This window comes from Stegostoma tigrinum, chromosome 49 (genome assembly GCF_030684315.1).
Source record: "Stegostoma tigrinum isolate sSteTig4 chromosome 49, sSteTig4.hap1, whole genome shotgun sequence".
NCBI classification, from domain to species: Eukaryota; Metazoa; Chordata; class Chondrichthyes; order Orectolobiformes; family Stegostomatidae; genus Stegostoma; species Stegostoma tigrinum.
In genome coordinates, this window is record NC_081402.1 from 1,355,062 (window position 1) to 1,427,150 (window position 72,089).

The 72,089-nt window shown below is 47.0% G+C and overlaps 1 protein-coding gene across 2 annotated transcripts; it reads left to right on the forward strand.

Moving 5' to 3' along the window:
- The first annotated feature begins 8,891 nt into the window (after positions 1–8,891).
- On the forward strand, positions 8,892–33,110 carry LOC125450054 (uncharacterized). Of its 2 annotated transcripts, none has more exons than XM_059643188.1 (3): positions 8,892–9,042; positions 24,618–24,768; positions 31,418–33,110. In XM_059643188.1, exons 1-3 carry the CDS (start codon positions 8,907–8,909, stop codon positions 32,067–32,069), a joined length of 939 nt encoding a protein of 312 aa, XP_059499171.1. In that variant the 5' UTR covers positions 8,892–8,906; the 3' UTR covers positions 32,070–33,110. The 2 variants fall into 2 exon arrangements, with proteins under 2 accessions (XP_059499171.1, XP_059499172.1); XM_059643189.1 differs by lacking the exon at positions 8,892–9,042 and adding an exon at positions 16,394–16,433.
- The last annotated feature ends 38,979 nt before the right edge of the window (positions 33,111–72,089 follow it).

A 72,089-nucleotide genomic window follows, 5' to 3' on the forward strand; every position in this document is an offset into this window, starting at 1 on the left:
CGGACAGAGCGCAGATGCTCCGTGAATTGGTCACAGAGTCTGTGCTTGATCTCCTTGGTGTAGAGGAGGCCACATTGGGAGCAATAGATACAGAACATCAGTTCGAAGGATTTGCAGGTGACCCCTGTTGAATAAAAGAAAGTTTGCCTGGGGGCTTGAACGGAAATGGGAGGGGAGGTGTAGGGTCAGGTGAAGCACCTCCCACGGTTGCATGGGAAGTTATTGGGTGTGGTGGGGCTGGTGCAGAGTGTGGAGTGGATGAGGGAGTTGCGGCGTGAGTGGGCCCTGTGAAAGGAAGGTCGGGGTGGGGAGGGAAATATCTCTTTCGTGGTGGGGTCGGATTGCAGGTGGTGGAAGTGACAGAGGATGATGTGCTGGTTGTGTAGGTTTGTGGGATGGTATGTGAGGACCAGGGTGATTCTGTCCTCATGTTTGTTGTGGTGAGGGCGTTTGAAGGCAGAAGTGTGGAAATGCAAGAGTTGCTGTTGAGGACATTGTGGATCTTGGGGAGAGATGACACAGCAAGATCCCAGTGATTCCAGTCTCAGCAGAACACTGACAATCTCTCAGCAGCGTATCAGTTACAGATTGAGTTTATCTGCTCGGCTCCTTCCAAAAACTTCAAAAGTGACAAGTTTGCTGCTTTGAACTCTCACTGCCTGTCACAATGGCATTGCAGACATTGCTGCACAGCAAGATCTCTGTCAATCAATACAGCAACAGCCAGCCTGATAATCTGATTCGTTTATCCTCTGTGATACTGCTTAAATGTTAACTGCTTGCTGTAACTCCAGAAATTCCCTCATCTCAAAAGCCTCTCTCTGTCTCTCCCTCCCACTCTCTGTCTCTGTCTCTCTCTCTCTCTCTCTCTCTGTCTGTCCTCTCTCTCTCTCTCTCTATCCCAATCTCTCCCTCTCTCTCCGTTCGCAGAAACATGAGCGTGCGCACACACACACACACACACACACACACACACACACAATCTGGAACAGGCCAGACAGGGAGAGCTGATGACTCTCTTCATAGACAGAACGGGAAAAAAAAAGGAGTTAGGAATGAATCTGATGCATTCTTCTCCAGATTTATTCTTAGTGAGGGCTTTATTGTCTCCACCCCTGGAATGTCTACGTTCCCCCCGAGATCTCTCTGACACATCGACATGTTAACTCGAGGGCAGCACAGATTGACTGTTCCTTGTTTCAATTTAATTTTTAAAAGAAAGCTTTGTTAATTGTTATCAGTGCAGCTTGAAATTATTCAACATTGATCCCACACGAGCCTCTCAGATGATAGGCTGTTCTCTCTATCGCAGATTCTCTGCCGCTAAAACCCCCGACATCCACAGCAGTGGCCAGACCATGGGGATATTTTCTGAGGTTCTCTCTCTGGGGATTTGGAAGCTGTCAGTGTGATTCCTAGATATGAATCGTTCTCTCCCTCTCTCTCTCCGTTCCTGTTTCTGTCTTTGTCCATCTCTCTTTCTGCCCTGCACTCATTGCTGCCATTTCAAGCTTGACTTTCAAAGTCCCTGGGTAAAATCACAGGTAATCTGATTGCTCTGTCCTTTGTGAAGGTATACTGCAGATTTATAGAAGTGTTCAATATCTGCATGAGCTCCAGAAACAAACATTCCTGCTGTTTCACTGTCCAAAAATACCTCTCCCTGTCTCTCCTCCTGTCTTTCTTTTGCCAGTGTATCTCTTTCTTTCGCTGTTATGGTGTATGATCCTGCCCCAAACAAATCACATATTACTCTTCATTATGCCAAGTGTTTAAGGAGAATTTCACATTCAGGGTGTTAACGTCCTCTTTGGGGAGTCCTGTCTGTTAGACACTCACTATGGGAGGGGGGCTAATATGTTTGTATGACCCCAGTAACTTCAACCCAAGGATTCAAAATTGTTTGAAAATGGCACCGCCGCAATCCGACGGGATTCAATGAACCAGAGGCACCTAAAAAACCAGGGACCCCCAGAGGAACCTCAGGGTCATAAACAGACACAAGTAATGTGGGCCCCATGGTGTGTGGCCTGTCGAACAGACCTCAGGGCAGTGCCCTTTTGGGGAAATTTCTGTCCAAGGGAAGCATTCCTTGTCCTGTCACAGTTTCGAAATAAAAATTCCTGTGCGGGATGGGTGGATAGAGTGTGAGTGAGAAATGTATTGGAACTGGAATGGGGGAAACAAGTTTCAACAAATTACACAGCAAGAGATCATTCTGTCACACAAAATAACCGCCAGCAAACCCAACAATGATCAAATTGGGGAATAAAGTTCGGGGGTTTGAATACCACAAACATTGGGCAGCCATAAAACTGTGAGCTAAACAAAACAGTTGTTGCTCCGATCGCATTGCTGCCGGCTATCGGAGAACAGCAAAACCTGACAGGCAGAAAAGTACCAGCAGGAAGATGGGTTCCTTTTTATTTGATGGTCGCTGCTTAAATGTTACATGCTTGTTGCGACCACAGGCACTGTCATGACTAATAGTCCATCATCTCAAATGCCCCTCTCTCTTTCTACTGCCCCTCTCCCTTTTTCAACCCCCTCTCTGTCTCACTCCCAATGTCAATTTTAATTTTACACATTATTATTTTGACATTACAGAAAGTTTATATGAGACAGTAGGACATTTAGGGTTTAAATTCTCTCTTTGGGAAGTCCTGTCTGTCAGACACTCACTGGGGATGGTGGAGCTTCACAAGTTTGTGCCAAATCCCAAGATCTCAGTTACTGTAGCCACAGGCGTCAAACCTGTCTTAAAATGTCAGGGTCACAATCTGACAGAACCTAGTGACCCAGAGGTCCCTTTAAAAAAGCCAGGGCCCAGCAGAGGAAATCAAACTTTGGGGGGAAAACGAGACAGAACTCATCGGCCCCAGGGAGAACAGCCTGTCGAATAAGCTTCAGGACTCTGGGCCATTCTTGGAGGATGCTCTTATTCAAAGATGACCTTTCCCCAAACTGTGTCACTCTCTTTGGATCTTCTAAGTGAATAACAATTTACTGGGAGAAAAGAAACAGAATTGAAAAATCTTTCGAGAAATGGCACAACAACATCTGAGAGATTTCCTCTCTCAGTAACATCGAAATATTAAACGTGTCAGCAGGGAAATGATTTTTCAGGCCAGATCATTTTTAAATCTTCACAAAACAAATGAGTTTGCTGATTAGAAGTCTCACGGTTTGCTAAGATGGCATTGATGCACAGCAAGATCCCACATGGAACAGCCCAATAATCTGATTCCTTTCTCCCATGCAATTCTGGTAAAGTGTTAATTATTAGCCCGAATTTCAGAAACTAACGTTGCTGCTGATTTTCAAGCTCAGATACCTCTCCCTCGCTCTCCTCCTGTGAAAGGGGTATTCACTCTGTAGAAGGGGTATTGAGCAAATTAATGGAGCTACAGCTTCTCAGGCTTTGTATCCGAGAACAAAGTGAAGAAGAGAACAAAGAACAATACACCACAGGAACAGGCCCTTCAGCCCTCCAGGCCTGTGCCACCTCATTTTTCCCTTCCATACAAACACTGTCCTCACATAGAGGATCCATATCCCTCAATTCTTTCTCTGTTCATGTATTTGTCCAGGTACTTCTTGAATCCTGCTTCCGCCAACTCCTCTGGCAGTGAGCTCCAGGCACTCAACATCCTTTGTGTGAAAAAGTTGCTCTGCACATCTCTTTCAAACTTGCTCCCACCTCACAAATTGAAACTGTATCCCCTGGTAATTGACACCTCTACCTTGGAAAAAGCCGCATACTTTCCAATGTTAGCAATGCCATTCACAATCTTTTCAAATTCTGTGAAGTCGCCCCTCAACCTCCTGCGTTCCAGTGAAGACAAACCCAGTCCATCTATTCTTTCTTCATCGCTAAAAATCCCTATGCCAGGGAACAATTTGGTGAACATATTCTGCACACTCTCCAAAGCATCCACATCCTTCTGGTAGTGTGGTGACCAGAAACATCCTCAACATTCCAAGTGTGGCCCAATAGAAGTTATATAAATCTGCAGTATACCTTCCCTGTGCTAACACTCAATGGCCCTTTCAATGACGGTAAGTGTGCTATCAGCCTTTTTCCCTCCTTATCTACCTGTGCTGCCACCGTCAGTGATCTGTAGACCTGCACAACCAGATCTATCTGCATATCAGCAATCCTCAGGGTTCTGCAATTTACTGTTGAATTTACACCTGTCCGTGATCTTCCAAAATGCACCTTCTCACTTTTGTCCAGATTAAGTTCCATCTGGATTTTTTCGACCTTTTCATGCCTCCAACTGAACGATATCTTGTTGTATCCTCTAACAAGCCTCCTCGCTTTCCACAACTCCACTAAATTTTCTATTGCCCTGAAACATACTACTTCGACCAGCCACGTTTTGCTCCAAATCATTTATCGAGACCACAAACAGCAGAGGCCCCAGCCCTGATCTATGTGTAACAACACAATTCAAAACTCGCCATTTTGAAAAACATCCATCCACTGCTACCCACTGTCTCCTGTGACTAAGCCAGTACTCTGTCCATATTGCCAGCTCAACATGTGACTTCACCTTTTGTCCCAGTCTGCCATGGGGGTAATGTCATAGACTTTACTGAAGTCCATGAAGACAACATCAACAGTTTTTCCTGAATCAATCACCTTTGTCACCTCCTCAAAAAATTCAGTCAAGTTGGTGAGGTACGACCTCCTTTGCACAAAGCCATGCAGTCTATCACCAATTCATCCATTTGCTGCGAAAAATGTACAGGCCTTGTCCCTGAGAATCTTTTTCACTGATTTCCCTATCACTGATGTGAGGCTCACGGACCTGCAATTTCCTGGATTATCCCTGCTACTCGACTACAATGGGAGAACATTGGCCATTCTCCAAACCTTTGGGCCCTCATGTGTGGCCAAAGAGGATACAAAGATGCCTGCAATGTTGCAGCAATTTGTTCTCTTATAAACTTCAATATTCTGGCATAGATTCCATCAGGGCCCAGGGACTAATCTACATCCATACTTTTTCATACACACAAAACATCTTCCTTTGTAACAGTACCTTGGCTTTGAAATTTGACCCTCCACACCTTGAGATCATCCTCCACCAATTTCGTCTCATTTCTGAATACCAACACAAAGTACATGTTTAGGATTTCACCAAACTTTTCTGGCTACACACATAGGTTCCCTCCTTTGCCCTTGCGTGTGCCAACCAGTCAAAATTCCCCAGTTCCTGCCTAATATTGTTGTAGTTCACTTATCCCCACTTTGACCTGAGGTCTGCTGTTGTCCCGACCCATGAGTATCTTAAAACTCTCATAGCATTCATTATAGGGTTGTTTCTGATGTTGATGTGGTCATGTATATGGCTAAATTCAGGCCATTGAGAGCACATATTGATGGAGTAGCATATAAACGAGACCAGGTAAGGTTGGCAGTTTCCTTCCCTGAAGGGAATTAGTGAATTGGAGGAACTTATTTCAACATGGTTTCAAGGTTATCATGAGATTTTTATTGAACTTCAAGTTTCAGCACCTGCCATGGTGCGGTTCAAATCCAGGTTGTCTGAACATTACCAAAGGCTCAGGATTAATATTCCAGTCACAATTCCATAAAGTATTGGAATGAAGCTTATCAGAGGAAATAAATATCAAAAGGGATATTGTGTTGGGAAAATGAATGAGATGAAAATCCAATGAATTCCCAGAGCCTGATTATCTGCGTTGGAGAGTCCTTCCTGAGGTGGCCTTAAAAGTAATGGATGCATTGGTGGTCGTTTTTCAAGTTCTAGAGATTGTGGAACAGAAGAGGGGAGTTAATGTAACCCCAATGTTTAAAGGCAAAGGAGGGACAGAGAAAACATGCAGTTAGAGACATACTGCCCTGACACTGGGAGTGGGGAAAATGCGAGAGCCCATTCTAAAATGTTTAACAGCAGAGCACTTGGGAAACGGTAGAAGAGTCAGCATGGAGTTACAGAAGAGAAATAATGCTGGACAAATCCAATGGAAGTTTTGTTCGAAGAGATTAGAATACAAAATGGAAGTACGTGATTGGGGCAATGTTCTGACTTGGATCCAGAACTAGTTGGCAAACAGGAAACGGAATGGGAATAAATGAATGTTTTTTTTTCTGAGTAGCAGCCAGTGACGAGTGCTGTTCCACAGTGACCAGTGCTATGGCGCCAGCTAATTGCAATATATATATTGATTTCGAGCAGGAAGGGGCATGGGGAGAAAATGGGAACAGGGGACTGAAGTGGATTATCTGCCTTGATTATACTGAATAACGGAGCTGGGCTTGAAGCACATACTCCGGCATCTATTTACTATGTTTTATGTGTCGGACCAGCCAATGCTGTTCGGGATGGAGTTCCAGCATTTGGATGCTGTGACTCTAACGGAATGGCGAAAGGATTGAAAAAGCTTTCTGAAAACTCCTCCGATGCTCCAAGAGCCGTTGAGTCTCTCCAGCAATTTTTGTTTTTTTTTTCAGTTGGCACACACAGCTGCAACTTATCATTGGTAATGTAGAATGTGAATGTTTAACATCGGACCATAGGAACAGGATGAGGCCATTCAGCCTCTCGAGCCCCTTCTTGCTTAGTCTAGCTAATGGTTAATTATCTCCCGTGATGCCATAATCCCAAGCTAGCCCTGTATCACTGATGTAATTACTAACATAAATCTCATCAGTCTCCATATTGGAGTTAATTAATGATCAAGTCAACATCGCTGTCAGGGGTGAAGAATTCATTGGGGTCACCGTTGGAGTGAAGAGCTTCCTGTCCTTCTTGATCTGAATTGTTTGTCTTTAATTCTGAGTCTGTGCTCCCTTATTTGAAGCCCAACAACCAGGCAAAACACATTTTCTACACCAACTGTGTCTATCCCTTTAAGAATGTTGTAACTTTCTGAGAATGTTGCCCATTCTGAAATCTTCTTGTTGAGTACAGAGTAAAATCAACGCAATATTGAAACATTTCTTGATCATTCTTCACTTTCTAGTGTTTTTCAATCACAGATTGAATTGCTGGAGGTAAATTAACTGAAGCTGTGAACAAAATCTTCAACAATTTACTCAACAGTAAATACTAAACCATGAAATGTTACTGAGAAATTGTTTTGACAGTACAGCTGACATCGAGAATCACTGCAGCATTGAGTGTGAAAGGCCTCCGCAACTGAGATCTACAGTTCACAAATCTCTGGTGTTGGGGTAATTCTTTACTGTCTCGAACTGATAAACAAATTGTAGAGCTATCACAGATTGAGCCATATCTGCACGAGGAAAGGAAACAAATTATTCACAATTTGGAGAATTAAAAAGTCTACTTCTCTCTGAACTAATGCTGCAAGAATTGAGAATTTCTAACAGGACAGAATATTGACACAAAAGTTCCTGAGAAATGGAGTTTACAGCTATTACAGTAAAACACAAGCGGTTCAAAAAAAATGCCTCAAATGAGGAGTCTGCAGTAGAGACATGTTCCACAAACATTACGAGGCTTGTCAGTGTCTGCACGGAGATTAATTGTGATTGTCAGAATGAGACCGGGTGGAGGGACATTTAAAGGCTTGAAAGATGGTGATTTATTTTACAAACAGAATTTGTTCTGTGATCCAAGTGTATGTAGAGTGGGACCTGTCAAAATCCATTATCAGTGAAAGAAACTTTGAATATTAATTTGTTGTTTATTTTTCAGCATTTCCTGGGTCATCCAAGAAGGAGAAAAGACAAGATCCTGGTTTGATTCAATTTGTTTCTCATCCTCTGAATGTTTCTGTTTCGACTGCGGGACAATAAACTGGGAGGTTCAGGAGTAATGCTCCTGTCTCGGGGTCTCAGGAAACCAGATTGGAAAATACAGTAAAGACAATCAGTACTACAATCTGAGTTTATGTATATAAAGGTGCATATTGAATGGCATATGTCAGTCTCAGTATCAGTGATATGGAATTCACCCTGACTCTATCTCATGTCTCCACTTTGCACTCCAGATTTCCTTCTGAAGTATACTCCTACTGCTCTTGTACTCTTCTCGGGATTGACTTGATCCCTGCTCTCGATTCTTGACATCTACTTCCTTCATTTACTGAACGGAACCTCAATTTTTCCAGTCATCCAGCATTCCCTACACCTGCATCATCCGAATGGGAACATTCTGTCTCTGGACTCTTGTTATCTCATTCATGAAGGCTTCCCACTTTTCAGGTATTCCTTCACCTGCAAAGACACATGCCAAATCAACTTTTGAAAGTTCTTTCCTAATCACATTAAAATTAATCTTTCTTGAATTTAGAACTTCAACTTTACACGCTGTTCTATTTTCTCTAATTATTTTAAAACTTGCTTCAAAATTCTCCCCCACTGACAAATCAGTCAGTTGATAGACCTTATTTCCTAAGAGATTTGAATTTGAATGTAACTTTAACCCGCCCCCACCCCCCCCCCGCCACCGTGAACTCGCTATTGTTCTTCCAGATAACTGGTATCTCTTTAAAAATTAGCTTCTCATTTTCCTGCTGGATGCTGGGGGGCCTACATGCTTCAGGGAGGCAGCTTACCACCTTCTCAAAGTCACCTGTGGAGAAACAACCAGAAAACGAAAATGTGTCACGCCCTCAAAGTCCCGCAGAGAAACAGAACGAGGCAGCGACATGATGGCTGCACCTGCAGCTCCTCTCACAGCGAAGACATGCAGAGGGATGGCCATCAACGCACAAAAAAAGAGTACCACAAGGGAGAAGGAGAGGATCCCCCCCAAACTGAGGTGTCCAGCAAAGCCCATCTTCAAGCCATTGGGAACCACGGGGTCGCCACCACAGCACAGTATCAGGTAACTGGGAGCAGCAACACTCTGTCAGAACGTCTGTCAGACCCAGCACTGGACCCTGCTGTCTTTGTTCTCACCCCGATGTTACTGGAGCTGGAAGATCTCCCACAGGCAGGAACAAAGCGGCTACCGCAGTGCAGAGAGAATCCAACAGTCCGCCTGAACCGTGGGGTTTCAGGGACTCCCCCAGTGACAAGACTGGGCGAATGGACATTGGGTAATTCTATAAACTTTTAAACTGAGTGTTAAAATTTCCAGTGTTACTGTGTGTAGCTTTGAATCTATGACACAGTGTGTTACCACATTTGCTTACCTGGGCAATGTCAAAGCAGGTGTCTGTTTCTGCAGGAGTATGGGATACTGCACCTCAGCAGCGACAGGAGATGGTCGAGATTATGGATCGATGGGCCTTTGATTTTTTTCAGGGGGAAATGGCAGCCGTTCCTCCGGCCTGGGTATTCTGCTGTAAGGAGGCAACTTCCCCATCTCTGAAGTTAAGGAGGTGGTGGGTGGGTGCCTCCTTGCAGCAGATGTTACAGACAGAAATTTTCCCCTGAGATTAATTAACATGTTCACCCCGCCCCCCCTCCCCCCTCCACTGCTGCTGGCGATGTGTGGGCCGGTCCTTCTGGCTGGATATCCAGCTGCATCATTGATGTGGATGGATGACGCAGAGGGGCTGACAGTGAGCAGGAATCCATGTCCAGATTCCTGGTGGAAAAAGTTAAAGTCCAAGCTGCATGATACCTCTCGCACCTCTGCAGATGGAACACACCGCAGATAAACCTAGTTGCAGCCAGACGGGTCGATCGGCTCAAGGATAGATTTCCTGCTTGCATCCCACACATTCTCAGTCAGATCCATTGACATCCAGCCAGTGTTGTTCTCTCATCACTGCCTCCTGCCGGCTCACTGTCAGCTCCACCCAGTGGGCAGACAAGGGAATATCGAAGCTCAAAGTGTGAGGCGCTCTCTCTGTTGTTGGACATGGGCAGGTCTGCCCCATCCTCCAAAACTGTGCTGTTTCTGTCACCTGAGCCAGCTTTCACTTCATCTGGAGGCCTGAGGGAAAAGATGTCTGCAGACACTCCATACACAAAACTCTGGAAAAACAGGGGGAACGTACCCAACAACACCCTAATCCTGATGGCCACCTTAGTGTGGGGCTGCATCAAGCTGTGCGTAGACCCTTAGTACAGAAACACCAACTGTCACGATGTAATGACGTTCTTCCTATACCAAGTGTTGCGAAGGATAGGACTGGCCTCGTTACCATGAAACGCTCCATATAGAGTCACAGAGTTACAGAGCTGGGCAGCATGGAAACAGGCCCTTTGGCCCAACTCGTCCTTGCTGACCATAGGACAGAGAATATTGCAGTGCAGAACAGGCCCTTCAGTCCTCGATATTGCACTGACCTGAGAAAATAATCTGAAGCCTATCAATTCTACACAATTCCATTATCATCCATATGTTTATCCAATGACCATCTAAATGTTCTTAAAGTTGGAGCGTCTGCAAATGTTGCAAGCAACGCATTCCACGCTCTTTCTACTCTACGAGTAAAGAAACTACCTCTGACAGCTGTCCTATAGCTGTCAGCACTCAATTTAAGGCTATGTGCCCTCCTGCTAGCCATCACTATCCAAGGAAAAAGGTTCTCACTGTCCACCCTATCTAATCCTCTGATCATCTTGTATGTCTCTATTAAGTCACCTCTTAACCTTCATCTCTCCAATGAAGACAGCCTCAAGTCCCTCAGCCTTTACTCGTAAGACCTTCCCTCCATACCAGGCAACATCCTGGTAAATCTCCTCTGCACCCTTCCCAATGCTTCCACATCCTTCATATAATGCAACGACCAGAACTGTACGCAATACTCAAAGTGGGGCCACACCAGAGATTTGTACAGCTGCAACATGACCTCATAGCTCCGAAACTCAATCCCTCTACTAATAAAGCTTAGCACACCGTACAACTTCTGAACAACCCCATCAATGTGGGTGGCAACTTTCAGTGATCTATGTACATGGACAACGAGATCTCTCTGCTCATCCACCCTACCAAGAATCTTACTATTAGCCCAGTACTCTGTATTCCTGTTACTCCTTCCAAAGTCATTCACCTCACATTCTTCCGCATTAAACTCCATTTGCCACCTCTGAGCCCATCTCTGTAGCTTGTCTGTGTATTTCTGTAACCTGCAACATTCTTCCGCACTATCTACGACTCCACCGGCTTTAGTGTCATCCGCTAATTTACTAACCCATCCTTCTACACCCTCATCCAGGTCATTTATAAAAATGACAAACAGCAGTGGCCCCAAAACAGATCCTTGCGGTACAGCACTCGTAACTGAACTCCAGGATGAACATTTACCATCAACCACCAACCTCTGTCTTCTTCCAGCTAGACAATTTCTGATCCAAACCGCAAAATGGACCAGATGTCCGAAATCAATCTATTCCATTTTACCTTTCTTTTCGCGCATTCCCTTCTGAACCCTTCCTCTTTATATACCGTCCAGATGCCTTTCAAATGATGTAATTGTGCCAACCTCCAGCTACTTGCTCTGGCAGCTCATTCCATGCACACACCACGCTCTGTGTGAAAAAGTTGCCCCATGAGTCCCTTTTATATCTTGCCCCTCTCACGTTAGTCCAGTGCCCTCAAGTCCTGGACTCACCAGTCCAAGGGAAAGGACTTTGGCTGTTCACGCTATCCATGCCCTTCAGGATTTTGCAAATATCAATGAGGTCACCCCACAGCTCGAATGCTCCAGGGATAACAGCCCTGGCCTATTCAGCCTCTCCCAATCCCTCAAAATGTTCCAAGCCTGGCAACATCCTTGTTAATCTTATCTGAACCCTTCCAAGTATCACAACAGTCTTTCCATCACGTGGAGACCAGAGTTGCTTGCAGCGTTCCAAAAGTGGCCGAACCAGCGTCCTGCACAGCTGCAAAATAACCTCCCAACTCCTCGCATACCAAATGCTGTCTTCACTTTCCTATCCATCTGTGACTCTACATCGAAGTAGCTATCAATCTGCACTTTCTTTGTTCAGCAGCATTGCACAGGACCATACCACAAAACATCTACTTCCTGCCCTGATTTCCATCCTAAATGCAGCATCTCACATTCATCTAAATTAAACTCCATCTGCCACTCCCCGGCCCAATGGCCCATCTGATTCTGGGCCCATTGAACTCTGAGGTAACCTTCTTCACTGAGGCCACACCGACAATACTGTGTGCAGTGTTGGTCTCCTGTTCTGAGGAAGGATACTCTTGCTCTCAAGGGAGTGCAGCAAAGGTTTACCAGGCTGATTCCAGGGATGGCAGGTCTGACGTACGAGGGGAAAGTGACGAGGTTGGTATTGTTTTCACTAGAATTCAGACAGCTGAGTGGAGATCTTATCTAAACTTGTAAAATTCCAAAAGGATTTGGGTAGAACCAAAGAGAATCTTCCCGATGGTGGGTGTGTCCAGAACCAGGGGTCACAGTATGAGAATACATGGTCGAGCATTTACGACGGAGATGATGAGACATTTCTTCCTCCAAAGAGCGGTGAGCTGATGAAATTCATTACCACATGATGTGGTTGATGCCAAAACATTGAATATGTTCAAGAGGCAGCCAGATGCAGTCCTTGCGGTGTCTGGGATCAGTGGTTATGGGGAGAAAGCAGGATTAGGCTATTGAGTTGGATGATTGGCTGTGAATGTAATGAATGGTGGAGCAGGCTTGAACGGCTGAAAGGTCTCCTCCAGCTCCAATCCTCTGTGTTTCTCTGTCCACTGCACCAGTAATTTTCAAGTGATACACGCATATTCAAACAAGGAAAAGGAGTGGACACCACTGGTCACAGGTCCCCAATCTGAAATGAAACCATCCACCACCACTCTCTGTCTTCTACCTTCAAGCCAGTTCTCTATCCAAATGGCTAGTTCCCTCAGTATGCCATGTCATCTAACGTTGCTAACCAGTCTACCATGCAGGGCCTTGTTGAACGCCTTACTGAAGTCCAGACAGATCACATCCACCATTCTGTATTCATCAATCCTTGTAGTTACTTCTTCAAAAAACTCAATCAAGTTTGTGAGCTACAATTTCCCATGCACAAAGCCACATTGACCACCCCTAATGCGTCTTTTCGTCTCCAAATACGTCTATGTCCTGCACCTCTGGATTTCCTCCAACAACATGCCCACCACTGATGTCAGGCTCACTCTTCTATAGTTCCCTGGCTTTCCGTTACCATGTTTCTTCAATAGTGACACCACGTTACGCAAACTCTGTGGCATCGATGAGACAAATCCTTCAGCAAGAGGCACAGCAATCACTTCCCGAGCTTCCCACAGAGTTCCAAGGTATACCTGATCAGGACCCGTGGATTTATCCACCGTTATGTATTTTCAGGCATCCAGTGCTTCCTCCTCTGTAATATGTACATTTTTTTGTTTATTTCTCCAAGTTTTGAGCTTCCATATCCTTCACCACAAAGAAAAACCGATGCAAACTACTGACTTCCTATCTGCCCCCATCTCTGGTGATTCCACACAAAAGTTGATCTTTACTGAGCTGTATTCTCTCCCCAGTTACTTATTTTTGCCCTTAATGTATTTGTAGAATCCTTTTGGACTCTCCTCACTCTCATTTGCCAAAGCTCTCTCATGCTCCCTTTGTGCCCTCCTGCTTTTCCCTTTACATATACTCCTGATGACTTCACACTCTTCCAGGGATTCACTTGATCCCTGCTGTCTTTTCCTGACCTGTGCAACCTTCTTTGTTTCAGGAAAAGCCTCAATTTCTGCCGTCATCCAACATTCTCTGTAGCTACCAGCCTTGCCCTTCACCCGAACAGGAACACATTGTTTCTGGATTCTCTCTATCTCACTTTTGAAGCATTCCAACTTTCCTGCTGTCCCTTTACCTAACAATATTAAAGACCAACGTTTAAAAGTTCTCGCCTCACACTGGCAAAATTCGCCATCCTCCAAGTCAGTACATCTTGCAAATCAATCTCTTGGCCAAACGATATTCAACACAGCCGGTCCATCCATCTCTTACAGCAACAGGGATAGAATGCAAAGTGCAAAACAAAAATGCTGCTTGCATTTGCATGTTCCTTTGCTTCGGACTAATTTGATGACTATACTCTAGTGGCTGATTCCAGACGCTCCATAGGTGAGGGATTTATTCATCATACAACAATTCAACACGTGTTAAATGAACTCTCCTGTTCCTTTAACAAGCTAAATAATTTAGCGTGCAATACTACTGTCAGAAGCTTCATTGGAAGCAACGTCCTTCCCTCAGAAGATCACCAGTCATGTGCACTTGACTCAAACCACCTGAAATCTGAGAATTGGACAACCAGGCAATGAACCACTGCTCCTGGTAATGTGATAGCATGTGTACGCTGTGTCTGCACAGCTTGCTTGTAAACCGAAGGATTTAATGATTTCATCATTTGTAACCAATTTAAGTTCGAGTCATGAGCAGAAGTCCAACAAGATCTCATCATGGAAAAGTAGGGAAAGTTTTCAAAAACTCATGATTATGTCTCTCACTATTTTAATTTCATGCTGCTTTCACTCTTAATGCTTTGTTTTATGAGTCCTGATTTGCTGAATTTAAAAGTGTTCCGAACCCCAGACCTGGAGTTTAACGTCAGCTTTGTAACTATTGATTTAAAGTAACCTATTTTTCAAATTAACATGTTCATTCTCACTGCACCACAAGGTGCCCCCCCCCCCCAACCACAAATTCAGCTTTGCACATCCTTTCCTTTGATTGATGACAATCTTTCCCTTCCCGATGATGAGATCTTGTTGGGCTTCTACTCATGACTGGAACTTAAATTTATCACAAATGTTGAAATAGTTAAAATCTTCATTTTAAATGCAAGCTGTACAAACCACAGAGTACACAGACAGTCACATGAATAGGAGCAGTGGTGAGGCAATGCTTCACTGTCAGGTTGTCCACTTGCCAGATTTCAAATGGTTTGTGCCTTTCAGTAAAGTGCATACTATTGCTGATCTTATGAGGGAAGGATACGTTACCAGAGGAGAGTTCAACTTAACAGTATTTTGTCAGATGGCAGTAGTATTGCACATGAAACTATTTACCTCATTAAAAAAATGTCAAGTTCATGTAATTAAACACATGTTTTGAAATGTTGGATACTGAATAAATGTCTCACCTTGAGGACAGTCTGGAACCAACCACCCAGAGTTTTGTCATCAATTGGGTCTGAACCAAAGGGACATGCAAATACAATTGAATTCTGTTTTACACTTGGCATTCTCTGCCTGTTGGCCTCAGACACGGATGCTGCATTCATTTGGCCAAGAACATTGTTTTGTCAAGCTGTAAATGTCTGGCCAAATCAAAGCAGGGAGTGGCCCAACATGAGCAGTGACATAAATTGAGGACTCAAGGACAGAGATGTTCAGTAGCTCAGAGAAGAGGTGTTTCAGGTCAGTGAATCTTGATTGTGCGTCTGTCAGGCTGGTTCTCTCCACTCGGTTCGATCTCTATCTCTCTCTCCCACTCTCCCGCCTTTCTCTTGCGCTCTGTCTCTCTTATTCTCTCTGCCTCAGGGCCTCCCTCTCGATGTCTCTTTCAATTACTGATTGCCTCACTCACTTTTTCCATCTGTCTCTGTCTCTCTCTCTCTCTCTGTCCTACTTTTCACTCTTTCTTTCCCTCTCTCTCTCTCACTCACTATTGTTCTTCCTCTTTCTGTGCCTTTCGCTGATTCTGTCAAACTCTCCCTTTCTCTTTCTCACTGTTCCTTCTTCTCTTTACCCTCCTCTCTCTCCTTGTGTCTTTCTCTGTGTCTCCTGTCTGACTCGCTGTTTCTCTTTCTGTCTATCACAGTGTCTCTCACGGCCTCTCCCACTATTGATCACTCACTGCCTCTCTCTCTCTGCCTCTCTTTCTCGTTCCTTCCCTCTGTATGTCTGTCTCACTGTCTCCCTCACTCTCTGTTCCACCATGTCTCAAACTCTCTCTCTTTATCTCACTGTCTTTCTTTCTCAGAATGTCTCTCACACTGCCTGTTTCTCACTCACTCACTCCCTCTCCCTTACACACACATTCTTTCTCTCTCTCTTTCTCTCTCCGTGTTTCTCTCACTCAAATGCACCTCATTCTATCTCTCTCACTCCCTGTCTCCCTCTTCCTCACTCAGTCTCTCTCTCTCTCTCTGTCTGACTCTCATGCTCTGCTTCTCCCTGTCTGTCTCCACCTGTCTCTTTCTCTAACACACAGTTTCTTTCTCTCATTGTCTGTCCCCACCCCCCCCCTCTCTCTCTCTCTCTCTCTCTCTCTCTCTCTCTCTCTGTCTTTCTCTCTCATCCCTCTTTCTGTTTAATTTTGCTCTCTCTCTGTCTATCTCTTTCTCACTCTTACTCTGTCAGCCTGGCTCTCTCTCCTTCTGAAGCATGTTACTGAATTCGTGACATTATATTTCTGAATACCGCGTTTGATAAGATGATGTCAGTGAAAATGTGGAAAAGGCACGATTTGAATTCTAATTCTTCAACTGCAATATCATTTGGATGGATGGCAAATGACAATTTCCAGCTGTACTGTGGGTATGTTGGTCCACGCTTGTGTGATCTGTACCAACCGCAGTCAGAGCAAATGACTCCAGGTCAATGTAATAAAGTCTGAACTCTGTGCAGGCCTGTGTCTCATTCAGGGGGTGATTATCGGGCAATTGTGTTCCGGGGGCAGAAGCATAAGTTTGGTTCTGCACTTTGGATTCTGTCTGCGCTCAGAGATAGTACGGTGTCTCGATGAGAGTGCAGGGAGTCAGACAGAACCCCCGCAGTAACAGTGGAGAAATTTCAGCTTTTGCATTTTGGTGCACATACTGGCTAAATCAAACGTCATTATCCACCACTAACTGTGTTTGAAATTATTAAACTAAACATCGAACCTCAGCAGGTCTGGCAGCATCTGTAAGAAGAAAACAGTTACTGCTTCGAGTCTGGTGACCATTCAACAGAACTGACAGCAGTCGGGAAGAAGTGGTATTGATACTGAAGACTGGGTTCGGGGGTGGTGTGATGGGCAGGGGAGGGGTGATGAAAATACAACGCAAAGAGAGAGAGAGAGAGAGAGAAATGTGTGTGACAACATGTACCTTTCAGAGGGATTTGTTCCGTTCGGTTTCTCTTCACAAAGGAGTTGTGAAGCAGGTGCTGGGGTGTCTGTTCCATGAATAGCAGAGTAAGTATTTTTTTGTTCAAAGTAAACAAAAGAAGCAGGAATGGGCAGAGTCAGTCTCACTCAGACCTAAGGTTTTAGTTTTGCTTTTATTTCTTGAAATTGAGTTTATGGAGTTGGAACCGCTAGATACAGCTCTCTCTCTCTGCGTGCAAGGTACATCCTGTGGTTGATCCTTCTTCTGGGGTGGAATCTGTTGAATTGTTGGATTTGCATTTGCAAGTGATGTTCATGGGATGTTGCGATATTGGGTCAGTTGATTAGTCATCAAACAACACATGTTTTAAATATTTCAATAGTGTTAACGTTCTGCCAATTTTTTGTTTGCATTTTAATTATGGACTAAGAATACAGTGTGTTTTGCAAAAAGCTCAGTGGTTTGACGATTCAAATCACATCCGGAATGCAGCACCATTTACTTCCCTGGAAATGAAAGTTCATGTCCAGATAATCTCCTTGCCTTTTTTTAGGGAGTTTTGGTCCATTCCATAAAATATGAAAAAGTTGAGTGAACAAGTAGAGAATGGATAGCAGGCCTGGACAGAAGAAAGGTTGAATACCTGACAACAAAAGCTAAGAATGGGAAAAAAATGTGCAATGGGAGAATTGGTGAGCTTCCCATCAGCCCTGTTCCACCTTCCATGATGATCCTGGCTGATGGCTTCTTGCAAAATCATATCCTTGTTCATTCCCCATACCCACCTACAATGTTAGCTTCTGGAAATCTATCTGTTTCTTTTTTGAACAAAAAAAAATCAGTACTTTCATCTCCACAGCCTTTTGTGGCACTGGTCTCCAGATGGTCACCACTCTCTGAATGAACACATTTGTCATCATCTCAATTACAAGTGGTTTCCCATGTGTATCCTGAGACTGGTCCATTTATCTGGATTCCCAGGATGGGGGAAACATTATCATTGCATCCTGAGAACTGGCAGAATTCGGTACACATCAATGAGACACTTCACCTTCAAATATCATCCAGTGAGTGCAGACTCACTCAAGCTCAACACTCCTCACAGGGCTAACCTGGCACAGCAGGGATTATTCTGGGAAAGGATCTGAGGAAGGGTCACCGGACCCGAAGCATCAACACTGTTTTTCTTTTTTCCTTCACAGATGCTGCCAAACCTGCTGAGCTTCTCCAGCAACTTTGTTTTTATTCCTGATTTACATTATACACAGTTCTTTCCGTTTTCATTATTCTGGGAAATTCTTACTCCTGTCTCTTCACAGCAGGTACCTGTTTCTGTAGGTACCTGGAACAAGAATGTACGTAATACACCAGTTGTGGCCTCACTAATTGTACAAAGTTACAAGCTGAACTGAAATTCTCACGTAAGGAGGGCCAACATGCTGTTTGCCTTTCTAACACCTTGCTGCCCTACTACACCTTCATTTTTGATTTCAATGACCACTGGACAAGGACAGGTTCATAGTCATAGATTTATACAACATGGAAACAGACCCTTTGGTCCAACTCGCCCATGCCCAAACTAAATAACGTATAAGGTAAGTGAGCGTGCAGCTTGGATCGGTGTCAGGGACTTCGATGCAGTGGCCAACTCGGAGACATGGATAGAGCAGGGTCAGGAATGGATGTTGCAGGTTCCAGTGTTTATTAAGGTCGGGGAAGGTGGTAAAAGAGGGGGAGGTGTGGTTTTGTTAGTCCAAGACAGTATAACGGTGGCTGAAAGAACTTTTGATGAGGACTCGTCTACTGAGGTGTATGGGTTGAGGTTGCTGAGGAAGGTTTGTCGACTGAGTCAGTATGGGTGGAAGTTAGGAACAACAAGGGAGCAGTCACCTCATTGGGGGTTTTCTGCAGGCATCCAAATAGCAGTAGGGAGATCGAAGAACTCATCGGCCAGCAGATTGTTGAAAAGTGCAAACGTAACAGGGTTGTTGCGATGGGTGACTTCAACTTTCCCAACATTGATTGGAACCCCCTTAGTGCAGATGGTTTGGATGGAGCCATTTTTGTCAGGTGTGTTCAGTAGGGTTTCCTTACTCCATATGTGGACAGGCCGAAGAGGGGGGAGGCCATTTTGGATTTGGTCCTCGCAAAGAGCCAGGACAGGTGTCAGATCTTGTGGTGGGAGAACACTTTGGTGACAGTGACCACAAAGGCCTCACATTTACCATAGCCAAGGAAAGGGAAAGGAGCAGTTACCAGAGGAAGATATTTAACTGGGGAAAAGGAAAACATGACACTATCAGACAGGAGTTGGGAAGTACAGATTGGGAGTATTGTTCCACAGAAAGGGCACAACAGACATGTGGAGACTGTTTAAGGAGCAGTTGTTGCGAGTGATGCATAAATTTGTTCCTCTGAGACAGGTAAGAAGGGGTAAGATTAAGGAGCCTTGGATGACAGGAACAGAAGTGCTTCTCATCAAAAAGAAAAAAAGGCAGCTTATGTAAGGTGGTGGAAGCAAGGGTGTAGCACAGCTTTAGAGGATTACAGGCTTGCTCAGAAGGAACTCAAGAGTGGTCTGAGGGGAGCCAGGAGGGGGCACGAGAACGGCATGGCAGGAAGGATTAGGGAGAACCCGAAGGCATATTACTCATACTTGAGGAATAAGAGAATGATCAGGGAGAAGGTAGGGCTGATCACGGATAGTGTAGGGAACTTGTGCGTGGAGTCTGAGCAGATAGGGGAAACCCTAAATGAGTTTTTTTTTGCTTCGGTTTTCACAAAGGAAAGGGACCTTGTTGTGAATGAGAACTTTGAGGAAGAGGGAACCAGGCTTGAACAGATCGAGATTGAGGAGGTTCATGTGCTGGAAATTTTGGCAAACATGAAGATTGATAAGTCCCCAGGGCCAGACCAGATTTATAACAGGTGTCTTTGGGAAGCGAGAAAGGAGGTTGCTAAGCCGCTGGCAAAGATCTTTGCTTCCTCACTCTCCTTGGGAGTCGTACCGGAGGCAAATGTTCTTCCTCTTTTCAAGAAAGGGAATAGGGAAATCCCAGGAAATTACAGACGAAGAACAAAGAACAAAGAAAATTACAGCACAGGGACCGACCCTTCGGCCCTCCAAGCCTGCACCGATCAAGATCCTCTGTCTAACCTGTCATCTATTTTCTAATGGTCTGTGTCCATTTGCTCCCCGCCCATCCATGTACCTGTCCAAATATATCTTAAAAGACGCTAATGTGTCTGCATCTCCCACCTCCGCTGGCAACGCAAGCCAGGCACCCATCACCCTCTGTGTAAAGAACTTTCCACGCATTTCTCCCTTAAACTTTCCTCCACTCACTTTGAACTCATGACCCCCAGTAATTGGGCCCTCCACTCTGGGGCAAAAGCTTTTTGCTGTCCAACCTGTCTATACCCTTCATGATTTTGTAGACCTCAATCAGGTCCCCCCTCAATCTCTTTCTGATGAAAATAATCCTAATCTACTCAAGCTCTCTTCATAGCTAGCACCCTCCATACCAGGCAACATCCTGGTGATCCTTCTCTGCACCCTCTCCAAAGCATCCACATCCTTTTGGTCATGTGGCGCCCAGAAATGTACACAGTACTCCAAATGTGGCCGAACCAAAGTCCTATACAACTGCAACATGGCCTGCTAACTCTTGGACTCAATGCCCCGCCCAATGAAGGCAAGCAAGCCATATGCCGCCTTGACCACCCTATTGACCTGCGTTGTTACCTTCAGGGAGCAATGGACTTGAATACCCAGACCTCTCTGTTCATCAACTTTCCCGAGGATTTTCCCATTCACTGAAAAGATCACCCTTGAATTTGATCTTCCAAAATGCATCACCTCGTATTTGCCCAGATTGAACTCCATCTGTCATTTATCTGTCCAACTCAGTCAGTCTTACGTCTGTGATCAGCAAGGTTTTGGAAAGAATTCTGAGGGATAGGATTTATGACTATTAAGAAAGCATAGCATGCTTAAAGGGAGTCAGCATAGTTTTGTGACGGGCAGGTCATGCCTTACAAATCTTATGGAGATCTTTGAGGATTCCACGAGACTGTTTGACGAGGGTCAAGCAGTGGATGTGGTGTACATGGACTTCAGCAAGGCACTTGATAAGGTTCCCCACGGCAGGCTCATTCATAAAGTCAAGATGTATGGGGTGATTTGGCTGTCTGGATTCAGAATTGGTTGGCTGACGGGTGGCAGAGAGTGATTGGCGAAGTTCTGTTCTTGGGCCTCTGCTCTTTGTAGTTTTTATAAATGACTTGGATGAGGAAGTTGAGCGGTGGGTTAGTATGTTTGCTGATGACACAAAGGTTGGAGGTGCTGTTGATAGTATCGAGGGCTATTGCAGGTTTCAGCGAGACATTGACAATGCAGATCTGGGCTGAGAATGGCAGATGGAGTTCAACCTGGATAAATGCGAAGTGATGCGTTTTGGAAGGTTGAACTTCAGTGCTGAATACAGGATTAAAGGCTGGATTCTCAGCAGTGTGGAGGAAATGCAGGATCTTGGTGTTCAAGTGCATAGCGACCTCAATGTTGCCACCCAAGTGGATAAGGTTGTTTAGAAAGCATATGGTGTTTTGGCCTTCATTAACAGGGGGATTGAGTTTTAGAGCCGCGAAGTTTTTCTGCAGCTCTACAAAACCCTGGTGAGACCACAATTGGAATATTGTGTCCAGTTCTGGTTGCCCTATTGTAGGAAAGATGTGGAGGCTTTGGAGAGGGTGCAAAGGAGGTTTATCAGGATGCTGCCTGGACTGCAGTGCTTGTCTTACAAGGAGAGGTTGACTGAGCTCGGACTTTTCTCTCTGGAGAGAAGGAGGAAGAGAGGTGACTTGATCGAGGTGTACAAGGTAATGAGAGGCATGGATAGAGTCGACAGCCAGAGACTTTTCCACAGGGCAGGATGGGCTGCAATGATGGGTCACAGTTTTAAGGTGTTAGGAGAAAGGTACAGAGGAGACGTCAGAGGGAGGTTCTTCACCCAGAGAGTTGTGAGTGCATGCAATACTTTGCCAATGGTAGTCGTGGAAGCAGAGTCATTAGTGACATTTAAGCGACTGCTGGACATGCACATGGAGCGGAATGTATGTTAGGTTATTTTATTTTTGGATGAGGAATAGTCCACAGGGCAACATCGAGGCCCGAAGGACCTGTACTGTGCTGTACTTTTCTGTGTTCTATGTTCTATAAACTGTTCCCATTTGCCTACGTTTGGCTCAAATGCCTCTTCTTCTTTCATATTCTTGTGCCTGTCTGAAACACCTTTTAAATTTTGTAACTGTTCCTGCAACTCCCACTTCCTCTGACAGTTCAATCCTCATATGAAGCACCCTTTATGTGAAAAGATTGCCCCTCAAATGTTTTAAATCTCTCTCCTCTCAGCTAAAAATGTCAAGCTTTCTATTTTTGAACTTCCCTCCCCTCCCCGAGGGAAAAGACCTTTGCTGTTCAGCTCACCTTTGCCCCTCATGATTTTTCAACCTCTGTCAGATCACTCGCTCCTCTGCCTCCTGCACACAAGTGCTAAATGTCCCATCCTATCCATACACTCCTTCCAGATGCCACTATTGCCCCATTCTATGATAATAAAATGTGAGGCTGGATGAACACAGCAGGCCAAGCAGCATCTCAGGAGCACAAAAGCTGACGTTTCGGGCCTAGACCCTTCATCAGAGAGGGGGATGGGGGGAGGGAACTGGAATAAATAGGGAGAGAGGGGGAGGCGGACCGAAGATGGAGAGTAAAGAAGATAGGTGGAGAGGGTGTAGGTGGGGAGGTAGGGAGGGGATAGGTCAGTCCAGGGAAGACGGACAGGTCAAGGAGGTGGGATGAGGTTAGTAGGTAGCTGGGGGTGCGGCTTGGGGTGGGAGGAAGGGATGGGTGAGAGGAAGAACCGGTTAGGGAGGCAGAGACAGGTTGGACTGGTTTTGGGATGCAGTGGGTGGGGGGGAAGGACCAGCCCAGCTCTTCCCCCCCACCCACTGCATCCCAAAACCAGTCCAACCTGTCTCTGCCTCCCTAACCAGTTCTTCCTCTCACCCATCCCTTCCTCCCACCCCAAGCCGCACCCCCAGCTACCTACTAACCTAATCCCACCTCCTTGACCTGTCCGTCTTCCCTGGACTGACCTATCCCCTCCCTACCTCCCCACCTACACCCTCTCCACCTATCTTCTTTACTCTCCATCTTCGGTCCGCCTCCCCCTCTCTCCCTATTTATTCCAGTTCCCTCCCCCCATCCCCCTCTCTGATGAAGGGTCTAGGCCCGAAACGTCAGCTTTTGTGCTCCTGAGATGCTGCTTGGCCTGCTGTGTTCATCCAGCCTCACATTTTATTATCTTGGAATCTCCAGCATCTGCAGTTCCCATTATCTCTTGCCCCATTCTATCATTATTTGAAGAATCCTCTCATGCTCTGTTTATTTTTACTGATGTGGATAACTTCACATTTGCATCTTCCACATGTTTACCCAATGTGTTTGTTTCATTCTGAAGCCTCCTCACCTGCTTCACATCAGTCACAATGATGCTCAGTTTTGAATTGTCATCAAACCTGGATATTTTCCCCTGGATTCACTTATTAAAATTACTGACATGTATTGTGAATAACTGGACCAAGAGTAGAGTCAGTTTGTACAGCACCTGCGCTGTGTTTGTGACAAACAACAACACCTTCCAGTCGCAAACCATTTCAACTCCCCCTCCCTTTCCTTGGGTGACATTTCCATCCTGGACCTCCTCCACTGTCACAACGAGATCTCCCACAAACTGGACGAGCAGCATCTCATATTCCACCTTCGGAGCCTGCAGTCCAATGGCCTAAATGTGGGTTTTACCAGCTTGAAAATCTCCCCACCTGGCCTCCTCCAATGACCAACCCTCCCCCTCACCCCCACCTCCTGGACCTGACACAAACTCTCCATCTTCTCTCCCACCTATTTGCTCCTCCCACCTCACCGACTAATCCCCACACTCTTTAACTGCACTCACCAATCACCATCCCAACTACCTTCCCCAGCACAACGCCCCATTTATTTCCGAGCTCCCTCTACCCTCCCCAAGCTCTGAAGAAGGGTTCTGAACTGAAATATCTAATTTCCTGCTCCTCTGATGTTGCCTGGCATGCACTGATCTTCCAACACCATACTGCGTTATCTGTGACTCCTGCTTTGGCAGTTCTTCCTATCTCAGGGCACGTTTGTGATCAGTCTGCAGTGCTGGAAAGCTGTGAAATATCCAATGGGATGGATGAGGCCTTGAAAGGTGCTATTAAGTGCAAATTGTTGTGGAGATTGTCGAATTTCAGCTCGTCTTGGAGACTGATTACACATATCCTCCAATGACCTCCCAAGAGAACTTTTGGCCTGTTACACTTATCAAGAAAGCTGGGCTATAATATGTAACTCCTGGAAGAAATCCCAATCTTCATCCACAAGTCGTACCCACGTGCTACAACCAGAACTTCTGTATAAAAAATGGTAATGTAGCACCTGCAACAATAGCGATAAATTTTCTGTTTGCTGACATGAGTCCCTCGAAGTCTTTCAGTCTCTCCCGAATGAAGTCATGAATTGAACAAGTTGTTTTCTTTTCATTTTTTTCAGTTTCATCCGTGTTCTCCCTGTGGTACAATCAAAGGGTGCTGACAAATTTCAAAATGCGCACACTCTGCCTGTTCCTGTTGTTGCTGTTCACGATCCCCATGTCAGATGCAGCTGAACTGAATAACGATGTCTTGTCTTACGTTGTCGTCCGGTAAGTGGAACTGAAGCAGATCTTACCTGACCAGCTCTGTGAGCTTCTGGCTGCACTCAATGTTCAATCAAATCGAGCCTCCTTGCCTGTCGCACACGGGTAATCAATGAAGAGTGCACACAGCAGGTTTTGTGAGGATTCTGTAGCTGTGTGGATTATGTCTCAACACACAAACCAAGATTTTCATTGCTCCCCTGAGGAACGGACATCCAATGAAATTGTTGCCAGGTTTCACGGGGTCACAGTGTGAAGGGAACTCGACACTGACCACTGACACTAAAAAAAGGAGAGTGCAACAAATCATCAAAGTGAGGGTTGAAGAAAATGCCCAAATTACACTCAGGCAAGATTTGACTGTTCACTGCATCATGCAGCTTATCTCTCATGTTGAGGTAATAAGGTGTAGAGCTGGATGAACACAGCAGGCCAAGCAGCATCGGTGGAGCAGGAAGGCTCGACGTTTCTGAGGAAGGGTCTAGGCCCGAAACATCAAGCCTTCCTGTTTCTCTGATGCTGTTTGGCCTGCCGTGTTCATCCAACTCTCCACCTTGTTATCTCAGATTCTCCAGCATCTGCAATTCCTACTATTTTTGTCTCTCATGTTGCCTTTGTCTCCCTCGACCTGCTTCAATATTACACACATTTCCTGACTGTCTGCAAATGTTTTCTTTGTGTCTCATACTTCAGTTCTTCTGGTTAAGAGTTGTGCTACACCTGTTCTTTAAATCCCAAACTCTTACTGTTCCACAACTACACAATCACTTCACCTGATGTGGCAGCGCTCTGATCCTTGTGATTCCAAGTAAACCTGCTGGACATTAACCTGGTCTTATGTGGATTGTGACCTTGTCCATCCCAGTCCAAAATTGGCACCTCCATCATGGTCACAATTATGGAATGATCGTTTCACACAGCACAGAATCAGCCCCTTCAGTCCAACCAGTCCTATACAATGAAAATCCCAAACTAAACCAGTCCCACCTGTCTGCATCTGGCCCATATCCCTCCAAAACTTTCTTATTCATGTATTTATCTAAATGTCTTTTAAACTTTGTAACTGTACTCACATCCATTCCTGCCTTTGGAAGTTCATTCTACTTGCAAATCATTCTCTGTGTTTTTTTAAAAAAAGAGTTGCCCCGAATGTCCATTTTAAATCTCTCTTTTCTCAACTTAAAAAGCCCCCACATCTTGAAATGCCCCTTCCAAACGAAAAGGCACCCACCATTAACCTTATCTATACCCCCCCATGATTTTATAAACCTCTGTAAGGTCACCCTGCAACCTCTTAGGCTGCAGCCTGAAATGTCCCCATCTGTCCAGTTTCTCCTTATGACTCACACCTTCCATAGTGCTACTGTATCTGTCTGTCTGTCAATCTATCGATCTGTCCCTAAATCATGATTGTGTCCGGCATTGAGGCATCGAATTGTGAATCAGTTAAAGTGTCTTAAAATGAAGATGCAGCAAGTTCTGAAGAAGGCTGTGGGCTTTCTGTGATTTATTGCAGGAGGATTTGCACAAAGACGTGTAACAATGTTCTGCTTCAGTCATGCAGGGCACTGATGAGACCAGTCTGGAATATTGTATGTGGTTTTGGACTCATTGGTTAAGGCAGGATGCAGATAAGTTGGAGATGCTTGCTCATTTGTTACCTTCATTCAGCAAGCTGAGTCTTCAGAAAATTTGTACAGAATCCCCTTCTGTTCACTGGGATTCAGAGCAGTCAGCAATGACGGCATTATAATGTTCAGAATGGTTTTAACTGGATGGAATTGGAAAGGATGTTTCCTCTTATGGATCAGTGTAGAACTAGGGGCAATGTTTCAAAAGGTTTTCCCCTATCCAGACAGAGATGAGATTATATTTTTTCCTCTCTCGGAGCGCTGTGAAACACTGAAATTTCTGCCTCACAATGCAGTAAAGACAATTTCAGTGAATGTTAAGGTTGAGATGGTTAGATTCTTCTTAGACAAGATAATTAAGATAAGATGGGAAAAGGGAATTGGAAACACTGAGATGGCATGATCTTGTAGAATGCCAAATACAGCAGAGGGACCATTCCATCGTTCTACACAGTTGTATGTAAACCTAAGACTGAGAAGAGGAGGAATTTCTTCTTGCAGAATGTTCAGGTTTTTTGCACGTCTTTGCCACAGAGATCTGTGGGAGCAGAGTCTTTGTGTAGGTTTCCGGTTGCAATTGATGGACTCTTGATCAGTCGGGGAATCAAGGGAGAGGGGAAAAGGCAGGGAATTGGACATGAGCGTGTTGTGTCAGTTTACATCACTATTTTTCTCACAATTTCACTCACACTTTCCATTATTTCTTTCATTTCATTTCTTCTCTGTTGTCATATGTAACTACTTGACTATTTCTGCTGCAGTTCCTTCTACTTATCTCTGTGTCTCTGTCCATCACATGACCTGTTGCCCTGGCTCTCTCTTTAAATTTCTCAGTCACGGGTGTGGTCCCAGAATTTGCCACAATGTTGGGACAGGGGAAAAAAAACTCAATCAACTTGGACCTTTCAATGCAGGAAGTTGAATTGTGAATTGCAAATTTACAGTTTCTGCAAAATGATAGGACATGTTCCAAGTAACACAGCTCAAACTGAGCCCATTGACAGTGCAAAAAGAATGGTTCACCCACAGTCCATCCCTAATTCAGCAGTGGGAGTGGTGAGAGCGCTCACAGGGGGATGCCAACTAACTGAGCTAATATACTCGGGCTTTGGCTAAACCCAAAAAACTACGCGAGCAGTGTTTCCCATCCATCCTCCTCCTCTCACCAAAGGTGAAAGACTGTGTGGGGGCACAGTAATTTTTTTTATCTTTATCTCTTTTGGCATCCTAGAGTAGAGGGGATGGAAGCTTGGACAGTTGCACGCTCCTCTTGTAGGATGTGGAAGATAAGGGTCACTCTTCATGTCCCTTCTGACTTCACCTGCGAGAAGCGCACCCAATTCCAGCTCCTCACAGACGGCGTTCATGAACTGGATCAGAATTAACTCCGGATCGTTCGGGAGGCAGAGGGGCTGATAGATAGAAATTAAAGGGAAGTTGTCACACCCAATTTACAGGATAAAGGTAACTGGGTGACTGTGAGGAGAGGGAAAGGGAATAAGAAGACAGTGCAGAGATCCCCTGTGGCCATTTCGTTCAATAATAAGTATCCCGCTTTGGATACCGCTGGGGGTTTTACCTTCCGGGGAAAGCCATAACAGCCAGGTCACTGGCACTGAGCCTGGCACTGTGGCTCAGAGGGAATAGGGGAAGAACAGGATAGCGGTAGTTCTTGGAGATTCAATGCTTCGGGGAACAGGCAGGAGATTCTGTGATCCTGGACGAGACTCCTGGATGGTATGTTGCCTCCCGGCTGCCAGGGACAGGGATGTCTCGGATCAAGTTGACAGAAGGGAGGGAGAGCAGCCAGAAGTTGTGGTACACATCGGTAACAATGACTAGCATGGAAATGGGATGAGGACCTGAAAAGCCAATATAGTGACTTACCTAAAAGGCTGGGTGAGCAGAGTAGTAATCTTAGGAATATTACCGGTGCCACGGGCTAGTGAGGCTAGGAATAAAGAGTGAGTGCAGCTGAGCACATGGCTACAGAGCTGTTGAAGGAGGGAGGGTTTCAGATATGTGGATCATTGGCATACCTTCTGGGGAAGGTGGGACGTGTGCAAGAAGGATGGATTGCATGTGAACTGGAGGGCACCAATACCCTGGGTGGGATGATTGCTAGAGCTCGTTGGGAGGTTTGAAACGACTTTGGCAGGGGGATGGGAAGCAGAGCTACGGATCAGAGGAAGTGGTAGCTGGGATAGAAGCAGGTACAGCATGCAGAGAGTCTGTGAGGAAGAATAGACAGTTGATCTGGCAAAGTTGCAGTCAGAGGGATGGATTGAAGTGTGTCTATTTTAATGCAAGAAGTGTCTACAGTAAGGTTGACGAACTTAAGAGCATGGATCAGTACTTTGGACGACAATGCTGTGGCCATTGCAGAGAGTTGGAGAACACAGGGGCAAGAATTGTTGTTGGACGTTCCGGTGTTTAGATATTTCAAAGGAAATAGGGAGGGACGTGAGAGAGGTGAGGAGTGTCATTGCTAATCAGGGATGTTATCACAGCTGGAGAAAGGGAAGTTGTCAATGAGGATTTGTCGACTGAGTCAGTATGGGTGGAAGTCAGAAACAGGAAAGAACAGACACTTCATTGGGAGGTTTCAAGAGAAACCCCAATAGCAACAGAGACACTGAGGAACAGATTGGGAGGCAGATTTTGGAAAAGTGCAGAAGTAATGGGGTTGTTATTATGGATCACTTCCAATTCCATAATATCGGCTGGAAACTCCTGAGCGCAAATAGTTTGGATGGGGCAGATTTTGTCAGGTGTGTCCAGGCAGGATTTCTGACTCAATATGTAGGTCAGCCAACTAGAGGGGAGGCCATATTGTATTTGGTGCTTGGTAATGAACCAGGCCAGGTGTCAAATCTCTCTGTGGGAGAGCGTTTTGCTGATAGTGATCACAACTTCCTGACCTTCGCAACATTCATGGAGCAGACGGTATGTGAAAGTATGTAGTTGGTGGAGAGGTTGTTGCAATGCTCTGTGGCAAGAACTGTGGAGAAGAAACTTGAGAATTGATGTTCTCAGGGAAACGCATGACAGAAATGTGGGGGTTGCTTAGGGAGCACTTGCTATGAGTATTGGAAAGGTTTGTCCCACTGAGGCAAGGAAGGGATGGTAAGGTGAATGAAATCTGGATGACAAGACATGTGGAACATCTAGGGAAGAGGAAGAAGGAAGCGTATTGAAGGTTGAGGAAGCATGGATCGGACAGAGCTGTGGAGGGCTGTAAGGTAGCCAAGAAGTAACTGAAGAATGGACTCAGGAGAGCTAGAAGGGTGTATGAAAAAGCCTTGGTGGACAGGATTAAGCAAAACCCCAAGGCGTTCTATACTTATGTGAGGAACAAGAGAATGGTCAGAGTGAGGGTAGAAACACCAGGGGTAGTGGAGGGAACTTGTGCGTGGAGTCGGAGGAGGTGGGGGAGGTCCTTAATGAATACTTTGCTTCAGTATTCACCGGTGAGAGCGACCTTGTGAGGACTGCGTGAAACAAGCAGATATGCTCAAACAGGTTGAAGTGAAAAAGGAGAATATGCTAGAAAGTTTGAAAAACATGAGGATAGATAATCCCCTGGGCCAGACGAGATGTACCCAAGGTTACGATGGGAAGCAAGGGAAAACATTTCTGCGCCAATGGCAATGATCTTTGCGTCCTCACTGCCCACTGGAGTCGTACCAGATGACTAGACGGGAGTAAATGTTATTCCCTTGTTCAAGAATGGCAATAGGGATAATCCTGGGGATTACAGACCAGTCAGTCTTCCTTCTGTGATGAGCAAATTATTGGAGAGGATTCTGAGAGATAGTATTGATGATTATTTCGAAAAGCATAGTTTGATTAGAAGTAGTCAACATGGTTTGGTGAGTGGCAGGTCATGCCCCATAAGCCTTCGTGAATTCTTTGAGGATGTGACAACACACATTGATGAAGGTACAGCAGTGCGTGTGGTGTATCTGGATCTTAGTCAGGCATTTGACAAGCTTGCTCAAGGTAGGCTCATTCAGATCAGAAGGAAGCATGGGATTCAGGGAGATTGGGCTGTCTTGATAGAGTACTAGCTTTCCAATAGCGAATAGAGGGTGGCAGTAGTTGGAAAGTGTTCATCCTGGAGCTCGGTAACCAGCAGTGTTCCGCAGAGATCTGTTCTGGGACGTCTGTTCTTTGTGATCTTTCTAAATGACTTGGATGCGGAAGTGGAAGTATGGGTTAGTAAGTTTGCTGATGACACAAAGGTTATTGGAGTTGTGGATAGTGTGGAGGGTTGTTGTAGGTTGCAACAGGACATTGACAGGATGCAGAGTTGGGCAAAGTGGCAGATGGAATTCAACTTCGCAAAGTGTGAAGTGATCCATTTTGGAAGTTCGAATTTGAATACAGTGTTAATGGCAGGATTCTCGGCAGTGTGGAGGAACAGAGGGATCTTGGGATACACGTCCATTGATCCCTCAAAGTTTCCACCCAAGTTAATTGGGTTGTTAAGAAGGCGTATGGTGTGTTGGTCTTCGTTAGCAGGGAAATTGAGTTGAAGAGCTGCCAGATTGTGCTGCGGGTCTTTAAAATCAGAGTTAATGTTATGTTCAATTCTGGTCATCTCATTGTAGGAAGGACATGGAAGTTTCAAAGAGGGGAAAGAGGAGATTTACCGGGATGCTACCTAGACTGAAGGGCAGGTCTTATAAAGAAAGGTTGGGGGAGCTAGGACTAAGACAAGAGGGCATAAGGTGATTGGAGGAAGGTATAGGGGAGATATAAGAGGTAGGCTCTTTACACAGAGAGTGGTGGGTGTGTGGAATGTGCTAACAGCAGTGTGAGTGGAGTCAGATACATTGGGGACATACAACCGACTCTTGGATAGGCACATAGATGGTAGTAAAATGTAGGCTCTGCAAGGTGCTTTGATCTTACAGTCGGATAATAGTTCAGCACAGAATCGAGGACTGATTGGCCTGTAATATGCTGCAGTGTTGTCTGTTCTACGTTCTTGGCCCACATCCTGACTTTACACCTTTCAGTTTCCTCCGAGCATCCGGGTACGTGTCGCACGATGAAAGTAGTGGGCATGTGGCCTTCCTGGTGGCTTTACCTGCTTCGCAATGTGGAACACCTCATGGACCTGTCCGTTTGAAACCCACCAGAATTCATCTTATTCCGCACGGTGTGAGGACTTTCCTCAACTACCCAGGTCAAAATTACCTCGCTGCCTCCCCGAACAGCGGCAGTCGTTGCCCAGAAAGTAAATTGCTGTACCCTGGCCAGATCGATGAGAACAGGAACGCGGCTCAAATTTTGCAAAATCTGCTGAATAACAGAACCCAGAACAATGACCAACCGGTGGGCTGTATCATTCTCTATACCACCTACAGCCCGTGCCTGGATCACTGTTTCACGAACACAGGGAATTGCGAAATAATTACTCCCTTGCAAAATTCCCCATTTCAGGACATATGGACTGAACCTCACATTCACAAATATTTCGCCTTCAGCCAAATATATGCATCTGGTGAAGCTCCGAGACCAGATCAGGAAATAAGGGATAAACTGGCTGCAGTGAGGAATTTGGGGTTTCATGTCAGAAGGTGTAATAGAGTCGGCAGGACCAGATGCACAGAATGCTCTGCACCGGAATACTGCATCTCCCAGGCGCCAACGATCGATGTCACATAATAAGGGATCTGGGTGTTTCTGTGAAAGGCTGCCAGGCCGATTCGAACACATCTATTATATTTTGCATTAGTGTCATAATTCGAATTTACCATCATACGTTCATATCCTTTGTGCTTATCACTGAATGAATCGAGCCGATCAGCAACTCAATAAATTCAAGAGTCCCTCACAGTCAAAATCGATTCCATTCAGAACTTCTCCTTCCTGTCTATCAAGGCTTGTGCAAAAGCAACACAATACTGTTCTGACATTCTCCATATCATTCTTATTCTGACCCTGCTGATCACTGCATACAGAGATGCTTGGCAACAATCGGAATGGTATACAGTAACATTCAAACCCAGTGCTGGAGATATATGTGAAATAACTACACTGAGTCTGGTATCCACCTTCAAGTCACCCTTTATTGACACATGAACTGTCTTTGACTTTAGCACAGCATCATTCAGAGGCAGCTACCAGAGTGTCAGCATCTCTGACACCCACCCTTTTTATCTGTCAGCCAGGGATCCCTCATTTGGGCTGGAAATCAGGCCCAGTCAGCGAACTCATATTCTACAGTTGGCCAACCTGGTCACAACTACAGTACGATGTCCACCAAAAATCAAACACACTCGAAAAAGAATCAACTACATGCCTGGGGTAAAGGAAGGAATGAGGTCAAACTGGGAAGGGAAAGGGAGTCCCACATTGTGGGTGGCCCAGAGAGTGGAACAGATTCAATGGGAGGGTGGCCAGTAAAGAATGAGGGAGACTGGTTTAATTGGCTGAATGAAGCAGTACATTTGTGAAATGGTTTAAGAGTTTGAGTGCACATCATGCTCATTTTCCCCAAGCTTGATCATTAATATCTATAATTTCTATCCCATTTCCAAATGTTCTTTCTCCAGTGTTGTGCTGGTGGAATTTTTTGAACAGCAGAGACCTCATTTCTTTGTACAGTTGTATTCACTGAAATGAGTTGAATGTATAACTACACGTGATTTTTTTCTGCTTCTGTTATATACTATAAAATAAAGTAAATCCAATTATTCAACAGCATTCTGCTTTTAGATGGATGGTTTATCTCATTCACATGCCAGATATTCCTGTCGATGAGTTGTGTTTCTGTTTTCTGAAGAAGTATGAATGAGCTGGAGCAGTAATGGCAATGCCCATTGTGGTGATTCTCCAACATTGCTGCTGGAAGGTGGGGGCGGGGAGGAGAGTGGGATTCACAAGAACTATTCTGGAGGGAAATGGAGAGACTAGTGATGTACATAGGAGCACCGAGACAGTGAAGAAGATGAAATGCAGCATGAAGGGGAATCCAGATGCATTCGCAAAGGTACGGGCGAAATGGAAGAGGACGCACAGGATTCACTCACAGGAAGAGAAGATCAGACGAGGCTGACTGTGAAACAGGCAACAATCATTGGGAAGGTACTGACAGGATTTCCAATCAATCAGGCTCACTTTGAGACTGTTTACAGTCACCATATATTTCCTGGGATGTGTGTCGATCAGGCCGGGCTCTTAGAGAAAATTTCCCTTAGAGTAATTAACGTGTAGACCCCACTGGGAAAGAGTGAGGGGCTGGCCATCCTGCTCCCACTGCTGCTGGCGACGTCCAGGCTGGTCATTCTGGCCGGAGACTTCAACTGCATCATCGACATGAATGGAAGAGGGGCTGACAGTGAGTTGAACTCAACACCCAGACTCCTGATGGAAACAGTGCCCAGCAGTTTCACTCAAACAGCCACTGGTGCTGCTCCATGCATTATCTCCTGACAATACTCATTGTGATGTTTTTCTGTAAATTTACAAAATTAAAATGATGATAGTGACTGTTAGAATAACCTTGCCCTATCTGATATGACACAACCTGAGGCCGCATTTACAAATTGCAAGCTACCAACATAAACAAATGACTCTTTATCATTTGAGTGGTTAACCTATTTGTTTGGGCACAGATTTCTGAAAACAAGGATTGTGAGGTCTGTTGCATGATGTTTTCATTTGACTCATTTGTAGAATATATCCCAGTTTCTGCTCCACTCTCCTCCACCCACTCATCTTCCTTGGAACTTGTGCAATGCCTGCTAGATTCTGAACGTTTCTCCATTCTGGTGGAACAGCGTAGGCCTGAAATTACATTCAGTTGCATTAATTTCTCACTCAGAATTTGGAATCACTTTCAAATAAAAGTACAAAGATCAGACAATGAGTTCATGTGAATGTGTGTCTAAAACAGTGAACTGACACAGCTCCAGCAATCCTGTTTTTAAATTTTTGTCCTTGCCTTTCAGATCAAGAAAGACTGAGCACAAATTCTGTTACCAGTTTCTGAGCCAGTTGTTCAATTTTTATTTTGCAGGAGCTGGTATTAGTTTTCAATTCCAGGGAATTGAGTGTTGATTATTAAGCCTGAGGTGAGCAGTTAAAGTATCCCATTTTGCTCTCTATATTGTAGGCTGTTTCAATCAGGCAGTTTGATGATTAGATTGAAAGGAAATGACACCATATCAAAGTGAATGCAGAATCAGGGAGATCTGGCAAGATTTGTGTCCATGTCTTCAAAAAAGTTAGGACATGTTTCAGACATTTGTTATGGATCAGATCAAAGCCCCTCAAAACAGTTTGTGGAGATAGTCTGAGCTCCATTTTTTCTCCTATTTAAAGACAAGTGTAAGGTACTATGATACTTGAGCTTGATGAACACAGAAGGGCAAGCAACATCAGAGGAGCAGCAAGGCTGACGCTTCCGGCTTAGACCCTGAATCAGAAATGGGGGAGATGAAGGGAGTTCTGAAATAATTAGGGAGAGCTGGAGAGGAGAGGGAGAATTTCATCTGCTTCCTCTCGATTGGAGAATGTTGGACATTTTGCAAATGGTTTTGTGGATGCTCAGGAACTCGGACAGAGACCTCAGTTACTTCCCTGTGAAGCAGCTGAGCCTGGATCTATATAAAGGGACTGTATAAAGAGACACAGGGAGGACAGGTCAAGTGGGCGGGATGAGGCAAGTAGGTCAGAGATCGGGTGGGTCTTGAGGTGGGAGAAGGGGTAGGTGGATGAACAGAGTAGGGAGATGGGGACGAGCTGGCCTCTTCCAGGGATGCCTAACCTGAAGAACCTCTTCCAGGGACGGGCTGGGCTGGTTTCGGGAGGGGTGATTTTGAAGCTTGTGAAGTCCACATTGATATTCTGGCCCTAAGCCCCACCTCTTTGTCCGTTACATTGATGACTGTATCTGCATTGCCGCACGAGGAGCTCGAAAGTACATCCACTTCACCAACACCTTCCACCCCAATCTTATATCAACTGAACCATCTCTGATACATTTCTCTCCTTCCTGGACCTTTCCGTTTTCTTCTCTGGCAACCACCTGGAAACCGATATCCATTTCAAGCCCACTGACTCCCACAGTTACCTAGAACACACCTCCTCCCACCCACCTTCATGCAAAAGTGCCATCCTGTATTCCAATTCCTTCACCTCCACCACATCTCTCCCAGGATGAGGCATTCCACTCCCAAACATCTCAGATGTCCTCGTCTTTCAAGGGCTGCAACTTCCCCCACTCAGTGGTCGAGAACGCCGTCAATCATGTCTCCCGCATTTCCCGCAATTCATCCCTTGCCGCAAAAACAACCAAAACAGAATCCCGCTCATCCTTACATACCACCCCACCAACCTCCGGATCCATTGCATCATCCTGTGACTCTTCCGCCATCTGCAATCTGACCCCACCACCAAAGACATTTTTCTCTCCCCACCTTTATCTACTTTCTGGAGGGACCACTCTCTCCAGGACTCCCTTGTCCGCTGCAAACTCTCCTCCAGCCCCACCACATCTGATACTTTTCAATGCAACTGCAGGAAGTGCTACACGTGCCCCGACACTTCCCTCCTCACCCCCATCCCAGGCCCAAAGAAGACTTTCCACATCAAGCAGATGTTCACCTGCACAGATGTTCATGTGGATTACCCTATCTGCTGTTCTTGTTGTGGCCTCCTACACATTGGGGAAACCAAGCGGAGTTGGGGACCACTTTGCAGAACACCTATGTTCAGTTCGCACACAACAACAACACCTCCCAGTCACGAACCATTTCAACGCCCCCTCCCATTCCTTAGACGACATGTCCATCCTGGGCCTCCTGCATTGCCACAACGATGCCACCTGAAGGTTGTAGGGAACAGCACCTCATTTTCCGCTTGGGAACCCTGCAGCACAATGGTATCAATGTGGACTTCACAAGCTTCAAAATCTGCCCTCCCACTACCACATCCCAAACCAGCCCAGCTGTCCCCACCTCCCGAACCTTTCCTTCCTCCCACCTATCCCTTCCTCCCAACTCAAGCCCCACCCCCATTTCCTACCTACTAGCCTCATCCTGTCCCCTTGCCCTGTCCAACCTCCCTTGACTCACCTATTTCCTCCCTAACTCCCCGCCTACACTCACCTTTAATGGCTCCATCCCCGCCTCTTTGACCAGTCTGTCTCCTCTCCACCTATCTTCTCCTCCATCCATCTTCTATCCGTTTCCCCCTTCCACCCTATTTATTTCAGAAACTCCCCCGCCCCTTCCCGTCCCCAATTTCTGAAAAAGAGTCTAGGCCCGAAACATTAGCTTTCCTACTCCTCTGATGGTACTTAGCCTGCTGTGTTCATCCAGCTCTACATCTTTTATCTCTGTTTAAGTAATGTCGTTTAAAGCCTTTTGAGAATTGATGTATTTTAGTCAGACTTGTTTTCGCTCTCATTTACTCCAAGGTAGGAAGGATGATGCACATTGGAAGATGTTTGTGGTCATTAGTGGTCAACCATCTCACCTCCAGCCACATCTCTGCAGGAGCTGCTCAGGATATGTATTTTTAACCAACGTCTTCAGAGATGTTATGATGCACCCCTGCACCACGTGGGGCTTGAATATAAGTCTGCTACATCAGAGGTGGAGACACTACCACTGTATCACAAGAGCCCAAGTTTCCCCTGGACGTGGCCTCGGCTCAACGATTTTTATCTGCTTTGTCAATGACCTTCCTTCAACGATAAGATCAGAAGTGGGGATGTTCATCGATGATAACTCAATATTCAGCATCAGTCACAAATTCTCAGCGACTAGAACAGTCCATGCCACATGCAACAAGGCCTGTCCAATATCCAGGACACTGCTGAACAGTGCATAGTCATATTTGTGCCTGGCAGATGCCGGTCATGACCATCTCTTATAAGCTGGGATCTAACCACTGCCCTTTGATATTTGTTATGGTCACTGAATCCTCTACTACCAATGTCCTAAAGTTAAGATTGACTAGAAACTGAACTGTACTTGTCATATAAATACAGCGGCGAACAGAACAGGTCAGAAGTTAGGAGTCCTGAGTCATGTATCTCACCTTACTCCCCAACGCCTGTCACTTGCCTGGATGGGTGCAACGTCAACAACACTCAAGAAGTTTGACACTATCCAGGACAAAGCAGCTGCTTGATTGGCACCACATGCACAAATATCCACTCCCTCCACCGGCAATGCTCAGTCACAGCAGTGTGTACTATCTACAGCACCCATTGCAGAAATTCATCACAGCTCCAGGTCCATGAGACCGCCATTTTCCCTGTAAGTTAACCTCCAAGTCATTCACCATACTGAATTTGAAGCATATCACTGTTCCTTCAATGCCATTGAGTCAATATCCTGGACAGGCTCCCCCGGCAGCTGTGTGGGTCAACCTACAGCAGATGAGCTGCAGCAGTTCAAGGTGGCAGCTCACCAGCACTTCCCTGAGTACATCTCGGGACGGGCAATAAAATGCTGGCCCAGCCAGTCACACCCACTTGTCTCAAACGTACAAAAAGAGACAAAATGTCCGAATATCTCCTGCACTTCTTCTGAGACATGTTTGACATTCTCCTGATTTCGAGCTATTTCTGGGTATCGTTTTGTTTCCTCCAGCATGAAGAAGAAGGAAAATGTATTTTCACGTCATCCTGAAGTGTTGACCAGATCAGTGTGGGTCTGGAGTGTCATGTCGGCCAGACCACGTGAGGATGGCGATGTCCCTCCTTGAAGGGCATGAATGAACCTGCTCAGTTGTTATGCTTCTCAATGATTGTTTCATCAGCCACAACGGGGAATTGCTTTTTCCTTCATGGCATTGACAAAATGACATTCAATTACAGCAAATGACCTGCTAAGATTCAAACCCCCTGTCACCAGATAATAGAGCTGGCTCCTTTGTAATTCTAGACCAGTCTGTCCACAGATGGTGCCAGACGAGCTGAGCTTCACTTTGTGTTTAATTCAGATCTCCATCATCGCCACTATTTTGTTTTTCTTTGTCTTTATTTATGCTGATGTGTTTAAATGCTGTATTCTTACAGGACACTTTGTTCCGTTTAAATTTCCCACCATGAATTGACAGGTGCGCACCCCCGATACCAGCCACTCCACATGAGTGCCGCATATTCAGCAGTTGAACATCTGCTTAATATGGAAAGTCATCTTGGGGCCTGGGATGGGGGTGAGTGAGGAGGTGTGGGGGCAAGTGTCTCCACATGAGTGGTGGAGGCTCCCGCGTGCTCACATTTGAACTCTCGGCCGTTGGCCATCAACCGTCGCGCAGAGCATCGTTGTGCGCCCTTGAAGACTACACTTCCCATCTGGCACCGCCCATCGAGCTTCCATCAGACGCCTGGGCAGCGACCCAAAATACTCAGGCGCAGGGACCCAAAGCAGCCTGGGTAATGTAGTCCAAACAGGGTGCGTTGCCAGAAGTGAGCGGCTCAGGAAGGTGATGTGGAGAGACAAACAGTTAAACGTCTAGCCCATTTTCTCCTTCACAGATGCAGCCAGACCTGCTGAGCGTTTCCAGCAAGAGATAATGGGAACTGTAGATGCTGGAGAATCCAAGATAACAAAGTCTGTAGCTGGACGAATACAGCAGGCCAAGCAGCATCTTAGGAGCACAAAAGCTGACGTTTCAGGACGAGACCCTTCATCAAAAAAGGGGGATGGGGAGAGGATTCTGAAATAAGTAGTGAGAGAGGGGGAGACGGACTGAAGATGGAGAGAAAAGAAGATAGGTGGAGAGGAGAGTATGGGTGGGGAGGTTGGAATGGGATATGTCAAGGAGGCAGGATGAGGTTAGTAGGTGGGAAATGGTGGTGCGGCTTTAGGTGGGAGGTGGGGACAGGTGAGAGGAAGAACAGGTTAGGGAGGCAGGGACGATTTGGGCTGGTTTTGGGATGTGGTAGGGGGGTGGGAGATTTTGAAGCTTGTGAAGTCCACATTGATAGCATTGGGCTGCAGGGTTCCAAAGCGGAAAATGAGTTGCTGTTCCTGCAACCTTCGGGTGGCATCATTGTGGCAGTGCAGGAGGCCCATGATGGACATGTCGTCTAAGGAATGTGAGGGGGAGTTAAAATGGGTCGCTACTGGGAGGTGCAGTTGTTTATTGCGAACCGAACGTAGGTGTTCTGCAAAGCAGTCCCCAAGCCTCCGCTTGCTTTCCCTAATTTAGAGAAAGCCACACCGAGTACAGTGGATACAGTATACCACATTGGCAGATATGCAGTTGAACATCTGCTTAATATGGAAAGTCATCTTGGGGCCTGGGATGGGGGTGAGTGAGGAGGTGTGGGGGCAAGTGTCGCACTTATCCCCTATTCTCAATTCCTTCGCCTCCGCCACATCTGCTCCCAGGATGAGGATTCCACTCCCGCACATCCCAGATGCCCACGTTCTTCAAGGTCTGCAACTTTCCCCCGACAGTGGTCGAGAACGCACTTGACCGCATTTCCCGCAACACATCCCTCACACCCCGCCCCCGCAATAACAGACCCATGAGAATCCCGCTCGTTCTCATGTACCACCCCACCAACCTCCGGATACAACGCATCATCTTCCGACACTTCCGCCATCTACAATCCGACCCCAACACCCAAGACATTTTTCCATACCCACCCTTGTCTGCCTTCTAGAGAGACCACTCTTTCTGTCACTCTGTTGTCTGCTCCACATTTGCCTCCAACCCCACCATACCCGGAACCTTCCCCTGCGACCACAGGAAGTGCTACACTTGCCCCCACACTTCCTCCCTCACCCACATCCCAGGCCCCAAGATGACTTCCCATATTAAGCAGATGTTCACCTGCATATCTGCCATTGTGGTATACTGTATCCACTGTACCCGGTGTGGCTTTCTCTACGTTGGGGAAACCGAGCGGAGGCTTGGGGACCGCTTTGCAGAACACCTCCGCTCGCTTCACAATAAACAATTACACCTCCCAGTCGCGAACCATTTTAACTCCCCCTCCCATTCCTTTGACGGCATGTCCATCATGGGCCTCCTGCAGTGCCACAATCATGCCACCCAAAGGTTCCAGGAACATCAACTCATTTTCTGCTTCGGAACCCTGCTGCCCAATGGTACCAGTTTGGATTTCACAAGCTTCAAAATCTCCCGTTCCCCCATTGCATCCCAAAACCGGCCCAGCTCATCCCCGCCTCCCTCACCTGTTATTCCTCTCACCCATCCCCTCCTCCCACATCAAGCCACACCTCCATTTCCTGCCTACTAATCTCATCCCGCCTCCTTGACCTGTCCATCCTCCCTGGACTGACCTGCCCCCTCTGACTTCCCCACCTGTACTCTCCTCTCCACCTAGCTTCTTTTCTCTCCCTCTTTGGTCCGCCTTCCCCTCTCTCCCTATTTAGTTCAGAACCCTCTCCCCATCCCCATCTCTGATGAAGGGTCTAGACCTGAAACGTCAGCTTTTGTGCTCCTGAGGTGCTCCTTGTCCTGCTGTGTTCATCCAGCTCCAAACTATGTTCTCTGAGTCTTTTCCAGCAATCTTGTTTTTGTTCCTGGTTTACAGCATCCGAGTTTTTTTTTCAGGTAATGTCTAGCGTCTGATCCAACTCTTGTTCAGGCTGGAAGGCGCTGGAAAGTGCTGCTTTTTGTGTTTTATACTGAGGGGAACAGATGGTCAGAGTGCCTAGAGCCAAAAAAATGTCCTTTTTTATGGAATATTTTCCCCTGTTCCTGCAGATGTTTCGCAGTATTCATTTCCAGCAGACATTTCACTCTGATTCACCTGTTTATCTCAGTCACTGCTCCTCTCAGACTCACCTCATGGGCCTCTGCTTCTGTTTCCACATTTATTGTTTGTACTTTATGGGGATCACTTTAAAACTCACTCATCCCTTTGAATTCCATCTGAGCACAATTTCACGGAGGATCTCTTACTGGGACATTTCTCATTTACTCAGTTTCATGATGCTAAGCTTGATCTGAAACAGGGAAATCCCGAATCAGTTGCACAATGGTGTTGTTGTTCCAGGAAGCACCAACATAAACATTTTGCAAACTCCTCTTCCAGATCACTCTTCCCAATGTGATTGACCCGGACTGTATGAAGATTGAAGTCTCCCACAGTTACTGCCTTGTTTTTAAACAAATTCCAATAAGTTCCAGTTTAATGCAGTGTCTAAAGATGCAATTCTGTTAGACAGACCGAAAAAACACTGCTCTCCCACTTTTATTTCCTGGCACATCATCCTTCCAAATTGCTTCCCTACTGACTGTATTTCATAACCTGAGGGTAAATACTTTGTCAGTCTTGCTTTTGTTATTCTTAACTAACAGGTTCCTCCCTCCTGCATTACCATTCTGCCTGTCTCTGCAAAACTGACTCCTCTCTAATATTAAGGTGTAGAGGTGGATGAACACAGCAGGCCAAGCAGCTTCATCGAGCAGGAAGGCTGATGTTTTGGGCCTGTGATAGGGTTCGGGTGAAGGTGAAGGGTCTGGACCCGAAACGTCAGCTTTCCTGTTCCTGTGATGCTGCTTGGCGTGCTATGCTCATCCAGGTCCACACCTTGTTATCTCGGATTCTCCAGCATCTGAGTTCCTGCAACTTCTGATTCTGTCTGATATTTCTGTCCCACCTTTTGTGCACGCGAACCAAAGTCATCAAAGTCATTCACTTCTGTCTGCCACATGTCTATCTCCCTAATTGCAGACACTGTGTGCATTCACAGAAAGAAACTATACATTTTTATCATTTAATGGGAACTGCAGATGCTGGAGAATCTGAGATAACAAAGCGTGGAGCAGGATGAACACACAGGCCAAGCAGCATCTCAGGAGAACAAAAATTTCGGGCCTACGCCCTCCATCAGAAAAGGGGGAGGGGGAGAGGGTTTTGGAAGAAATGGGGAGAGAGGGGGTGGCAAATCAAAGTTGGATAGATGAGAAGATAGGTGTAGAGGAGACAGACAAGTTAAAGGGAGAATGGAGCCAGTAAAGGTGAGTGTTGGTGGGAAGGTCGGGAGGGTATAGGTCAGTCCGGGGAGGACGCACAGGTCAAGGGGGCGGGATGAGGTTAGTAAGAAGGAAATGAGGGTGAAGCCTGAGGTGGGAGGATTGGATAGGTGAGAGGAATGACAGGTTAGGGAGGCGGGGACGAGGTGGGCTGGTTGCTGTTTCTGCAACTTTTGGGTGGCATTGTGGTGGCACTGCAGGAGGCCTTGGATAGACATGTCGTCTAAGGAATGGGAGGGGGAATTGAAATGGTTCGCGACTGGGAGGTGGAGTTGTTTATTGCGAACCGAGCAGATGTGTTCTGCAGAGTGATTCCCAAGCCTCCGCTTGATTTCCCCGATGTTGAGGAAGCCACAACAGGATGTATCTTCTCCCAGGATGAGGCATTACACTCCCGTACAACTTCCGCCCCACAGTGGTCAAGAATGCACTTGACGTGTATCCCGTATTTCCCGCAACTCATCCCTCACATCTCGCCCCCGCAACAACCACCAAAAAACAATCCCCCTTGTCCTCACCACCCTCCAGATCCAATGCATCATCCTTCGACACTTCCACCATCTGCAATCTGATCCCACCACTAAAGACATTTTTTTCCATCCCCACCCTTGTCCACCTTCTGGAGCCACCACTCTCTCCGTGACTCCCTTGTCCGCTCCACACTCCCCTCCAAACACACCACACCGGGCACTTTTCCCTGCAGCCACAGGAAGGGCTACACCTGCGCCCATCCCTCCTCCCTCACCCACATCCCAGGCCCCAAGAAGACTTTCTACATCAAGCGGATGCAGGATACCACATTGGCAGATGTGCATCTGCAACATCTGAAAGTTCCGACTATCTATGGATATTTGACTATCTCCTTGCATATTCCTGTTCAGTGGGCAGGCTTTGAGAGTCAGTAAGTGAGAATAGAAGAAATCACAGTTCATTTGAGAGTTCCTATTTCCCTTCGCTTTTTAATACATTCTGATCCGAAGTTGAGTTTCTATTTAATGGTAACAACCAGGATATTATTCAGGGATTGCTGGGGTTAGGCTGGGGGCTGAAGGCGGGTCAGGTTGGTGATCGGGTCAGGGCTGGGAACGGGGAATAGTGGACAGTGCGGACACAAAGATCATCACCAAAGGCGCAGCAATCTCTTCCCTCGATTCCCATACTAACCTTTGGATATATCCTGTCTGACCCTGCAGTCGGATCCATCATCATATTTTTCAAACATTCTTGCACATTCTCCTTCCTAACATGAGCCTGTTCAAGCAGATCTGCCTGTTTCACGCTGTCCTCATAAGCTACAAGGTCCATGTACTTGGTGAATACTGAAGCAAAGTATTTAGTAAGGATCTCCCCTACATCCTCCGACCCCACGTACATGTTCCCTCCACTATCCCTGACCAGCCCTACCCTCACTCTGAATTTCCTCTTGTTCCTCGTACAAGTATAGAACATCTTGGGGTTTTCCTTAATCCGACCACCAAGGTTTTCTCATATCCCCTTCGAGCTCTCCTAAGTCCATTCTTCAGTTCCTTCCTGTATACCTTGTAGGTCTGCAGAGCCCTGTCTGATCATTGCTTCGTCAACCTTAAATAAGCTTCCTTCTTCCTCTTCACTAGATGTCCCACATGTCTTGTCATCCAAGTTTCCTTCACCTTACCTTCCCTTCCTTGCATCAGTGAGACAAAACCATCCAGTCCTCATAGCAAGTGCTCCTTAAACAACTTCCACATTTCTGTCATACCTTTCCCTGTGTACATCTGTTCACAAAGACTGCTCTGCATGCTTTGTCAAACAGCGTTGTAAAAACCCCTCCCCCAGTTAGATACTTTCACACTCTGTTCCTCTCCATGACTACATAAAGGCCAGGGAGTTGTGACAATTCTCACCAAAATGCTCTCCCGTTGAGAGACCTGACATCAGGTCTGGTTCGTTGCCAAGCTCCAAACACAAATATTGAGTCAGAAATCCTTCCTGGACACACCTGACAAAGTCTGTTCCAGCCAAACTATTTGCACTGAGGAGGTTCTAGTGTATATTCGGGAAGTTGAAGTCACCAATGACAACAACCCTCTCACTTCTGCACCGTTCCAAAATCTGCCTCCCAATCTGTTCCTAAGTGTCTGTGTTGCAATTGGGGGGTCTATAGAAACCCCCCAATAAAGTGAATGCTCCTTTCCTGTTTCTAACTTCCACCCATACTGACTCAGTCGACAAACTCTCATCGACGACCTTCCTTTGTGCAGTTGTGATACCATCACTGATTAGCAATGCCACTCCCACCTCCTTGACCCCCCTCCCTATTTACGTTGAAACATCTAAACCCCGGAACGTCTAACAACCATTCCTGCCACATGTTATCCAAGTCTCTGTAAAGGCCACAATATTGTGACTCCAAGTACTGATCCATGCTATATGTTCATCACCTTTATTCCTGACACTTTCTGCATTAAAATAGACACACCTCAAGCCTTTGCACTGACTGCAACTTTGCCCTATGAACCGTCTATCCTTCCTCACAGACTATCTCCATGCTGTATCTGTCTGTACACTAGCTACCCCATCCCGTGATCCATAGCTCCGGTTCCCATCCCCTGCCAAGCCAGTTTAAACCATTCCGAAGAGCTCTAGTAAGCCTCCTGTCCAGGATATTGGTGCCCCTCCAGTTCGCATGCAACCCATCCTTCCTTACAGGTCACACCTTCCCAGAAGATATCCCAATGATCCATGTATCTGAAGTCCTCCCTGCTACACCAGCTCTGTAGCCACACGTTCAGCTTCACTTGCTCTCTGTTCTGTGCCTCACTGGCCCGTGGCACCAGTTGTAATCCTAAGATTATACTCTACACGTCCTGCCTTATAGCTTCCAATCCAACACTCTATATTCACTTCTCTGGTCCTCATCCCATTTCCTAGCTATGTCATTGTTACCCTGGCTTGTGCTGTCACCACTCCCGCCGCTGAATTCGAGGCTGCTGTCTGACAAGGCAAGTTTTTCGTAAGGAAATCTTACATTCCTTGCTGCCCCCGGCTCGTGCTTTCACCACTCCACACTTAATTCGGCATGGACTTTGGGAGCACCATTCATTTTGCAGTGTCAGTGGGCCCAGTTTGAGATGAGCTATTTGGAACATTGTTTATCATTTTGCAGAAAAGGTGAAGTTTGCAATTCACAATTTAATTTCCTGTACTTGAAGTTACAAGTTGGTTGATTCTTTTTTCCCCCCATTCCCAATGTTGTGGCAAATGCTGGAACCATACTTGTGACTGAGAGGTTTAAAGAGTGTGGCAGGGCGACAGGTAATGTGACGGACTGAAACACGGAGTTAAGTTGAAGTAACTGCAGCAGAAATAGTCAAGTGGTTACATATGAAAACAGAGAAAAAGAAATGTAGGAAATCATGGAGTTTGTGAGTGATATTGCGAGAAATAAAAGGATGTAAACTGATTGGACATGCCTCATGCCCAATTCCCTGCCATCTCCCCTTTCCCTTGATTCCTGACTGATCAAGAATTTCAGCCTTAAACATACTCAGGGGCTCTGCCCCCACAGTTCTCTGTGGCAAAGACGTTAAAAAAAACCTGAACTCTCAGCAAGAAGAAATTCCTCCTTTCTCTCAGTCTTAACTTGACACACAACTGGGTGGAAACATGGAATGCTCCATTAGCAATGAGAGAGGGATGGAAACATGAACTTAGAGAAAAGGGACCGCCGACAGAAGAGATGATCATTAGGATTTGTGGAATGCATAAACCATTGGGGCCCCTGGAGCTCTATTTGGAATTCCACAAGATCATGCCTTTCCAATGTTTCCAATTCCATTTTCCCATCTTTCCATGATTAACCAGTCGAAGAAGAATCTAACCATCTCAACCTTAATATTCACTGAAATTGCTTTCACTGCACTGTGAGGCAGAAATTCGAGTGTTGCACAGCTCTCTGAGAGAGAAAAAAATACAACCTAATCTCTGTCCGGAAAGGGGGAAAACGTATATTTGAAACATTGTCCCGATTTCTGCACGAATCTATAAGCGCAAATGTCCATTCCAATTTCATCCAGTCAGAACCATACTGAACGTTAGAATGCCATCATTTCTGACTGCTCAGAATCACAGTGAACAGATGGGGAGTCTGTACAAATTTTCGTAAGAGTCAGACTGCTAATTGAAGGTTGCAAATTTCTGGTGAAGGGTCTATGCATGAAACGTCAGCTTTTGTGCTCCCACGATGCTACTTGGCCTGCTGTGTTCATCCGGCTCTACACTTTCTTATCCTCTGCAATATCTCCAGTTTATCTGCACCCTGCCTGAACTAAGGAAAACAAAACCCACTCAGTATTCCAGACGTGGCCTCAACACTGCCCTGCATGACAGAAGCAGAACATGGTTATAATACAGAACTTAGAACAATACGGCACAGTACAGGCCCTTCGGTCCACGATGTTGTGCCAAACGTTTACCCTAATCCAAAAGCCTGTCGAACCTCCATCCCTACCTTATACTATCATCCATATGCCTATCTAACAGCCCCTTAAATGCCTCGAATGAGGCCAACTGCATGATCCTCTCCAGCAATGCATTCAATGCCCCTACCACACTTTAAGTAAAGAATCTGCCTCTGATGTCTCCCCTATGTCTACCTCCACTCATTTTCAAATTATAACCCCATCAAAACAGCTACCTCCAACCGAGGAAAATGTTTCTGGCTGTCCACTCTATCTATACCTCTGATCATTTTGTAAGGCTCGATCAAGCCACCTTTCATCCTCCATCATTCTAAAGAGAGAAGTCCTAGCTCTGTTAACCTTTCCTTGTAAGACCTTCTCTCCATTCCAGGCAACATCCTGGGAAATCTTGTCTGCACGGTTCTGAACACTTCCACATCTTTTCTGTCATGAGGCAACCAGAAATGGACACAATACTCCAGATGTGGCTGAACCAAGGTTTGTAGACCTGGAGCATATCTTCACAGCTCTTGAACTCAAGTCCCTCCGTTAATGAAAGCTAACACACAAAACACCTTCTTCACAATTCTGTCCACCTGGGTTGCAACTTTCAGGGAACTGTGGGCATGAACCCCAAGATCCCTCTGCTCCTCCACACTGCCAAGAATCTTTCCGTTAACTCTGTATTCTCCTTTCAAGTTTGTCCTTGCTAAATGAATCACCTCACACTTTTCAGAGTTAAACTCCATCTGCCACATCTCAGCCCAGCTCTGCATCTTATCAATGTCCCTTTGTAATGTGGGACAGCTCTCTGCACTATCCACAACTCAAACCACCTTTGTATCATCCGGGAACTTACTCATCCACCCTTCCACTCCTTCAAATCATTTACAAAAATCACAAATAGAAGAGGACACAGAACAGATCCTTGTGATACACCACCCGTAATTGAGCATCATGTTGAATATTTTCCATCCACAACCACCCTTTGTCTTCTTAGGGTCAGCCCTGAATACAATCTGACACATTTCCCCCTATCCCTTGCCTCATTAACTTCTGCATGAGCCTGCTATAGGGAACCTTTCCAAACGCCTTTCTTAAAGCCATGTATACCACATCCACTGCTCAACCTTCATTGACGTGTTTGACCACCTTTTCAAAGAATTCGGTAAGGTCTGTGAGGCATGATCTACCCATCACAAATCCATGCTGACTATCACGAATTAAAGTGTGCCTTTCTCAGTGGTCATAAATCCTATCAGAGCCCTTTCCAATAATTTGCCCACCACTGAAGTTAGACTAACTGGCCTGTAATTTCTGTGATTTTCCCTATTCCCTTTTTTGAACAATCTTCCAGCACTATACCCATGGATAGTGAAGACAGAAAGATCATCGCCAAAGGCCCTGCAATTTCTTCCCTCGCTTCCCATAGAATCCTTGGATAAATCCCATCAGGCCTGGGGGACTTACGTATCTTCTAGTTCCTCAAAATTCCTAGTACATCTTCCATACTAACTTCGAACTCCTCTCGCCAACCAACCTGTCCCACACTCTGCTCCTCTGCAGCTAGGTCCCTCTCAGTTGGGAATATCCAAGAAAAGTCTTCATTCAGGACCTCTTGTATCTCTGTCGGCTCCGTGCAGAAATTCCCTTTATAACCCTTGTTAGGCGTTACCCTTTTTCTGGTCATTCTCTTATTCCTCACGTACATGCAAGAAGCCTTGGTGTTTTCCTTGATCCTATCTGCCAAGGTTTTCTCTTGCCCTCTTATAACTCTCCTCAGCCCTTTGATCAGCTCCTTCCTGTATGACCTGTATCCCCCAAGGGCCTTTTCCGTCCCTTGTTTCCTAAACCTCATGTAAGCATCCTCCTTCCTCTTAACCAGTCGTTTGACCTCTCTTGAGAACAAAGGCTCCCTCACCCAACCGCCTCTTCCCTGCCTGCTACAGGCAAACATGTCGAGCAAACGCAGCATGCATTCCTTCAACGATCTCCATATTTCAAAGGCGCTCTTCCCTGATAGCATCTGTTTCTATTTTATGTTACCCAGTTATTGCCTAGCAGAATTGTAATTACCCTCACCCCAGTTATAAACCTTACCCTGCTCTATGTACCTATCCGATTCCATGACTATTGTAAAAGTAACAGTTATAATCGCTACCGCCAAAATGGTCTCCTGTCAACAGGTCTGACACTTGGCCCGGTTCATTGCCAAGCACCAAATCCAAATCCACCAATCTCCTTCTGTTGTTCTATCGATGTACTGTGTCAGGAATCCTTCCTGAACATACTGGACAAAATCTGTTCCATCTAAACTATTGCAGCTAAAAAGTTTCCAATCAATATTTGGAAAGTTGAAGTCACCCATGACTGCAATCCCATGACTTCTGAACCTTTCCCGTATCCGCCTCCCAATCCACTCCTCCATTTCTCTGCAACTATTAGGGGTCTGTTAAAAAAAACAACAAAGTTACTGCTCCTTTCTTGTTCCTGACCTCAACCCAAACTGACTCTGCAGACATTTCATTCTCAAGCTGCCTTTCAGTTGCTGCTATACTATCCCTGACTAGTAATACCACTCCCTCACCTTCTTAACACGTTCCCTCTTTCTTTTCAAGCATCTAAATGCCAAATTTCCAACAACCAGTGCTGTCCCTGAAGTACCCAAATTTCTGCAATGACCACAACATCGCAGTTCCAAGTACTGAGCCATGCTTTAAGTTCACCGCCCTTATTTCTGATACCGCTAGCATTGAAGTATACACACCTCAAAACATCTCTGTGTCCACAATTACACTTCATCGACTACATTTCTTTATTAACAATCTCACGCTCTGTTGTTTCTGTTGGAAGGCTGAAGACCTCATTCTGTGAATTATAAATCCGGTTCCCCACCCCACTGCCAATCTAGTTTAAACCATCCTGTGTAGCTCGAGCAAACCTTCCCAGCATATTTGTGACTTCTGGTTCAGATGCAACCCAACCTTCCTGTACAGGTCCTGCTTTCCCCAGAATGTGCTCCAATTATTCATGGAATAGAAACCCTCCCTCCTGCACCAGCCCTGGAGCTAGGTGTTTAGCTGTACCCTCTCCTTATTTCTTACCTTGTTATCACGTGGCACTGGTAGCAATCCAGAGATAACTACCCTGTTTGTCCTGGATTTCAGCTTCCCTGTACTCATTTTTCACATTCTCAGCCCTTTTTCTACCTATGTCATTTTTACTGATGCGTACCATGACTGCCTATTCCTCACCTTCCTGCTTAAGGATCTTTAAGACACGATCCAAGAGATCACGGACCCTGGCACCTGGGAGGCAACATACTATCCGTTCATCTTGTTTGCGTCCACAGAGCCGCCTATCAGTGCCTCGTATCATTGAATCCCCCAATACAGTTGCTCGCCTATTCTCCCCACTTCCTTTCGTTACTCATCTTCGTGCAAATCCTCTGGCAATAAATCACAGAATACCTCTAGTTTTCTTGCGGTCTTGATGCAGCTTCATTTAAATTATTTTGACTGATTCACAACTCAATGCCATACGCAATTATGATAGCTGGACGGATAGATAGATAAACAAACAGACAGACAGATGCAGGAGATAACAAAGTGTGAAGCTGGATGAACACAGCAGGCCAAGCAGCATCTCAGGAGTACAAAAGCTGACGTTTCAGGTCCAGGCCCAAAATGTCAGCTTTTGTGCTCCTGAGATGCTGCTTGGCCTGCTGTGTTCATCCAGCTTCACACTTTGTTATCTTGGATTCTCCAGCATCTGCAGTTCCCATTATCACTTAGACAGATACAGGACCACGAGGAAGGTTTGAGTGAGGAAGAGAAACTAGGTAGTTTGGGACATTTTTGGCTGCAGTGCAGGAGGTTGCAGGGTGACCTTATCGAGGTTTGTAAAATCATGAGGGGTATATATAAGGCTAATGGTGGGCTCCCTTTCCCTAGGAAGGGCATTTCAAGGTGAGGGGGCTTTTTATGGTGAGAAGAGAGAGATTTAAAATGGACATTAGGGGCAACTCTTCTTTTAACACAGAGAATGGTTCATGCAGAATGAACTTGCAAAGGCAGAGATGGATGTGAATACAGTTCTTAGGTTAAAAAGACATTTGGATAAGTACATGAAGAGGAAAGTTTTGGAGGGATATGGACCAGTTGCAGACAGGTGGGACTGGTTTAGTTTGAGATTTCGGTTGGAATGAACTGGTTGGGCTGAAGGGTCTGATTCTGTGCTGTATGAGTCTATGATTCTATAATTGTGACCATGATGGAGGTACCGGTGTTGGACTGGGATGAACAAGGTCAGAAGCCACACGACCCCAGGTTAAAGTCCAACAGGTTAATTTGAAATCACGAGCATCAGAGCACTGCCCCTTCAGATGGAGTGAATGTATAATTGTGAAACAGAAAGAGTTTGGGAGTTAAACAAAAGTAGGGCAAGTAAAAAGCAGAACTGAAGTCAGTGACCGAAAATCCTTGCAGACAGACAGGGAACATGAAGAGTATTGAAAGAGGTCGAGGGAGACAAACGCAACATGAGAGATAAGCTCGATGATACAGTGAACAGGAGAATCTTGCCTGTGCGTGTAATTTGGGCGTTTTCTTCAAGCCATACTTTGACATTTTTCTCACTTTCCTTTTTATTAGGGTCAGTGAATGGTGTCGGCTTCACTTACCACTGTGACCGTTGAAAACCTGACAACAGTTTCATTGGAAGTCCTTTTCTCAGGGAGTAGTAAAAATGCTGGGTAGTGGATTGCGCCATATTCCCACAGCTACAGAACACACCCAAAACCTGCTGTGTCCTCTCTATTGTCTGCGACAGGCAAAGAGGCTCAGATCTGACCTGAGATCGAGTACAGCCATCAGCTTACAGAGCTGAAGATAATGAAATGTGAGGCTGGATGAACACAGCAGGCCAAGCAGCATCTCAGGAGCACAAAAGCTGACGTTCGGGCCGAGACCCTTCATCAGAGAGGGGGATGAGGTGAGGGTTCTGGAATAAATAGGGAGAGAAGGGGAGGCAGAACGAAGATGGAGAAAAAGAAGATCGGTGGAGAGGATAGGATAGGTGGGGAGGTAGGGAGGGGTGAGGTCAGTCCAGGGAAGACGGACAGGTCAAGGAAGCAGGATGAGGTTGGTAGGTAGGAGATGGAGGTGCGGCTTGGGGTGGGAGGAAGGGATGGGTGAGAGGAAGAACTGCTTAGGGAGGCAGAGACAGTTCGGACTGGTTTTGGGATGTAGTGGGGGAGGGGACGAACTGGGCTGGTTTTGGGATGCGGTGGGGGAAGGGGAGATTTTGAAGCTGGTGAAGTCCACATTGATACCATTGGGCTGCAGCGTTCCCAAGCGGAATATGAATTGCTGTTCCTGCAAACTTCGGGTGGCATCATTGTGGCACTGCAGGAGGCCCATGATGGATCTAAAGAATGGGAGGGGGAGTGGAAATGGTTTGCGACTGGGAGATGCAGTTGTTTATTGCGAACCGAGCGGAGGCATTCAACAAAGCAGTCCCCAAGCCTCCGCTTGGTTTCCCCAATGTAGAGGAAGCCACACCGTGTACAGTGGATGCAGTATACCACATTGGTAGATGTGCAGGTGAACATCTGCTTAATGTGGAAAGTCATCTTGGGGCCTGGGATAGGGGTAGGGAGGAGGTGTGGGGTCAAGTGTAGCATTTCCTGCGGTTACAGGGGAAGGTGACGGGTGTGGTGGGTTTGGAGGGCAGTGTGGAGTGAACAAGAGAGTCACGGAGAGGGTGGTCTCTCCGGAAAACAGACATGGGTGGGGATGGAAAAATATCTTTGGTGGTGGGGTTGGATTGCAGATGGCGGAAGTGTCGGAGGATGATGCGTTGTATCTGGAGATTGGTGGGGTGGTGTGTGAGAACGAGGGGGATCCTCTTTGGGCGGTTGTGGCGGGGGCGGGGTGTGAGGGAAGTGTTGCGGGAAATGTGGGAGACGCGGTCAAGGGCGTTCTCGACCACTGTGGGGGGAAGTTGCGGTCCTTGAAGGACTTGGACATCTGGGATGTGCGGGAGCGGAATGCCTCATCGTGGGAGCAAGGAATTGGGAATAGGGGATGGAATTTTGCAGGAGGGTGGGTGGGAGGAGGCGTATTCTAGTAGCTGTGGGAGTTGGTGGGCTTGAAATGGACATCTGGCTGGTTGCCTGAGATGGAGACTGAGAGGTCCAGGAAGGTGAGGGATGTGCTGGAGATGGCCCAGGTGAACTGAAGGTTGAGCTGGAAGGTGTTGGTGAAGTAGATGAACTGTTCGAGCTCATGCTGAACCATGCTGAACCTTATTGAATGTTTTCCTGAAGCCCTTCGAGATAATATCCACCCATCTGCCTTCACCAGCATTCTTTGTTACCTGTTCAAGAAACTCAATCAAGTTAGCGAGGCATGATTTCCCATGTGCAAAGCCACCTTGATTAGGCCTAACCAGTCCTTGCCTTTCCAAAGGCACATAAATCCTGTCCCTCAGTATCGCCTCCAACAATGTACCCACCACTGACATCAGGCTCACTGGTCTGCAGTTCCTTGGCTTTTCCTTCCCACGTTTCTTACATAATGGCATCATATTAGCTATCTTCCAGTCTTCTTGCACTTCACTGCTCGATGATACAAATATCCTAGTAAGATGCACAGCGTCTCTTCCCTTGCTTACCATAATGTTCTGGAATTACCTGATCAGGTCCCAGGGATGTATCTACCTTTATTCATTTTAATACCTCCAGCAGCTCCTCCTCTATAATATGAAAACGTTTCAAGACACCACTATCTATTTTCCCTCACTTCCATGTCCATGTAGATAGTGGACAGGCTCTGGGGAGTGTCAGGAGGTGAGTTCCTGACCATTGTATTCTTAGCCTGTGACCTGCTCTTGTAGACATTGTATTTTCATGGTAAGACCCATCACGTATCCTGTGGAGTTTTATGAATAGTAACCCGAGAATGTTGATAGTCAGGGAGTTAGTGATGGTAATATCATTGATCGTTTTGCCTGATATTTAGTTAGTACAAATCTTACATATGACTTGTCAATCCAAGCCTGGATATTGTCCAGATCTTGTTGCAATTGAACATGGACTACTTCAGGATTGGAGGAATCCAGAATGATGCTAGACATTGTGAAATTGTCATTGAACATCCCGATTATGGATGAACATTCATTAATTATGGAGCTGAAGACAGTTGAATTGAGGAAATTCCCTGAGGAGCTCCTGCAGAGATTTCACGGAGTTGGGATGACTGACTCCCAACAACTGCAGCAATCTTCCATTATGCCAGGTATGAGTAGAAATTCTGTTCGCAATGATTCGAGTTTGATGCTATGCTCCAGCAAACGTGGACTTGATGTCAAGGACTCTTCAAATCTGGGATTTAACATATTTGACCAGATCCACTAAGTGCTGTCATAAAGCCAGGAGTTGACTGGCCCTGGTGGAGCCATTGTGAGACCATGGAAAATTGGTACGACCACATCTAGAGTTAAGTGTGAACCACTTGTCACAGTACTCACGGAAGTATGGTGCTGCATTGGAAACATTTCAAGCAAGGCTGATTGGGCTAAAGCCTTATCAGGAGAGCCTCCGCTAGCAAGGCACATATTCTCAGGAGTTCAGGGCTTCAGAGGTGTCATAATTGAAACCTGTAATATCCTGAGGGGAATTGACAGGATGTATCTGGAAAGGGTGTTTCTTTTTGTGCAAAAACCTGGAACTCGAGGTCATGGTTTTATTTTATTTAAACTCACCTAATCGAGCCAGAAATGATGATTATGAAATACATCAGAGGTTTTGTTGGTTCTTCGGAATTCACTTTGTCAAAAGCCAGTAGATGCAAAACCTTTCAAGGAATTTTAAGACAGAAGTCAATAGGCTTTTGTGCGTAAATGCCCTAGAAATTACATGGTTTATGAAGAATATAGGCTTGCAGTTAAATTCAAAACAGCCACAAACTTCTTGAATGGCAGAGCAGAATCAAAGGGTCTGCTGTCCCTCTGTCTTGTCTTTATTTTGGTATCTTCTGTGAGCAGAATGTCAGTAGATAAAGCATAGATTTATTCAATTTAAAAAGAAAAATTGCCAAATATCACTTTGGAACAGAGGCAATTAAAAATTAATTCATTGAATTGATGCTCAGAGAATGTTTGTTTTGACTTCGAAGAGAATCTGTAAGCTGGTGTTATAGCCTGAATACTGACATTGGAACAGTTTTCATTCCTCACACTATTCTAACTCTGTGAATTTCTCCATGAGAGCAGGTGATGGAGAACCAGCATCTGGAGATCTGAACCTGAGAAGGGACCACACAGACAAGATGGTGTGGTAGGTCAGACAGTACTGCAGAGAATGATGAAAGATGATTTATCAAGCAAATCAGCAACATCTGTTCTTATTATATAACTGCAATGGAGCTCACATTTTAATCTCCTATCCAGTCTTCCCTTATAACCCAGCTTCCCACCCTTCTCCTTGTTTTCCCTCCCTTCCACCTTACTCCCATTTGAAAATTTACACACCTCTTCATCCTCCTCTACTTGACCCCTCTACTCCAGTTTTCGTCTGTCACCTCCAATGTGAGGCAAGTAATAATCTGTTTAGAACACATTTTTCACAAACACATACTTGCAAAGTAGTCACAAAATATGTCGTTTGTGTTTTTGCTTAGTTTTATGAACCCACCATGTAAAATGCTGAACCCTTCTGATGCAGAAGTTTTCATACTTCAACTTGCACTGGATTTATCCCTCCACGGACATCTATGGTACATTCCATGGTCCTGCATTATCTAACACTGTTAAATATTAAAGTGAAATATCTCAGGGACGTTTCCAGCCAAAAGGGAATTATATCTTAGTTGCAGAGCAGAAATAAAACACTGTCATGATTTCCAAACTTAATTTATTAGCTCCGAGAGGAATATAAACTTGTACAGCCACTTTGAATGATTTTCTTTCAAATGGGGTTTTGAGGCCTAAATTGCAGTGAACCCTTATGGGTTGGATTGGTGGTAAGCTTCTCAATTAACTCAATGACTCTCTGCATTTCATGCATTCTACCCAGACCCATACCCCTACAATCTGGCTCTGCTGCATATCCCTGAACACTGTGGACAATGTAGCACAGCCAGTCCACCTAGCCTGCACATTTTTGGGCTGTGGGAGGAAACAGGAGCACCCAGAGGAAAGCCACACAGACACAGGGAGAATGTGCAAACTCCACACAGACTGTCACCCAACAGTGGAAGTGAACCCGGTTTCCTGGCGCTGTGAGGCAGCAGTGCTAACCGCTGAGCCACCGTGCCACCAAGTATTAATTGTTGAAGACTAATCCATGGAAAAACTGCTTCAAGACCGAAATTCCAGCATGTCCAGCTCATTCCTTTCACCTGTTTGTGGATTTCTTTTGTCTTGGAAATTGCCGGCTTGGTTTTCAATTCACACTGTTCTGTGACATGTCTCCACTTGAGTTTATGGTTTCATTGCAATAGCATGCAATGACTGCACTTGAACTAATCAGGTGCGAGTGAAATAAATATGCAGTAAAATCAGTGAGAGGTCCAACGAAATTCAACCTTTCCTATCCATTGTCTGAGTGTTAACCATACCGTGGGAGATCTATCTATAACCACAGTTGGGGGAGTGGATCGCAACAGGACACCCTCAGAGATTGACATGAGAAAGAGCATTGATACATAGGGTGGCAGAGACATCACTGAGAGGAAGTCTGGGAGATGGCTCTGCAGTCACCATGACTGGGAGCAGATTGTGACAGGACACCATCAGCGATCGACGTGAGGAAGAGTAACAAATTGGAGGGTGGCAGAGACAACACTCAGAGGAATTCTGGGAGATAGCTCTGCAATCACTGCAGCTGGTCGGAATTTTGCAGAAGGACTGGTGCAAAGGAATAATTGAACCCAAAACACTGCATCAGTGTAATGTCGCCCCTGCCACCAGACCCTGCCTTCTCTGAGCAAAAACAAAAGGCAAAATGAGGAGGTCAGGCAGTGTAAGATTTTTTTTATGTGTATAAGGGTATAGATGGCAATTAGGACAGTGGTATTGCTCTTCCTGCCAGATGGGGGATATCAGGAAGCACTCCAATGGCATTGAGAGCTACATTTGCAGGAAATGTGACCACCTGCAGCTCCTCCAGGACCATGTGGTTCAGTCTGAGAAGCAGCTGGACACTGTGCAGTGCACACAGTGGGCAGAGAGAGTGAGAGACACTCACTTTAGGGAGGTGGTCACACCACAGGTCCAGACAGATAGATGGGCGACTACCACAAGAGGCAGGCAGGAAACACAGAAGTCTCCTGTGGATATTCCCCTCTGTTTTGGATCCTCTGGGTGGGGGATGGGGGGGTGAATAACCTCTCAGGAGACAATGCAAGCAGCAGCCAGGCTGATGGCACTATAATTGGTTCTCCTGGAGAGGACGGTGGGGCAATGCCCAAGTGAGCAATCTTAGTGGATGACTCAATAGTCAGGGGCACAGACAGGCGTTTCTGTAGCTATGAACAAGACTCTAGGATGGTGTGTAGCCTCCCAGGTGCCATGGTCCTTGACGTCTCTGAGCAGTTCAGGACATCATGAAATGGGAGGGAAAACTGACAGGTCATTGTCAACATTGGCACAAATGACATAGGCAGGAAGAGGGAAGAGGTCCTGCGAGGACAATTCAGGGAGTTAGTTCGGGAGCTAAAACGCAGGACTACCGGAGTAGCCATCTCACTGGGATATCTTCTGGGAAAGGTGGGACCTGTAGGATGGGTTGTACCTGAACTGGACAGGCACCAATATCCTGAGCAGGAGGTTTTCTAGAGCTCTTTGGGCCGGTTCAAACTACTGTTGCAGGAGTGTGGGAGCCAGAACCACAGGCCAGTAAGTGCAGGAACTGGGGACAAAGCAGAGATATGCACTGTGCAGAGTAAGATCAGGCAAAGGGTAGTTGCAGGGCTTAGAGGGACCAGAGGTCTGGAGTGCATTTACTTCAATGCAAGAAGTACAAGTAAGTGATCTTACAGCATGGATTACTGCATGGTTTTGTTCTTGAAATGTTATTGCCATTACGGAGATATTGTTAAAAAGAGGGATAGGACTGGCTGTTTAACATTCCAGGATATCGCTGCTTGAGAAGGGACAGAAAGAGGAACAAAAGAGGTGGGGTTTTGCACCACTCACTAGGGATCACGTCACAGCAGTATTGAGGGAGGATACATCAGAGGGATCTTGCAGGAATACAATATGGGTGGAGCTCATGAATAGAAAGGGTGGAATCACAATGCTGGGAGTTTTCTGTTGACCTCCCAAGAGCCCACGTGAGACAGAGGAGCAGATATGTAGTCAAATACGAGAAAGGTGTGGAAAAAGCAGGGTAGTTGTGTAGGTAACTTCATCTTTCCACTTATTGACTTCCTTAGAGCCAGGTGCTCGGATGGAGTGCAATTTGTTACATGTGTCGGGGGGACTTTTTGAGACAGTATGTTAACAATCCAAACAGAGAGGACACCATACTACACTTGAGTATGAGTCAGGACAGGTGATAGATGTTTCAGTAGGAGAGCATTTTGGGCTTAGTCACCGTAAGTCTGTCAGATTTCAAGTAGTTATGGATAAGGACAAGTTTGGCCCTCACTTGAGGGTGTTTAATTGGGCTAGAGCCCATTACATCCAAATTCGACAGGAAATGCGGAATGTGAATTAGGAGCAGTTTTTTGAGGGCAAATCTACATCTGGCATGTGGGAGGCTTTTGAAGTCCAGTTTATTAACATGCAGGACATGCATGTCTCTCTGAAACTGAAGGATGGGAATTGCAGGATCCAGAAACCATGGATGACATGGTAAATTGTAAGCTTAGTCAAAAGTTAAAAGGAAGTGTATGACAGGCCTTTGCAGCCTTTGCAAACTAACAAAGCCCTTGAGGAGTATAGAGAAATTGGGATGTAGGAAGGCTAAAAGGGGCGATGAAGCATTTTTAGCAAAGGTGGTCAAGGAGAGACCCAAGGATTTTTATGCATATATTAGAAGAGGGTAGCAAGGGTAAGAGTACTCCCACTTAAGGATAAAAGAGGGAAGTTATGCATGGAGCCACAGGAATAGATCCATAATGAGTACTTTGTATCAGTATTCACTAAGGAGAAGGACAGGGCTGATGTTGAGGTCAGGGATGAGTGTGTGAATACTCTCCAGAGATTGTCAGCATATTTAAGGATGCAATTTCGGGTATCCTAAATTACATTAAGTGCAACAAGTCCCCAGGGCCAGATGGGATCTATCCCAGGTCTTCGCGAGAGGCAAGGCAAGAAATAATTGGGGCATCAGCAAATATCTTGACCGCCGATAATTTTCCAGAGGACTGCAGATTAGATAATGTTTTCCCCTTGCTTAAGAAAGGAAGCAGGAATAATCCAGGAAATTTTAGGCAGGTGAGCCTGATGTCTGAGGTGGGGTGGCTGTTGGAAAAGATACTGAGATACAAGATATAGGCACATTTGGAAGAAAATCGACTAGGAAGTGACAAACAGCATGGTTTTGTATGGGCCGGGTCATGTCTTATCAACCTAAATGATTTTTTTTGAAGAGGTGACAAAAATAATTGATGAGAGAAGGGCTGTTGGTGTAGTATATTTGGACTTCAGTAAGGCATTTGATGAAGTCCCAAATAGCAGATTGGTACAAAAGCTAAAACCAAATGGGATTTGGAATTGGCTGGCTGGATGGATACATAGAAGGCTTGGTCATAGAAGGCAGAGGGTGGTGGTGGAAAGGTGTTTTTCACAATGGAGACCTGTAACTTGCATTATTCCACAGGGATGAGTCTTTGGTTATCTGTTGTTTGTAGTACATCTGAACGATCTGGAGGAAAATGTGCGTGGTCTGATTAGTAAGTTTCCAGATGATATGAAGATTGGTGGAGCAGCTGATAGTGCTGATGATTGTGAAAAGATACCACAGGACACAGGTAACAAGGTGCAGAGTTGGATGAACACAGCAGGCCAAGCAGCATCATAGGAGCAGGATAGCTGACGTTTCAAGCCTAGACTCTTCTTCAAAAATGGGGGAGGGGAAAGAGGTTCTGAAATAAATAGGGAGAGAGGGGGAGACAGATAAAAGATGGATAGAGGAGAAGATAGGTGTAGAGGAGACAGACCGGTCAAAGAGTGGGGGATGGAGCCAATAAAGGTGAGAGATCCACTGAGGTTTTACTATCTCTGAGACAATTTTAACCCCACTGTGAAGCCTCTTCTAAGGATGCCCTCCCTGAAGAAGTTACCCTCCTCCCTCTGGAAAAATCTCAGTGGATTCCTCACCTTTATTGGCTCCATCCCGACCTCTCTGACTGGTCTGTCCCCTCTCCAACTATCTTCTCTTCTGTCCATCTTCTATCTGCCTCCCCCTCTCTCGCTATTTATTTCAGAACCTCTTTGCCCTCCTCCATTTCTGAAGAAGGGTCACGGCCTGAAACATCAGCTTTCCAGCTCCCATGATGCTGCTTAGCCTGCCGTGTTCATCCAGCTCTACCCATTGTTATCTCAGATTCTCCAGCAATTGTAGTTCCGGCTGTCTCTGAAACAATAGGATATAGGTTGATTGGTGACTTGGGCACAGAAATGACAGATGGAGTTTAATACAGACAAATGTGAGATGATGCATTTTGGAGGATCAAATTTAGGTTTGATTTACACTGTAAATGGCACTAACATTCAGATGGATCTCGGCGTGGAGGCCCACAGTTCCCTGTTAGGCCGCATTTTGAGCGTTGTGTGCAGTTATAAAAGTTATAGATCAGGTGGACAGTCAGGGGCTTTTTTTCCCCCCAGGTTTCAATTCCAAAGGAGCACAGGTTCAAGGTGAGGGGGGACATTTAATGGAGATGGGTGAGGAATCATTTTCATGTCCGAGGCTGAAATGCACCACCAGAAGAGATGTTGCAAGCAGGCACGTTGGTGATTTTAAGATGCACTTAAATGGTAACATGAATATGGACGGAATAGAGGGATATGGACCAATCAGGGCAGAATGTTTATATTTACTTTCGTCAGGGCATGATGATTAGCACAGGCTTGGAGGGCTGAAGGACCTGTTCTTGTGCTCTACTTCTCTTTTGTTCTTTGATGTAGCGTGTCACTGTTAGCGGGTCAGGAACGAGGGAGAGCGTCTCTGTGAGCGAGTCAGGAATGAGGGAGTGCGTCGCTGTCAATGGGTCAGGACTGAGGGAGTGTGTCGCTGTCACATGGTCAGGACTGAGGAACAGTGTCACTGTCAGCGTATCAGGACTGAGGGAGCACATCGCTGTCAGCGGGTCAGGACTGTGGGGTTGTGTCGCTGTCAACAGGCTAGAACTGAGCGAGCACATCACTGTTAGTGGGTCAGGATTGAGGGAGCTCGTCACTGTCAGTGGGTCTGGAATGAGGGAGCACGTCGCTGTCAACGGGTCAGGACTAAGGGAGCGCGTCACTGTCAGCGTGTCTGGAATGAGGGAGCACGTCGCTGTCAGTGGGTCATGTCCAAGAGAGTGCATCCCTGTCAGCGGCTCCGGACTGAGGTGGCATGTCATTCTATTTTCACCAATGAATTCATATTTCTGCAACATGTCTTTCAATTCAGCCCTCTGTTCCTGAGACAGACAGGATAGTGAGCTATCTCATTCTCTCAGAACGTCCTCAATGATTAACTTGAGGGACATCGAAATCAAATGATTCAGATTATGATTCCTCACTCTGAGGGACAGAAGCTGGTACCTGTTTATCCAGTTCCCTGTCCCTGTCATTGTAGGGTATCAACATATTCACATGAAATACCTGATGAAGCTTCTTCATATCTGGAAACTTTACCAGGCAGAGCACCTGACTGAACTTCTTCTTAATCTGATAGGGACCACTATACCTTGCTTTCAAGGTCTCTCCTACTTCAGGCAACGTCACCAATACTTTATCCGAATGGGCAAACATCCGAATTTTAGATTTCTTATCTGCGTCTCTTTCACCAAATGTTATGAAACCTCTAGAATTAATCCAGTTAATTCACCAACTCTGTATAATCTTTCTCTCATCTTAGATACAAAATCCAACTCTGCCATCTCTGACTGTGGACCTATCACCTATTCCATAACTAATTTTCAATGCTCTCTTACTTCGTGTCTGAATATCCATTCAAACAGAGTAAAGTGAATCAATTCATTTGGAGAATTTCTAATGGCAAACAATATAAATGGGATAACTTTATCCCAATCATTTGGGCAATCCTGGGAATAAGCCCTCAGCATGGTGGGTTTTTTTAGGGTCTGATTCCACTTTTCCAATGCTCGCTGAAGTTGAGGACAGGACACACTTGATTTCAGGTGTTTGATGTCTAAATTACCCATGGCCCCCTGGAACAGTTTGGCAGTAAAATTGGACACTTGTTCTGACTGAATCTCCCTCAGTGGGCCGTAATGTTTAAAGAAAGTAACCAACTCTTCCACAACCCTTTTTGCTTTGACACTTCATCATGGAGTGGCCTCTGGAAATCTGGCAGACAGTTCCATTATGGTCAGCAAGTACTGGTGCCCACTTCTGCTTTTATGGAGGAGAACAACAGAATCAACAATTCCCCGCCCGTAAGTTTCTTCAAACGCTGGAATTGGAATTTAAACTGCTGGCTTTATTCCTGCCTGAGGCTTCCTTATCATCTGACACATATGACAGATAAAATTCAACATCATCCTTGAGCAAACCAGGCCAATAGAAGTGCGTTTGGATTTTAGCCTGAGACTCCCGACCCGAAATGACCGCCTACCTGTATTTTTTCTGCTACCCGGAATACCTCCTCTCTGTATGTTACCGGCAACAGAATCTGGTGCACTTTAGTCCATGTCTCCTCTCTACTATCCTGCCAAGGTCTCCGTTTTCACCTTCGCATTCTATCCTTGACATCATAATACTCGGGAAAACATTTTGATTCCTTTTCTGAGTAAGATTTATGATACAGATCTTTTATTGTCTCATTTTTTGATGTAACTCCAGTAATCATTCAAAACAAAACTCCTCTGCCTGATCGTCTACCTGTTTAGGTTATTTCTTGACCATTTCATCAAACGGGGTTTCAGCTAATTGGGCCTGAATTCCTTTGATTTTCTCTTCAGTTTTCCCCTCTTGCTTCAACCTTTCTCTGTGGGATCTTGTCACCACACGGTCAGGAAAAATTCCAGGGTTTTTTTTGTTTTTCAATCCTCAGTTCCCTGGTTTTCCTTCGGTTTCTCCAAGACACGGGGAGCCATGCCCACCTTTGTTCTTGCCAGCTCATTTCTCAGACAAAAAAAACTGATGTCCTGGAATTGACACTCTCACTCACGCCCACCCACACTTGCCCAGTCTTGACTGGACTTTCCAACCTGATCTTACACAGGGGAATGCTAAATCTCCGACTGCCTTTTCCACAGATTACCCTTCTCTCGGGTAACATTTCAGGAGGAGTGCAAATATTTTCATCTCTTACCATTAAAGGCTGACCAGCTCCTGTATCTCTCAATATCGTAACTTCTTTATCTTCTTCCCAGCTCGCCCCGTTCTTACTGACTAACCCTACCTCGAATACACTTCCTCCCACCCAACTTCCTGCAAAAAGCCATCCCCATTCCCAATTCCTTCACCTCTGCCGCATCTGCTCCCGCAATGAGGCAGTCCACTCCCGTACATCTCAGATGTCCTCGTTTTTCAAGGACAACAAATCCCCCCCCTTAGTTGTTAAGAACGCCCTTGGTCGTCTCTCCCACTTTTCCCACAACTCATCCCTCACACCCCCTCCCCAAAATAACAATGAAAACACAATCCCCCTTGTCCTACGTACTTGCCTCATCCTGTCCCCTTGACCTGTCCATCCTCCCTGGGCTGACCTATCCCCTCCCTAACTCTCCACCTATACTCACCTTTCCTGGCCCTATCCCCGCCTCTTTGACCGGCCTGTCTCCTCTCCACCTATCTTCTCCTCTATCCAACTTCTATCCCCCTCTCCCTATTTATCTCAGAACCCCCATCCCCTCCCCCATTTCTGAAGATCAGAATTCAGCATTGTTCAATGGCCAGCAGACAAATAAAAGGAACAAATAGGACACTCTCCGCTGTCAGGCTGTTATTAGTGTGTTTCCAAAAAGACTATTCGTTTTGAACCACACTAGCTATTTCCAACCAGTGTGATGGTTTGAACTTGGCAACCAAATGCATGATTTACATCAGACATAGTAAGAACTGCAGATGCTGGAGTCAAAGATAACACGGTGTGGAGCTGGTGTAACACAGCAGGCCAGGCAGCATCGGAGGATCAGGAAAGTTGACATTTTAGTTGGGACCCATTTTCAGAAATGTAGCTATTGGCTGAGGATGCAAAGTAGGAATGTACCTTGTGAGGTGTTTGCAAGGGGTCAATAAATAGTTGGAAAAAAGCTGAGTGTGGAGGAAGAAAAGCACAGATGATGCAAACACCAAATATATTACAGAGTATGTGGACAGTGCCAGAAAATAGTGTTGTGGTGTTTCAGCAGAGATCTCATTCATGGTGGAGTAGTAAGACAGTGCTGAATAATCTATTCCCACTTCTAAATCCTATCTTTCCTGATACAATGCAATTATTCAACAAGATTGTTCCCACTGTTCAACACAAGTTGATCGTGTAGCATTTCACTTAAAATAAAAAGTACTTGTTGTTCCTTCCAAATCAATGCATAATGCCATGAGCCACTGTGCATTGTTAAACTGTCCTGATCCGTTGACAGCGACATGCTCCCTCAGTCCTAAACAATTGACATTGAAGAGCACACTCAGTCTCGAACCGCTGACTTTGACATGCTCCCTCAGTCCTGTTCCGTTGACAGCGACATGCTTCCTCCTTTCTGACCCACTAACAGCGACGCACTCCCTCACTTCTAACCAATTGACAGCGACATGATCCCACACTCCTGACCCGCTGACAGCGACGCTTTCAGTAATTCCTGACCATTCACTACAACGCGCTCCCACAGTCCTGACCCGCTGACATTGACGTGCTCCCTCAGTCCTGACCCATTGAGAGGAATGCACTCCCTCAGTTTTGAACCGCTGACAGTGATGCGCTGCATCATTCCTAAAACCCTGACATTGACGCGCTCCCTCAGTCCTGACTCGCAGACAGCGATGCGCACCCACAGTCATGAACCGCTGACAGCCACACACTCCCTCAGTCCTGACCAGCTGACAGTGACGCGCTCCCTCACTCCTGACCCATTCACAGTGAGGCGCTCCCACAGTCTGAACCGGCTGACATTGACGTGCTCCCTCAGTCCTGACCCATTGAGAGGAATGCACTCCCACAGTCCTGGACCGCTGACAGTAATGCGCTGCATCATTCCTGAAACCCTGACATTGACGCGCTCCCTCAGTCCTGACTCGCAGACAGCGATGCGCACCCACAGTCATGAACCGCTGACAGCCACACACTCCCTCAGTCCTGACCAGCTGACAGTGACGCGCTCCCTCACTCCTGACCCGCTCACAGTGAGGCGCTCCCTCAGTCCTGACCTGCTGACAGTGAGGCGCTCCCTCAGACCTGACCCACTCACAGTGACATTCTCCCTCAGCCCTGACCGCCCGACATTGACGCGTTCCGTCAAACCTGACCCACAGGCAGTGATGCGCTCACTCAGCCCTGAACCGCTGACACTGACGCCTTCCCTCAGTCCTGACCCACTGACTGCGACGTGCTGCTTCATTCCTAAACCACTGACATTGACGCACTCCCTCCGGCCCGACCCAACACACTCCCTCCGTCCTGAACCGCTGACAGTGATGCGCTGCATCATTCCTGAAACACTGACATTGACACATTCCCTCACACCCGACTCGCTGACAGTGACGCACTCCCTCAGTCCGGACCCACTGACAATGACTCGCACCTTTAATCCTGACTCGCTCACAGTGACATACTCCCTCAGTCCTCACCGACTGATATTTACTCTCTCCCGCAGCCCTGCCCTGTGGCGTTGTCGTGTTCACTCAGCCCTGACCCGTTGACGGTGACTTCGTCCCTCAGTCCTGATCCACTGACAGTGACTTCCTCCCTCAATGCTGACCCGCTGACATTGATGCACTCCCTCAGTCCTGACCCACTGACAGCGACGCGCTGCATCGTTCCTGAACCACTGATATTGACATGCTCTCCCAGTCCTGACCAGCTGACAGGAGGTGCTCCCTCAGTCCTGACCCGCTGGGAGCCACGCACTCCCTCAGTCCTGAATAGCTGACTGTGACGCGCTCCCTCACCTCTGACCCGCTGACAGTGAGGCGCTCCCTCAGACCTGACCCACTCACATTGACTTGCTCCGTCAATCCTGAGCCGCAGACAGTGATGCGCCCACTCAGACCTGAACCGCTGACATTGACGCACTCCCTCAGTCTTGTCCCGCTGACATTGACGCCTTCCCTCAGTCCTGACCCACTGACAGTGAAGCACTGCATCATTCCTGAACCACTGACATTAACGTGCTCCCTCCATCCTGAGCCGTTGAGAGCAACGCACTCCCTCAGTCCTCTACTGCTGACAGCAATGTGCTGCATCATTCCTGACACACTGACATTGACGTGCTCCCTCAGTCCTGACTTGCACGCAGCGATGCGCGCCCACAGTCCTCATCCACTGAGAGCCACACACTCCCTCAGTCCTGACCCACTGACAGTGACGCGTTCACTCAGCCCTGACCCGCTGACATTGACGTACTCCCTCAGTCTTTACCCGCTGACATTGACGTGCTCCCTCAGTCTTTACCCGCTGACATTGACGCACTGCCTCAGTCCTGACAGACTGACAGCAATGTGCTGCATCATTCCTGAACTACAGACATTGACGCGCTCCCTCAGTAACGACCAGCTGAAAGCGAAGCACTCCCTCAGTCCTGACCCACTGACTGTGATGCGCTGTTTCATTCCTCAATCACTGACATTGACGCGCTCACTCAGTCCTGACCCACTGACAGTGAGCTGCGCCCACAATCCTGAACTGCTGAGAGCGATGCACTCCTTCATTCCTGACCTGCTGACAGTGATGCACTCCTTCAGTCCTGACCCGCTGACAGCGATACGCTGCATCATTCCTGAATCACTGACATTGATGTGATCCCTCAGCCCTGGCTCACAGACAGCGATGCGCTCCCTCAGTACAGACCCTCTGACTTTGACGTGGTCCCTCAGTCCTGACCCGCTGACAGTGAGGCGCTCACTCATTCCTTACCTGCTCACAGTGACGTGATCCCTCAGTCCTCACTGGCTGCTATTTTAAAGCTCCTTCAGTCCTGACCCATTGACATTAATGCGCTCCATCAGTCTGACCTGTTGAGAGTGACGCGTCCCTGAGTCCTGAATTGCTGACAGCGATGCGCAGCATCATTCCTGAATCACTTACATTGACGCGCTCCCTCAGTCCTGACCTGTTGACATTTTCATGCTCCCTCAGGCCTGACCCGCTGACTGTGAGGTGCTTTCTCAGTCCTGACCTGCTCAGAGTGACGTGCTTCCTCAGTACTGACCGGCTGCCTTTGACAAACTCCATCAGTCCAGACCCGCTGATAGTGACATGCTCCTTAAGTGCTGACCCACTGACAGTGAATTCCTCCCTCAGTCCTGACCCCCTGACATTGACGTGCTCCGTCAGTCCTTACCTGTTGACAGTGACGCACTGCCACAGTCCTGATCCACTGACAGACACGCGCTCCCTCAGTCCTGATCTGCTGACAGTGATGTGCTGCATCATTCCTGACCCGCTGACACTGATGCACTCCCTCGGTTGTTACCCTCTGACATTGACGTGCTTACTCAGCCCTGACCCGCTGACAGTGACGTCCTCCCTCAGTCCTGATCCACTGACAGTGACTTCCTCCCTTAATGCTGACCCGCTGACATTGATGCACTCCCTCAGTCCTGACCCACTGACAGCGATGCGCTGCATCGTTCCTGAACCACTGATATTGACGTGCTCCCTCAGCCCTGACCAGCCGACAGTGAGGCGCTCCCTCAGTCCTGACCCGCTGAGAGCCACACACTCCCTCAGTCCTGACCAGCTGACAGTGACGCGCTCCCTCAATCCTGACCCACTCACAGTGAGGCGCTTCCTCAGTCCTCACCCACTGACAGTGAGGCGCTCCCTCAGACCTGACCCGCTCACAGTGAGGCGCTCCCTCAGTCCTGACCGGCCGACATTGACGCGCTCCATCAATCCTGACCCGCTGACAGTGATGCGCCCACTCAGACCTGAACCGCTGACATTGACGCACTCCCTCAGTCTTGACCCGCTGACATTGGCGCATTCTCTCAGTCCTGACCCACTGACAGTGATGTGCTGCAGCATTCCTGAACCACTGATATTGACGTGCTCCCTCAGCCCTGACCAGCCGACAGTGAGGCGCTCCCTCAGTCCTGACCCGCTGAGAGCCACACACTCCCTCAGTCCTGACCAGCTGACAGTGACGCGCTCCCTCAATCCTGACCCACTCACAGTGAGGCGCTTCCTCAGTCCTCACCCACTGACAGTGAGGCGCTCCCTCAGACCTGACCCGCTCACAGTGACGCGCTCCCTCAGTCCTGACCGGCCGACATTGACGCGCTCCATCATTCCTGACCCGCTGACAGTGATGCGCCCACTCAGACCTGAACCGCTGACATTGACGCACTCCCTCAGTCTTGACCCGCTGACATTGGCGCATTCTCTCAGTCCTCACCCACTGACAGTGATGTGCTGCAGCATTCCTGAAACACTGACATTGACGTGCTCCCTCAGTCCAGACTCGCAGGCAGCGATGCATGCCCACAGTCCTGAACCGCTGAGAGCCACACACTCCCTCAGTCCTGACTCACTGACAGTGACGCACTCCGGCAGTCCGGACCCACTGACATTGGCGCGATCCGTCAGCCCTGACTCGCTCACAGTGACGAGCTCCCGCAGTCCTTACTGGCTGATATTGACCCACTCCCGGAGCCCTGCCCACTCACAATGTCGCGCTCCGTCAATCCTGACCCGCTGACAGCGACGCGCTCACTCAGCCCTGACCCGCTGACATTGACGTGCTCCCTCAGTCTTTACCCACTGACATTGACGCCATCCCTCAGTCCTGACACACTGACAGCGACGCACTGCATCATTCCTGAACTACTGACATTCAAGCGCTCACTCAGTCCTGACCCGCTGGCAGTGAGGTGCTCCCACAGTCGTGAACTGCTGAGAGCGACGCACTCCATCAGTCCTGGCCCGCTGACAATGAATTCCTCCCTCAGTCCTGACGCCCTGACATTGACACGCTCCCGACCTGTTGACAGTGATGTGCTCACTCAGCCCTGACCCGCTGACATTGACGCGGTCCCTCAGTCCTGACCCGCTGACAGTGAGGCACTCCCTCATATCTGACCTGCTCACAGTGACGTGCAAACTCAGTCCTCACTGGCTGCTATTGACAAGCTCCCTCAGTCCAGACCCGCTGACAGTGACATGTTCCCTCAGTCCTGATGCACTGACAATGAATTCCTCCCTCAGTCCTGATGCGCTGACATTGACACGCTCCGTCATTCCTGACCTGTTGAGAGTGACGCGTCCCTCAGTCCTGAACTGCTGACAGCGATGCACAGCATCATTCCTGAATCACTGACATTGACATGCTCCCTCAGTCCTGACCTGTTGACATTTACGTCCTCCCTCAGCCTTGACCCGGTGACATTGACGCACTCCCTCAGTCCTGACCCGTTGACAGCAACGCACACCCTCAGTTTTGAACCGCTGACAGTGATGCACTGCATCATTCCTGAAATCCAGACATTGACGCGCTCCCTCAGTCCTGAATCGCAGACAGCTATGCGCACCCACAGTCATGAACTGCTGACAGCCACACACTCCCTCAGTCCTGACCAGCTGACAGTGACGCGCTCCCTCACTCCTGACCCGCTCACAGTGAGGCGCATCCTCAGTCCTCACCCGCTGACAGTGAGGCGCTCCCTCAGACCTGACCCACTTACAGTGACGCGTTCCCTCAGTCCTGACAGGCCGACATTGACGCGTTCCGTCAATCCTGACCTGCAGACAGTGACGCGCCCACTCAGCCCTGAACCGCTGACATTGACGCTCTCCCTCAGTTTTGACCCGCTGACATTGACGCCTTCCCTCAGTCCTGACCCACTGACAGTGAAGCGCTACATCATTCCTGAACCACTGACATTGACGTGCTCCCTCCGTCCTGACCCGTTGAGAGCAACGCACTCCCTCAGTTCTGTACTGCTGACAGCGATGCGCTGCATCATTCCTGAAACACTGACATTGACGAGCTCCCTCAGTCCAGACTCACAGGCAGCGATGCGTGCCCACAGTCCTGAACCGCTGAGAGCCACACACTCCCTCAGTCCTGACTCGCTGACAGTGACGCTCTTCCTCAGTCCGGACCCGCTGACATTGACGCACTCCTCAGTCCTGACTAGCTCACAGTGACGTGCTCCCTCAGTCCTCACCTGCTGATATTGGCCTGCTCCCCCAGCTCTGCCCGCTGACATTGACATGCTCCGTCAATCCTGACCCGCTGACTGTGACGCGCTCACTCAGCCCTGACCCGCTGACATTGACGTGCTCCCTCAGTCTTTACCCGCTGACATTGACGCACTCCCTCAGTCCTGACCCACTGACTGCGACCGGCTGCTTCATTCCTCAACCACTGACATTGACGCGCTCACTCAGTCCTGACCCGCTGGCAGTGAGGTGCTCCCACAGTCCTGAACCGCTGAGAGCGACGCACTCCTTCAGTCCTGACCCGCTGACAGTAATGCACTGCATCATTCCTGAACCACTGACAGCGATACGCTGCATCATTCCTGAATCACTGACATTGACACGCTCCCTCAGTCCTGACCTGTTGACAGTGACGCGCTCGCTCAGCCCTGACCGCTGACGTTGATGTGGTCCCTCAGTCCTGACCCACTGACAGTGTGGCACTCCCTCATATCTGACCTGCGGACAGTGGCGTGCTCACTCAGTCCTCACTGGCTCCTATTGACAAGCTCCCTCAGTCCAGACACGCTGACAGTGATGTGCCCCCTCAGTCCTGGTGCACTGACAAGGAATTCCTCCCTCAGTCCTGACGCCCTGACATTGACGCGCTCCATCAGTCCTGGCCTGTTGAGATTGACACGTCCCTCAGTCCTGAACTGCTGACAGCGTTGTGCAGCATCTCTCCTGAATCACTGACATTGACACACTCCCTCAGTCCTGAACCGCTGACAGTGACGCACTCCCTCAGTCCTGACCGGCCGACATTGGCGCGCTCCCTCAGTCCTGACTCGCAGACAGCGTTGCGCACCCACAGTCATGAACCGCTGAGAGCCACACACGCCCTCAGTCCTGATCCACTGACTGCGACGGGCTGCTTCATTCCTCAACCACTGACATTGACGCGCTCACACAGTCCTGACCCACTGACAGTGATGCGCTGCATCATTCCTGAAACCTTGATATTGATGTGCTCGATCAATCCTGACCCGCTGACAGCGATGCGCTGCATCATTCCTGAACTCCTGACATTGACGCGTTCCCTCAGGACCGACCCGCTGACATTGACACATTCCCTCAGTCCTGAACCGCTGACAGTGAGCCGCTCATCAGTCCTGACCCACTCACAGTGACGTGCTCCCTCAGTCCTGACCCACTGACGGTGAGGTGCTCCCTCAGTCCTGAACCACTGACAGTGATACGCTGTATCATTCCTGAACCACTGAATTGATGCGATCCCTCAGCCCTGGCTCACAGACAGTGATGCGCTCCCTCAGTACTGACCCTCTGACTTTAACGCGGTCCCTCATTACTGACCCGCTGACAGTGAGGCGTGCCTCATTCCTGACCTGCTCACAGTGACGTGATTCCTCAGTCCTCACTGACTGCTATTGAAAAGCTCCCTCAATCCAGACCCCCTGACATTGACGCGCTCCATCAGTCCTGACCTGTTGAGAGTGACATATCCCTCAGTCCTGAACTGCTGACAGCGATGCGCAGCATCATTCCTGAATCACTGACATTGTCGCGCTCCCTCAGGCCTGACCCACTGACAGGGAGGCGCTCCCTCAGTCCTGTCCCGCTCATAGTGACTTCCTCCCTCAGCCCTGACCAGCTGACATTGACGCTCTCCGTCAATCCTGACCTGCTGACAGTGACGTGCTCCCTCAGTCGTGACCCGCAGACATTGACGCACTCTCTCAGTCCTGACACACTGACAGTGATGCG

Excerpts from the sequence above, each read along its gene's own strand:
- LOC125450054 (XM_059643188.1), top strand. The coding sequence starts at position 8,907 with ATGTTACTGGAGCTGGAAGATCTCCCACAGGCAGGAACAAAGCGGCTA. Across the intron at positions 9,043-24,617 it reads ACTGGGCGAATGGACATTGG|TTTCATCCGTGTTCTCCCTG; the intron begins GTAATTCTATAA and ends CATTTTTTTCAG. Across the intron at positions 24,769-31,417 it reads TTGTCTTACGTTGTCGTCCG|TTTCCTCCGAGCATCCGGGT; the intron begins GTAAGTGGAACT and ends TACACCTTTCAG.